Genomic DNA, 57,926 nt, shown 5'->3' on the forward strand with positions numbered 1-57,926 from the left:
CAACACTTCAAATATTTCCAAATACATTCGCAAGTCAAACAAAACTGAAAATTCCCCAAAGGTTCAGCTACACATGTATGCCCTTCTAATAACTTTGTATGGGGTAGAGTAAAGGCAAACACTGGTATTGGAGAAGAGGTAGGTTGTGGAGGAATGGCACACCTGCTTCTGAGCACCAGAGATTACTGGGTGGAATGAAACGAGTATCCACAGCACTCACGGAAGGAAATGACTGGTATGTCGGACGACCAAGGGATGGGTAAGTCAGCATTTGGCCAGGTCGTCTCTGCCTGGTGGACCGTCGCAATGGAAGCGAGGAGTCAGGTTGTGACTCTGGCATCTCCTCCTCTGGGCATCCATGCTGAGGCAGTTCTGACTCCTCACCAGGAGATGTGTTCTGGATTCCCTGCCTGTCATCCCTGTTAACTGCATCCTGGTAAATGGTGTCCTGTTTGTCATTTTGTTGTTGATCCATATTCAGTCCTTCGTTAATAATCTCCTCTCCCACTGGTGCATGTTCTGGCTCAGTTAGCATCTGGCTCTCCATCCACCTCTGACTTTCCCTTTGTGTTCTGCGTGGCCCAGGATGATTTTCACTCCTGTGTTGGGTCCTATTCATAGGCACTTCTGATGAGGACTTGGCCTGCGCTCCACCACTTTCTCTCCCTGCCAGAGCGGATGTTCTTACAGAGGAAACTGGCACCTCCCTCTGGTTACTGGCTGGCCTTTGTGGGTTGATGGTGGATTCTGGATGCACCCAGCTTGTTGGTATCCTCAAACAGTAGCCTCCCTCTGACTCATCATCGGAGTCTGGTGTCTCAGCAGTTTCCGGCTGGGTCTCCTTGCCACTTGTCCTCGTCTGAACATTTCTTTGTCTTTGTGTTGGCTTGGCTGCTGGTTCACGTGGCGGTGATGGGAATTCTACCGGCAAGTCATTAACCAGGAGGAGCAGGTTCCTGTGCAAGGTTCTTGTTCTGCCTCGCTCATCATGTTCTGGATAGATGACATATACTGGGTTATCTGACACCTGTTCTTTGACCACATAGATCCTACTCTCCCAGTAGGAACGCAGTTTACCCGGCCCACCACGTTCACCCAAGTTCTTAACCAACACTCTATCACCAGGCTTTAAAACAACTCCCTTGACTTTCTGGTCGTAATAAGACTTGCCTTTAGCGCTGGAGGACAAACTGTTGCTGTTAGCGATACGATACGCTTCTGTCATCCTCTTCTGCCACTTTTCTACAAACCCTCTGTGTGTCTCTGTGTCAGCCCCTTCTGCTAACCCAAACAGAAAATCCACCGGGAGACGGGGATGTCGCCCGTACAGCAGAAAATGTGGCGAATAGCCAGTGGACTCGTGGCGGGTACAGTTATAGGCATGTACGACCTGCGGAAGATGTTCTTTCCACGCCTCCTTTTCTCTGTCTGTAAGCGTGCGCAGCATTTGCAGCAATGTGCGGTTAAACCGCTCAGCTGGGTTACTTTGGGGGTGGTATGGTGTTGTGCGGGAATGTCCTACCCCGGATAACTGTCCAAGAGTTCGAAAGAGCTCGTTTTCAAATTCCCTCCCTTGGTCGTGATGGAGTTTGTGAGGGAAACCGAAACGAGGGACAAAGTCATTGTAGATTTGTTCAGCAGCTGTCCGCCCTGCCTTGTTTTTAGTTGGGTAGGCCTGAGCGAACCTTGTGAAGTGGTCGACCACCACCAAAATATACTCAAACCCCCCTTTGCTTTTCTCAAGGTGCAAGAAATCAATACAGACTAATTCAAGGGGTGAACTAGACCTCAGGCTGCTCATTGGTGCTCGCACATGAGTAGTGGGCTTTTTCTGTGTTATGCAGCTGCATTTCTTGGTCACATAGTCCCCAATATAGTCCTTCATGCGAGGCCAATAGAACCTCTCCCTCACAAGATGGAGTACTCTTTCTGTTCCCACATGTCTCATGTCGTCGTGAAGGTGTTTCAGCACTACATCACGATATTTATGAGGCAGGACCAGCTGTTTCCTTGTTGGTGTCTGTCTGTACAATAGTCCGTTATCAAGGTGAAGTTTATCCCACTCACGGAGAAGTTTGCAGGCAGGCCCCTTTACTGACCTCCGTATGTCATCTGTGACTTTGCTGTCAATCTCTTTGAGTCTCATGACCTCTCCAATTGTTGGATCCTCACATTGAGCCTGAATCAAGACGTCATGCTTTATCTCTTTTAAGGGTGTGTGAGGTTGCAGGGTCAGATCGTGGGAGGATGCGAAGAGCGCTGCCACCCAGGCCACTCCTTTTTCCTGGGCCACTTGGGTTCCCTCCCAGGCTGCATGTACAACCTCCTGAGACAGTTCCTCTGTGCATGAGGCCATGTATTGGTCTATGTCTACAGGTAAACGGGACAGTGTGTCTGCATCAGTGTTAGCTTTACCTGGCCTATATTTGATGTTGAAATGGAAGTCAGACAGTTCCCCTACCCAACGGTGACCAACCGCATTGAGTTTAGCTGTGCTCAAGATGTATGTGAGTGGGTTGTTGTCTGTAAAGACTGTAAAGTGTGGAGCATAAAATAGGTAGTCCCTAAATTTCTCACACACTGCCCACTTGAGAGCTAGGAACTCTAACTTACCACTATGCAGGTGGTAGCTTCGTTCTGCAGGCGTCAGGGTCCTGGACCCGTAACCTATGACTCGCAATTTATCGCCTTGCTTCTGATATAAAACAGCTCCGAGGCCACGCTCAGATGCGTCTGTGTGCAAGATGAAAGGTAAGTTGAAGTCTGGGTATGCTAGGACTGGAGGGTTAGTTAACATATCAACCAGTTCCTCTAGTATACCTTGATGCTTACCAGTCCACTCTATGGGTGTTCCAGATGGCAACTGGGGCCCTTTGCTTTTACCATGACGGCCGTGGCCCGGCAGCATCGACGACTTCCCCTGAAGCAACTCATACAGCGGCTGAGCTATTTTGGAGAAACCCTCTATGTAGGAGCGGTAATAGCTGAGAAAGCCAAGGACCCTTCTCAGGTCACCGATGGTCTGTGGGGTTTTGGCTTTCAGAGCCAGTACAGCCTCCTGGTCGTTCGGGTCAATCCTGACACCCTCAGCGCTGACTAGACGCCCGACATAACGAACTTCCCCTTTAAACATCTCACACTTCTCAGGCCTAAGTTTCACGCCGTAATGCTGCAAAGCTTGGAGCACCTTTCTGACCACCTCTACATGAGCCTCAAATGACTGGGAGTAGCAGAGGATGTCGTCAAGATACGGTATACAGCAGTCATCCCTCAGAGAGCTGAGCATCTCCTCCATGCTCCTCTGGAATGCTGCAGGGGCGTTCGAAAGCCCAAAGGGGATTCGCACCCACTCATAAAGCCCCCAGGGGGTGATGAAGGCGGTCAGATGGCGTGACCCCTCAGCCACAAACCCCTGGTGGTAGGCTTTTCCCTGGTCAAGGATACTGAACCAGGTGTTCCCCCCCAAGGTGTCAAGCAGGTCTCTTATCCGGGGCAATGGATGTCTGTCTGGCACAGTTTTCTGATTTAACAGTCGATAATCTATGCAGAGGCGCAGTGTGCCATCTTTTTTTCGCACACACACAATCGGGGCTGCGTATGGGGATTGCGATTTAACGATCCATCCCTTCACAAGGAGGTCCTGGATGTACTCTTTGACTTCCCTGAAAAGTGGCTTTGGGATGGAAGTGTACACTCTCTGCACCGGAATATCGTCCTTTAAACTGATCACCATCTGCAGACTGGGATTACAACCGATGTCATTCCCATCTCTAGCAAATACCTTTGATTCTTCAAATAGCATTTTCTTGACAACTTCTTGCTGTTCTCCCTTCAGATGCTCAAGGCTAACTGGTGGATGCCAGAGAGACTGGCTCAACTCACCAGATTTATCGGATTGAGCAGTTGCCTCACTGATTGCTGAAACAGATCTGGAGCTTTCCGGAGGGTCAGCACCCACAACCCGTTCGATGTGCTGCAAGGTGCCTAAGGCTGTCTTTCTCGGTAATGTAACATCATGTTTGGTGCTGTTGCCTACCGCAATCTTAACATAGGGCTTGACTGGGTTTCGCACCTCAACTAATGCTGTTCCTATATCCAGCTGCTCTAAAGGCTGGCTGTCATCTGCCTCAAACAACACCAGTTGATCAGAGGGGTTCATGGCTGGGGGAACCCGGCACTTCAACCAGGCCACCTGTCCAGCGGGAATAACCGTATCCTTCCCTCCTGTTCTGAGGCGTCCTAGTGGTGTACTGCGCTCTGCTGTCTGAACAAAACTCACAAGCGCTTCAACTTCATCAGGGGATACAGGCATGGCATTATGGAGAAGTGTGGTCAGAGTTGGTATTAACTGTTCTGGCTGCCCCTCAATGAGTTGCTCCAGGACATTAAAACCAATCAATGGTCTGTCCATAGGCAAACTACTGACCAGAACTGGGACACGGACGGAGAAACTGGGGTCTTCTGCCCCAGGCAAGTTGATCTTTAAGGGGACCCAGCCATCAAATGGGATCGGTTCCCCAGTGACTGCATGTACCTTTAACTCATCTATTTCCTCCACTATTTCTGACAGTGGGCGTGTGCTAAGATCAGGCAAGTATTTTTCTTTCCAGGCGCGGCTTATCATGCTAACCTGGGCACCTGTATACATCAATGCAGTTACGGCTTGGCCACTTAAATTGCATTGGATCAGGGCCTTTTTTCCTATGAGCTTTGCAACAGCTCCACGTTTGGTATTTAAAGACTCGACACTGGAAAGGGATGTTGTCTCACCCTGACGGTTACTGGTTGCTTCAGGAGAAGTGGGCAAAACAGGGCCTGGTTGTCGACTTTTAAACCTAGTATTAACACCTCTCTCCTTTCCACTCTGATCTTGGGGCTTGTTCTCTGACCTGATCACTGGGCGCCCCGCTGCAGTGACCAGTTTCCGTTTCCCTGATTTCTCTGTCTCTTTAAGCAGCCTACAGCTCTGTGGCCATCTTCCCCACATAAGAAGCAGTGACAACAATCTGGAAGGTTCTGCTCGACGCAATTAGTGCATCCAAATGGTCTGTCTCTTCTCATCCTAGTTCTATTCTGAGTGTGTTGGGGCACCGGGTCTACTGGTCGCGGCTGGTATTGTTGTCTCATCGACTCCACTAAACTAGTTAGCTCTTCAACTTTGTCTGTGAGTTGTTTAATTTGGTCAGTCTTTGTTTTAACCGCTGTATTTTCTTGTTGTTCGCCATGTTTTTGTGTGATGCCAGGCTGAAGCTGGGCACTATGGGCATTTGTGGAAGGCTGACGACGAGAGGACCCCATCCTCTTCTGCCTCTCATTTTCCTCATTAGTGACCCTCATCACATGACGCAATATTGTTTCATCATTTACCTTACCACTTGACAGGAGTGGTTTCAGCTCTCGGCGTATGTCACTGTACTTATTCCCCAGACCCTGGTAGACAGTGTGCTGGAAAACATCCTGAACAGTAGCTGGACTATACTGTATGCCTGTGTCCGGCAGTTTGGATGTGAACAGGACACGCTGCTTCAAGCCTATCACGCGGTAAAGGAACTGCTGTGGTGTCTCGTTGTCATCCTGTCTGGCACACATAAGTTCCTGAAATAACTCTGTGCTGTTTTTCTCTCTCAGGTGAGACTGCAGGAATCCTTTCAGTTCTGTTACAGTGAGGTCATCCTTATTGATGAGCATATCTTTGAATGTCCCAGGTTTGATTATTCTGAGTACACCTCGAACTACCTCAGTGTCAGGAAAGCCTTCTCTGACCCCTTCCTCAATCTGTTTGCAGATATTATTGTAGCTTATATCTGATGAGTGGTCTCCAACTTGACCCCCTTGAATTTTGAATTCCTTCCTCTGGAGATAGGAGAGATCTCTTAAGGTGATGATCCCCTCGCGGGCTGTTGTGGCCCCGGACTGGTGGATTGGTTGTGGCTGTAGTGCTGGCTCACTGCTGAGTTTACCAGTTAGATCTGAGTGCAGTGATGAGTCTCCAGGGGACAGAATGCTCTGTCTTAGCTTCCTACCTAGCTCCTCATAACTTATAAACATCTCCTGCAGCTCAACATTTGCAATATCATATGCAGCTTTGGCGGGACTCGTGGGGCTAGCTAAGGAGGTATCAACAGGTTGGCTAGGCAAGAGGTCAACTGCATTGGTATGGCTGACTGCATCTACAGTTTGGGTTTGTACAGCCATGTCACCTCTGTTGGTTGCTTGGACAGTTTTTGGTGGACCAGTAACGGTACCAGCTGCGCTATAGGATGTGATTTGTGGTTCTACGTTCTCTCTGTCCGACACATGGGATACATCTCTGTCCTTAATAACAGCATCAATACAATCTTTCAAGACCAACAACTCAACCATCCCACTGTCCTCTGACTCAAGTAAGTGCTTACTATACATGAATGAACTGATGTGGTCGAAGCAGCCCTCCTGGTCTCCTTCCTTGAGCTCAGGTGGGTCCTGTCCTGCAGCTGGACTCACATCTTTGGCGATCCTGAAGAGTTCATCGGCTGCCAAGGTAAGCAGGCTTTTCCTGATGTCCCACACCAGGCGTCTCCTCTCACTCTCTGCCATGGCTGCAACTCTTCTTCGTTACCCTCGATGGAATCACTCAGCTCTGCAGACAGCTCCGCCTCTGCTCCGGCTCACGGCTCTACACCAGCATCAGCAACGGTCCCGGATGTCATCAATGGATCAGCTCCAAACCAGCAGGTGGCGCTAATCCCGGACGAGCCCCCAAAATTTGTTACAGGTCTCCGGGTTGAAGACCACATTAACAAAGATAGTACCTGTTAAAGCAGGTGAAAGACGGGAGACAATGAAAAAGATGTAGTTTGCTTCTGTGCTCCAAGTCGCGTCTCAGTTTATTTAGTAACACAAAACTTTGTCTCCACCATCATCTCTCTTCTCAGTCCTCTTTACATCAGTTCTTATAAGTTCTTTTTAGCAATCCAATCACATCAATTACATCATGACACTTATTTCCAGTCTAATCATGAAAATAACATATTTCCCATATTTACTTATAATCCACAGGAACGGTTCTTACCATTATGGTCAGATCAATATAACAGTACATTACATTACTGGTCTTTAAACATTTCAATAAAATGTATTAGTCTCATAAAATATATGATTTTCTCTTTGCTTTAACCAAATGATAATTATTAGCTTCTGTCCAATTAACAGGTATCTGAGATGAGTAACATGAGACATGTTTTATAGACTAGAAAACATTTTCAAAAGAGTAGAAAGTTCAGAACACAATTACAATTTACCATATACAAAATCTTAACAAGGTGCTTATTCTATGTAAGTGCATTTAAATCCTAACAACTAAGTCACAGCTTGTACACGGGAGTCTTAACCAAATAATTGACACTCATCTCCTCCAGGCCGTGCAACGCGCGTAAAACGGCATGCAAGATGGCGGCTGCTCTGATAAACTCACTTCCTAAAAGTTGTCTAAAGTAACAGAAACTACAAAAAAACAATATCTAGATCATAAATAAACAGCGATATACATATTGGCTTTAAACCTCCACAGTTATCTATATATATATATATATACTTTACTGACCTGTTAAAGCAGGTGAAAGACGGGAGACAATGAAAAAGATGTAGTTTGCTTCTGTGCTCCAAGTCGCGTCTGAGGAGCGGCGGAAGCGTCCGTCCCCTTTTACCGCTCTCGGAGCAACAACAGAGCAAACAATAGTTCCGCCCCCCTACTTTCACAGAAAATCGCTGGGATGAAAATAAATAATCAAGTAATCACAAATAAAATATCAAATTAATGTGGTAACCTTATTTTAGGTGTGCCACACATGCAAACGTTCTGTAAGCACCATGAGGGAAAATGACTTCTATTAGCACATTTTGATTTTTAAATCTATGATTAGACAATTTTTAAAAATTGGACAGGAAGACAAACTACAATGACGAGTTATAAAAAGTAAAAACACCTTAACAGTATTTAGTAAAAATTTCTTCCAGGTAAAATAAAACCCATCTATAACTGGATAATAAGACAATTGTCAGGAAAATTGAATCAAATGTAAAATGCTGTGATTAAAGTGTTATGCTAGCTCTATATATAAAAAGTTGTCGTACATCAGCAGTTTGCATAATGTGTTGAATTTTGATGTGACATGAAATAATGAGTCATTTAACAAAAATTAAGCTTTCTTTGGTGTTACTGTTTATTTCATGTAAAAAAAAAAGATGAATAAAAACATTAACTATGGTGAAACGTCTGAGAACTTCATTAACATGTCTGACCTTAAGTGACTCATCTGGATTTTTTAGGCAGGTTGCAAACTGTATTCATCAATTTATTATCATTGTTCAGGTATTATGTACATCAAGCAAAGCAAACGAGGCAGGTTTACAAAATGATACAGTATGAACTTAATACGGAAACATTGCATGGGCAGAACACTTAATGATGGAGATCTCAAGATGCAAAAATTATACATACATACATAATCAGTTTAGGAGGCTGGTTTTCACAACAGTGCAAAGTACAAAATCACGATGTAACATTAAAAGCCAACACGAACTACGAAAAGAACAAAATTAGACTTTTTCATATTTTTTTTTTTTTTATTACTTCTAGTTAAAAAACAAAACAAAACAAAAGAAAAAAAAATACATAACAGGGCAGTGGCATTTGGTCAAAAGCTCATTTTCTAATATCTTCTTTTCTCTTCAAGAGTAAATAAATTGAGCTTTTTTGCATTGAAGTGTAGCTTTGTGATGCCTCTCAGTATCAAAATGGCAGTTCATTTATATTTGTCCAGTTTATTAGGCAAGGCAAGGCAGTTTATTTGTACAGCACATTCCATGTACAGGACAATTCAAAGTGCTTTACATTAAACAAAGACATTACAGATATTTAGAATAGTAAAAGTCATCAACACATAATCACAATAAAAAAATAAATTACATTAAAATTATAAAAAGCAAGACAAGTTAAAAAAGTTACGGTGCAAATTTCATGCATAGGCGCATGAGAAAAGCAATGTTTTTAACCTGGATTTAAAAATGTCTACATTTGGTGAAAGTTTAATCTCCACTGGCAGTTTGTTCCACTTGTTTGCAGCATAACAGCTAAATGCTGCTTCTCCATGTTTAGTCTGGACTCTGGTCTGGACTAGCCGACCAGAGTCTTTGGATCTAAGAGCTCTGCTAGGTTTATATTCTCTGAACATATCATAGATGTATTCTGGGCCTAAACCATTCTGGGATTTGTAAACAAGCAGAAGGGTTTTAAAATCTATTCTGTGACTGACAGGAAGCCAGTGTAAAGATTTCAAAACTGGTGTGATGTGTTCAGATCTCTTAGTCCTGGTTAAAACTCTAGCAGCAGCGTTCTGGATGAGCTGCAGATGTTTAATGCTCTTTTTAGGAAGTCCTGTTAAAAGACCATTACAGTAATCCAGCCTACTGGAGATGAATGCATGGATGAGTTTCTCTTGGTCTTTCTGGGAGACTAGACTTTTAATTCTGTTGATGTTTCTGAGCTGGTAAAAAGCTTCTTAGTGACACCTTTGATGTGGCTGCTGAAAGTCAGATCAGAGTCTATCAACACTCCCAGGTTACGAACTTGGTTGGTGATTTTAAGAGCCCGAGTCTCCAGGTGTTTACCAATGCTGACCCTCTTCTCTTTGCTACCAAACAGAATAATCTCAGTTTTGTCTTCATTTAATTGTAGAAAATTCTCCTTCATCCAGGTGTTTATTTGCTCCAGACACTGACACAATAAGTCTATTGGACTGCAGTCATCTGGTGACAGAGACACATAAAGTTGTGTATCATCAGCATAACTTTGATAATCAATGCTCTAGTTCTGTAATATTTGACCCAAAGGGAGCATGTACAAGTTGAACAGAAGAGGCCCAAGGACTGACCCCTGGGGGACTCCACAAGTCATGGCCACTCGCTCGGATTCATAGCTGCCAATCGTAACAAAATAACTCCGGCCTTCTAAATAGGACGTGAACCAGTTAAGAACCGCTCCAGAAAGTCCAACCCAGTTTTCCAGCCTGTGCAACAGGATTCTGTGATCTACAGTGTAAAACGCAGCACTGAGATACAACAGAGCCAGGACTGATACTTGACCAGAATCAGTATTCAACCTAATGTCATTTAGCACTTTGAACAGAGCTGTTTCAGTGCTGTGATGAGGTTGGAAGCCGGACTGAAATTTATCAAGATTTCCACTTTCATTTAAAAAGTCATTAAGCTTGTGAAATACAACTTTTTCAATAATCTTGGAAATAAAAGAGGGGTTAGAGACAGGTCTATAGTTGTTCATTATAGAGGCATCTAGAGTCCTTTTCTTTAGGAGTGGCTTAATAGCAGCTATCTTTAGTGACTTGGGAAAAATGCCTGATGCCAGTGAGCTGTTAACTATCAGTAGGAGATCACTTTCTACTGAGGTAAAAACTGTTTTTAAAAAGTCGGATGGTATCATGTCCAGAGTGCATGTTGTTAATTTCAAATGCCAAACTGTTTCTTGTAGGACTTTTAAATTCACCATTTTAAATTGCAACATGACATCAGAATTATTTCCGGGTTTTAGACACAGACTAATTTTCTTATTTGACTGTGTGGAATTATTATTTTGTCTGATTGTTTTAATTTTTTGGCTAAAAAGTTTGCAAATTGGTTGCATTTCTCAGTGGAAAGGAGCTCAGGGCTTATCTGTATAGGAGGATTAGTAAGTTTTTCAATGATAGCAAACAGAGTGCGAGAATTGTTGACATTCTTGTTAATCATTTCAGATAAATGCAGCTCTCTGGCCTTGCACAGCTCATTGTTATAGTTATGCAGGCTTTGTTTGTACAGCTCAGTGAATTTGAAGTTTATTTTTCCGCCATTTCCTCTCAGTTTTTCTGCATTCTCTTTTTAGGCTGGTAACCACAGTGGTGTTTCTCCATGGTGTTTTCTGTTTGCTCAAGTTGCTCTTGATTCTTATCGGTGCAACAGCATCCATTACATTCAAGATTTTCAGATTGAAATTATCCAGAAGTCCATCAACTGACTCTGCACTGGTTGTTGGTAACATAGCTATGGCCTTCATAAACTTAGCACTTGTTCTTTCATTAATGTACCTCTTCCTAACGGAGAAGCAGGTTGGTTGAACATTCTGAGTGATCAGTAAATCAAACAAAATACAAAAATGGTCAGAAATGGCCAAGTCAGTGACAGCTACAGAAGAAATTTCCACACCCTTTGAAATAACCAGGTCCAGAATGTGACCTCGAATGTGGGTCGGATGTTTTACATGTTGCCACAAACCAAACATGTCCAATATAGAACAAAATTCCTTGACATTACCATCCATCATGTTATCTATGTGAATGTTAAAATCCCCAGTTAAGATGAAATGGTTAAAATCAGTAGAGATAACCGACAATAATTCAGAAAATTCATTAATTAAATTTACACAGTGTCCTGGAGGTCTGTAGGTGATTAGAAATAGGATTTTAGGAATGCCCCATAAAATAAAACTAAGATATTTAAAAGAAGTAAAATCACCAAATGAAATTTCTTTACACTGGAATGAATCTTTAAATAAGGCAGCTTAGGCATATATTATACAGTATGTCATGTGTTTCATACATTGTACTCTAAAAAAAACAAATGATCTGAAAGTACTTACAGAGTAGTCATGTAGAAATTAGCACAAACTGATGTTTTACTGATCATACAGCATAAACCTACAACGGATTTACAGATGTGAGAGATCCAAATGATCAGTGTTTTAGCAGTATTTATTCTATTGGCAATGAAAAAAGTTTGATTGCAATGTTTAGATTCTGGTATCTGATAGATTTAGCATTTTGTCAGTCCTGAGAACTTAAACGCAGGTTTCTAGAATCCTGCTGAAGACAGATAATAAATACATAAACATACACAGACATATCTATCCATCTATCTGTCTATCTGTCTGTCTGTCTGTCTGTCTATCTATCTATCTATCTATCTATCTATCTATCCATCTATCAATCTATGGTGTGGTGTTTGTCCTCCATTGGCAGGTCTTTCCATCCGGTTCACCATCCTCAGGCCTCGGGCCCCAGCCTCCCCTCCTCCTCTATCTATCTCTCTCTCTTTTTATTTATATATATATATGTTATATATGTTAATGTATTTTATTATGTCTTCAGCAGGATTCTGGAGACTTGTGTTTGTTTTGAGAATTTAACTCCAGTTGTAAATGACTGTTATGTAAAGGCCTGGATTTTATCTCCATACAGCCCTTTTTGTTCTTTGCTGGTCAATCCAGGCTCCAGGGCAGAGAGAAGTTCTCACCCTCCAGCTCTTTGAAAATGACCGATGTGAATCGGGCCAGTTGCTCTGGACTGAAGTGGTTTTTCCAGTCTCCACTAATCCCTGACACAAACACACACAAGGAGGAGTTACGCAAACACAACAAATTTTTGAAGGAAAAAAATGTTCTGTGTAATATCTAAAAATAAAATCTGATATTTTAGGAAATGTCTCACTAAATCTCACAACAAAGAGCAGAAGCTCTAAAGGTTTCCAGTCCGGTCTACTGCTCAGACTAGTCGTGTGTAATGACTGACATGTAGACGCTCACCTTTCCTGAAGAAAGTAGACTTGTCACTGTCCACATAATCTTTGGGAACCAGGCTGAAGTTGGACATTCTGTTGGCTTTCATAGTCTTAAAAGAACAATGCTCTGCTATCTTCAGAACGACTTCGTCACTCAGATTACGGCACAAGAAGTCTGACATACGCCTTAAAGCTGCAGGCAGGTCCTGAAAAAGACATACACAACCTTAAAGTGCAGCAGATGGTTGATGCTCTTATCCACAAACTGAGACTGATATCTTAGTGTTTCTTTTCTGAGTAGAAGATGTGACAGGGTCCAGTCTTTAAATTTATCAGAGATAAGAGGTGAAGCAGAATCTCTATACAAAATACAGTTCTGCATTTTATGTTTAAACTCTACCAGCAACTACTTTACCTGAACCATTTCTTCATAAGTGATGAACATAATTCTGTCTCCCAGCTCTGCACGCCTCCAGCTCTTCACATGGTCTGTCCACTTCCCAAACATCACTGCAGACAAAACAAGTCCTGGATTGCTGCGTATTTACAATAAACCACTGCTCTACGTTCATCACATTTACACGACTTCATGCCTCTGCATACCCTCCACTGCAGAAAATTCAAACACTTCATTTCAGATGTCAGTCTCTAAGAAAAGTCTATATGTGGGCTGTAAAAACTCTGACCTCTGCCTTCCAGGAACTTCTCCAAGAACTCATCAAAAGTCCCTGGATCCTCGAGAAAGGTCGCCATCTGATGGAAGTAGTATGAAGACACCAAGATGTCCTTTGGGTTCCTCATCACACAGATCACCTACAAGTGATAACGAGCAGAAACGTTAAGAGCTTACACATGGACATGTCAGGCAAAGTGTCCATACATGTACCTTGGCTTTGGAGGTGTGGAATGAAGGGGGCATGAGGCTGTAGGGAAAATGTGTGACCAGAGCATGTGGAGATGTCAGCTTATCTGCAACCTCAGCCAATCTTTTCTCTTCCAGCCATGGGACCCGGTCCCAGTTTACAACAGTCTGGATTGGAGTCAGATCTCCTCCATTAAGCAGCAACGGAAGGATCTCCTGCATCCAGATAGTACCTGCAGAAATAGATAAAAGGAGGGGCACTGAAACAATTCTTTCTGCTCTACTGAAAAAACAGACTTATTAATCAACATATCTGGTATAATAAGGTCAGAGATTTTCACAGTCTGACACTTTCTGTCAGACAGAACTTAGTAAGTTAATATATTACAAAAAGTTTGCCATGAGCAGTTTGCATTAGCATGTTGCAGATCACACAACATATGATCTGCAAACATATATAGGTTTTATGTATGAAAGGAGCATCAGGTCTGAATAGGCTGAGAAAAAAAAAATGAAAGTACAAACAATGAAAGTATCAACACTGGTCTCGCTGTTCTTGTCCTTTCTTTTTTGCTTGAATTTAGTTTTGGCTTTAAAAATACAAATTAACCTTCAACTTAATTTCAGATACCTGAGGTTGATTAGTACACCAACAAGATGAAGGCTTGACACAGTAATTTATTCAGCCTAGTGACACATTCCTAGTATATGTGGTGGTTATCAGTTTAGGAGCCACAACAATATAGGTTGCGAAGAGCCAAGAAATAAACCAAGGGTTGATTTTCCTGTTAGGTTTAACACTTGAAAATATTAGTTGAGACAAAAATGACTGGACATCAAATGATTTATTCTCATTGTAATTCTGAGGGTACGTGAATGCAGCACAATACTTCCTGATCTGTGGGGTAATTTGAAGGGAAGTTTTTAAAATAACAGAGAAAATAACTAATATTTTTACTTGTCTATCCACACTCAGCACTGCAATGCTAGTACAGTTGAAGACTGTATATGTTTATATATTTATTTATTTTCAGGTTCAGGAAGGGCAGTACTGTCAAGAACAGGAAACATGAAAAAACCAAAACTCCCCACTGCAATCAAAGGTTAATTTAAATAAATATTTTAAGAGTAATTAATACAACAGTTTGTGCAATTCTAGATTTTTTTCTCGGCATATCAGATTCCATGGAAACCATGAACATTTGTCATCAGTGAAATGTTTTTTTTTCCTTCACATTAATTGTCTCAAATTATATTTAGACCAAACTTACTAAAGTAGTCATGACATTTTAGTTTAGCAGAAATGGTTGTTCTTGTTAGCCAATTAAAATCAGCTGTGCAGCTGCTAAAAACAAGAAGTGAAGTCATCCCCGAAGTTGTAGCACTGGCAAAAGAGACAAAAACAACACATGACATACTTGTTTTGGAGCTGTCATAATAAACCAACAACAATTAAGCATTAAGTTTGACAGCTGCATCATCATATTGTTGCGCTACAATCAACTGCTGTTTTAAGTTAAAAGTGTTTATTAAAACATACATTTACTTTAAATTTGTTGGATGAAGTGTCAGATCCCCTTTAGATGCAATAATAATAATAATAATAATAATAATATAATAATAATAGAGCCTCTCTTAAAGGAGCATTTTACATGATTTCTTTAAGTAGTCTTCAGGAATATTTTCTGAGACTTCATTGAAGATTTTCTGATTCTTGGGAGCTACTCAATCCATTTTTGTCTTTTCTAATAAAGATCATCACACACTGCTTCAGTGATGTTGAGGTCTAGTCCCTTGGAATAATTCATCACTCTAAGACCCATTAAAATTGATTTTCAGTCCACCTTTTGTGTCATTTGGCGTACCTTGGCCTTTTCTCCCCAGTCTCTCTTCCTTATGAACAGCTTCTGATTTCTTATGAGGCTTCAGTGAATAATAAATGGATTACCTGAAGGACCAGACACATCTCTCAGCTTTTAACAGAATTTGTCCTTACTTTCCTGATAAACAAATTCTTCTGAAAATGGTCAGGTATATGGACTGGACTGAAAATGAGTGAAAAGTTAATCAAAGTTTAAGGACAACCTTTGGAAGACCTTCAACAGAACCTCAAGACTGCTTTTAAATATTACATTAAAGTCAGGCTTCTTAAACACAATGTTGTAATAAATCTTTTGCAGATTCCCCACAGTTAGAAATTCTTTACTCAAATTATGACGCCCTTAAAACAATCACACCGCATAATACTAAAAGAAAATGGGGAGCTTTATTAAATCTACTTAAAAGTCCATTAAAACTGAGGAGGGATCCAACCTGGACAAGCCTTCCTTAACCCAGGTCAGTTAATGCTTCCAGCGTGATCACCAACCCAACACACACTGTTTACCAAACCAATCCACTAAAAACCACATTGCCCCCCCCCTCAGCAGGCACTGCATAAAGGACACATGCAATTTAGGGGAACTCATAAAACTGCCTTCTCGCTTTCACTCAAATCCTCCCACACACACTTTCCACCCAAGATAAGTTAAAATCCTGCAGATCTGTAAAAATATGCAAGCAATTTAAAAGGGAAGAAGAGTTTACTTAACTCGCCTGACTCCTCTCAGCTTCTTCACCTCCTGATGATTTCCTCCTCTGTTAACTGCACACACCTGTGCCAAGTCTCCCTCTCTCTGTTCCATCAAGTCACATCATAATATGAAGACATGAAGGTTGGCAGAAGACTTTTGTAGTGTTGTAGTGATACTCCTTCAGGAAACCTACATTTTCCTATCCCTTAGATGCATTTCATTCATTTTAGACATCCTTCCAAAAGTAACACATAAAATGGACTGTAGGGTGGCAGGCAGGAGGAAGAAGCACTGCAGTGTTAGGAAGTACAGAAATGAGAAAAACCTTGGACTTGTCCACTTATCGATAAAGGACCAACTATTTTCTGTCACTGGACTAATGCAAAGCATAAAATGGCTTTTTAAAAGTTTAGTTTGTAAACTTAGATCTCTTAGAAATGTGGACTAATTGGCCTTGGTTGAGGTCCAAGTGTTCCTCTAGTCGTATTGTATTGAACTGAAGTGTAATGTGTTACATGCCGCTGGTGCCCTAAAACAGCAAATGATGTAATAGCCCACACATACCCTAAAAAGGATTAAACATCATATCTTGGTTATTTTGGCACTACATATAAGATTCTACTTTATGATTAAAAATAAAAAAGCTGAAATATATGACAATCATACCACACAGGAGGTGGGATGAAGAGAGATGACAGATATTAGAACAAATATACAATACCTGACTTGGGATAAGTCACAGCAAAAACATCGGTGTCTTCCACAGAGAAATTGTGGGCATACTCCAGGCTCTCTGTACTGTGGACCACAGGGGGCAGGAGAAGGCCGTGGTACTGAATGTACTTGAGGGACGACATGATGACTGTTTCCGGGGAATTGGTAGTCTGCACGTTGCTTCTACCTCTCTCTGCCACAGAGGTAGTATTCCTCCTGCCACAGTCCCCTTTCCCTGAACCTATTTACTTGTGCACAAGCTGGTAAGACTGGACCACTGTTTGTACTGAGCCCTGATGTCAGTCTTGACCTTCCACAGTTATCTCACACACAACTATGACAATATTATATATGAATTAAACCACATGACTGCAGATCAACTATTTCTTTGATCAAACAACAACTTTGTAAGGACGGACTGTGCAGGTAGAACATTACGTCCTGATCTGTGATGTATCATCACTAAAAGTCTATTGGTAAACAATGACTACAGTTTCTTTTTATGATGATCACACATAAGTTATACTTTTTCAGAGCAGTATAGATCAATGTACATACAGAAAATTCTGGTGTCAAAGCTGAAGGTGTTTTTATGCACAAAACTTTTAAACTTGCTTCATTTTCAGAAATGATATCACTGTAAATGTCACACCAGTTTGATTATTCCCACATTAAATATTAAGAGAAAAAGTAGACCAATGGGTTTCCCATAACAGTTCATGGACATCCAGTACCTGTTCTGCATCAAACTTCTCAAACTAAGTACTTATCTCTTAGTTTTAACAGTCTTTTCAGTTAGTGTCCACACACAGTGACATGTTCTCATTAAGGTTGATTGTTTACTCATGTTATGCTACCATAAGGCTGTAACCAAGGGTGTCTGCTTTGTGCAGTAACAGCACAAAGTAGACACCCTTGTTGCTGACATTACTTGTGATTACGCATTCATATTCACTAAACACAGATAGCTCAGTGTGTGTGTTGACTTAGACACACACATCAAGTAAGCTCAGTGGCTACTAGTACTAACTCAGAGGAACATCTCCTTCTGCCTCTGCAGCTTATTAACACATTTTGTTTAATGTTAATAAAGGGCAAAGTCTATCATTTGCAATGACACCAAAGGTTTGTCCTTTTTTTCTTTAATTTTGTTTCTTCTGAGACTGGAAATGTAAAACATTCATAGTTGGACTGTTTTACATTTTTTCAAGAAACTGCAGCTGTTAGACAACAGCCACTCTGTCTGAAACAGCTATGTCTGTTTTGTTCATACTTATGAGTTAGTTTAGTTTGACTTCGTTATGAATCATGCAAACGTTCTGTAAGCACCATGAGGGAAAATGACTTCTATTAGCACATTTTGATTTTTAAATCTATGATTAGACAATTTTTAAAAATTGGACGGGAAGACAAACTACAATGACGAGTTATAAAAAGTAAAAACACCTTAACAGTATTTAGTAAAAATTTCTTCCAGGTAAAATAAAACCCATCTATAACTGGATAATAAGACAATTGTTAGGAAAATTGAATCAAATGTAAAATGCTGTGATTCAAGTGTTATGCTGGCTCTATATATAAAAAGTTGTCGTACATCAGCAGTTTGCATAATGTGTTGAATTTTGATGTGACATGAAATAATGAGTCATGTAACAAAAATGAAGCTTTCTTTGGTGTTACTGTTTATTTCATGTTAAAAAAAGATGAATAAAAACATTAACTATGGTGAATTTGTAGTAGCCTGTACACTATTTGTAAAGTCTGAGAACTTCATTAACATGTCTGACCTTTAGTAACTCATCTGGATTTTTTTAGGCAGGTTGGAAACTGTATTCATCAATTTATTATTATTGTTCAGGTATTATGTACATCAAGCAAAGCAAACGAGGCAGGTTTACAAAATGTTACAGTATGAACTTACTACGGAAACATTGCATGGGCAGAACACTTAATGATGGAGAACTCAAGATGCAAAAATTATACATACATACATAATCAGTTTAGGAGGTTGGTTTTCACAACAGTGCAAAGTACAAAATCACAATATAACATTAAAAGCCAACACGAACTACGAAAATAACAAAATTAGACAACCTATAAATATTGCAGAGCTTGCAAAAATGAGTTGGCCCTGTTTCCAATTACCGCAGGCAAATATAAGAATATATAAATACTGACTCAGTATGGTGCCCAAACTTGTAGACTTGGTGAAAAGGTTTTTATTTAATTTAATATTTTTTTATTACTTCTAGTAAAAAAAAAAAAAAACAACAAAACATAAGAGGACAGTGGCATTTGATCAAAAGCTTATTTTCTAATATCTTCTTTCCTCTTCAAGAGTAAATAAATTGAACTTTTTTGCATTGAAGTGTCGCTTTGTGATGCCTCTCAGTATCAAAATGGCAGTTCATTTATATTTGTCCAGTTTATTAAGCATATCTTATAAAGTATGTCATGTGTTTCATACATTGTACTCTCAAAAGACCAAAAGATCTAAAAGTACTTACAGAGTAGTCATGTAGCAATTAGCACAAACTGATGTTTTACTGATCATACAGTATAAACCTACAACAGATTTACAGATGTGAGAGATCCAAACAATCAGTGTTTTAGCAGTATTTATTTCATTGGCAATTATAAAAGTTTGATTGCAATGTTTAGATCCTGGTCTCTGATAAATTTAGCATTTTGTCACTCCTGAAAACTTAAACACAGGTTTCTAGAATCCTGCTGAAGACAGATAATAAAATACATAAACACACATCAGCAGGATTCTGCAGACTTGTGTTTGTTTTGAGAATTTAACTCCAGTTGTATATGACTGTTATGTACAGGCCTGGACTTTATCTCCATACAGCCCTTTTTGTTCTTTGCTGGTCAATCCAGGCTCCAGGGCAGAGAGAAGTTCTCACCCTCCAGCTCTTTGAAAATGACCGATGTGAATCGGGCCAGTTGCTCTGGACTGAAGTGGTTTTTCCAGTCTCCACTAACCCCTGACACAAAAACACACAAGGAGGAGTTACGCAAACACAACAACTTTTTGAAGGAAAAAAATGTTCTGTGTAGTATCTAAAAATAAAATCTGATATTTTAGGAAAATGTCTCACTAAATCTCACAACAAAGAGCAGAAGCTCTAAAGGTTTCCAGTCGGGTCTACTGCTCAGACTAGTCGTGTGTAATGACTGACATGTAGACGCTCACCTTTCCTCAAGAAAGGAGACTTGTCATTGTCCATATACTCTTTGGGAACCAGGCTGAAGTTGGACATTCTGTTGGCTTTCATAGTCTTAAAAGAACAATGCTCTGCTATCTTCAGAACGACTTCGTCACTCAGATTACGGCACAAGAAGTCTGACATACGCCTTAAAGCTGCAGGCAGGTCCTGAAAAAGACATACACAACCTTAAAGTGCAGCAGATGGTTGATGCTCTTATCCACAAACTGAGACTGATATCTTAGTGTTTCTTTTCTGAGTAGAAGATGTGACAGGGTCCAGTCTTTAATTTATCAGAGATAAGAGGTGAAGCAGCATCGCTATACAAAATACAGTTCTGTATTTTATGTTTAAACTCTACCAGCAACTACTTTACCTGAACCATTTCTTCATAAGTGATGAACATAATTCTGTCTCCCAGCTCTGCACGCCTCCAGCTCTTCACATGGTCTGTCCACTTCCCAAACATCACTGCAGACAAAACAAGTCCTGGATCGTTGCGTATTTACAATAAACCACTGCTCTACGTTCATCACATTTACACGACTTCATGCCTCTGCATACCCTCCACTGCAGAAAATTCAAACACTTCATTTCAGATGTCAGTCTCTAAGAAAAGTCTATATGTGGGCTGTAAAAACTCTGACCTCTGCCTTCCAGGAACTTCTCCAAGAACTCATCAAAAGTCCCTGGATCCTCAAAAAAGGTCACCATCTGATGGAAGTAGTATGAAGACACCAAGATGTCCTTTGGGTTCCTCATCACACAGATCACCTACAAGTGATAACGAGCAGAAACGTTAAGAGCTTACACATGGACATGTCAGGGAAAGTGTCCATACATGTACCTTGGCTTTGGAGGTGTGGAATGAAGGGGGCATGAGGCTGTAGGGAAAATGTGTGACCAGAGCACGTGGAGATGTCAGCTTATCTGCAACCTTAGCCAATCTTGTCTCTTCCAGCCATGGGACCCGGTCCCAGTTTACAACAGTCTGGATTGGAGTCAGATCTCCTCCATTAAGCAGCAACGGAAGGATCTCCTGCATCCAGATAGTACCTGCAGAAATAAATAAAAGGAGGGGCACTGAAACAATTCTTTCTGCTCTACTGAAAAAACAGACTTATTAATCAACATATCTGGTATAATAAGGTCAAAGATTTTCACAGTCTGACACTTTCTGTCAGACAGAACTTAGTAAGTTAATATATTACAAAAAGTTTGACATGAGCAGTTTGCATTAGCATGTTGCAGATCACACAACATATGATCTGCAAACATATATAGGTTTTATGTATGAAAGGAGCATCAGGGCTGAATAGGCTGCAACTTAATTTCAGATACCTGAGGTTGATTAGTACACCGTCGCAGCAACACAGCATTTTGTCTCATAGGTTTAGTGACTATGAGGCATCGAGCCTCGTGTTTCTCAAATATTTTTTTTATTCACAACATATTGACACGTGTAAAGCCAGTAAATACCATCTGTCTTTCTAGCAATCCCATGGTAAGTAAATTTCAAGCCTCTTTTCTACAAATACTTTAAAGTTTTATTACAAAAAGGGCACTTGGAAGGAAATCTTTGCTTAGGTCTCTATGTTATCAAGGTGTGGTCTTGTATTTGAGAACAAATAGACAAACGCTGACCTGGAATAACACCTTTTATTTTGTTTTGTGAAAATTAATTCCTCAGAGGAATAAAGTGGGCAAAAAAATAAGCATTTGTTTTCTGTGCGTTTACTGACTAAGACCTTGTCAGGGAAAATTGCCAACAAGATGAAGGCTTGACAGTGTAATTTATACAGCCTTGGGACACATTCCTAGTATATGACGTTGTTATCGGTTTAGCAGCCTCAACAGGTTGCAAAGAGCCAAGAAATAAACCAAGAGTTGATTTTCTTTTTTTCTTTTTTTCTTTTTTTAGTTGTCAGGAGTTATTTGTGACCATCTATTAGTTCACCACTGCAATTCTGAGACCACAGGTGCACATATCAATAAAGTTTAGACAGTATAATTATATATTTAACAATAAAAATGCGTATTTTGAACCACAATATGCAGATTTTTTAAATCATTTTACTTATCACATCCGATTTATTGATGCAGAGATCAGCTTTCCATCTTCCTTGAAATGGTCATTTTGATGAAAAGTACATAACTCCTAATGAATTATACATTTTAGCCACTGTTGTAATTGTGTGTGTGTATACACTTGCTACAGCAAAGTCCAGGTATCTTATACCGTGGGCAGCTGAGGAGTTACAGCCGATGTGATCTCTAAATTCAGATGAAAATTGGTATCAGTAAAAGAAGAAACAGATTTTAAACATTAGTTCGCTGTGAGCACTGATAATATTAGTCGAGACAAAAAAGACTGGGCAGCAAATGATTTATTCTCACTCTAATTCTGAGGGTACATGAATGCTGCACAATATTTCCTGATCTGTGGGGTAATTTGAAGGGGAGTTTTTATAATAACAGAGAAAATAATATTTTTACTTATCTATCCGCACTCAGCACTGCAATGCTAGTACAGTTGAAGACTGTTAATTTATATATTAATTTATGTAAGTGTTCAGGAAGGCAGTACTGTCAAGAACAGGAAACATGAATAACTCAAAACTCCCCACTGTAATCAAAGGTTAATTAAAGTAAATGAATAAAATTTAAAAAAAAAATTTAAAAATAAAAATCTGAAAATGAGTGAAAAGTTAATCAAAGTTTAAGGACAACCTTTGGAAGACCTTCAAAAAAAACCTCAAGACTGCTTTTAAATATTACATTAAAGTCAGGCTTCTTAAACACAAAGGTGTAATAAATCTTTGCAGATTTCCCACAGTCAGAAATTCTTTCCTCAAATTTTGAAGCCCTTAAAACAATCACACTGCATAATACTAAAAGAAAATGGGGAGCTTTATTAAATCTACTTAAAAGTCCATTAAAACTGAGGAGGGATCCAACCTGGACAAGCCTTCCTTAACCCAGAGCAGCTAATGCTTCCAGTGTGATCACCAACCCAACACACACAGTTTACCAAACCAATCCACTAAAAACCACATTGCCCCCCCCTCAGCAGGCACTGCATAAAGGACACATGCAATTTAGGGGAACTCATGATACTGCCTTCTCGCTTTCATTCAAATCCTCCCACACACACTTTCCACCCAAGATAAGTTAAAATCCTGCAGATCTGTAAAAATATGCAAGCAATTTAAAAGGGAAGAAGAGTTTACTTAACTTGCCTGACTCCTCTCAGCTTCTTCACCTCCTGATGATTTCCTCCTCTGTTAACTGCACACACCTGTGCCAAGTCTCCCTCTCTCTGTTCCATCCAGTCACATCATAATATGAAGACATGAAGGTTGGCAGAAGACTTTTGCAGTGTTGTAGTGATACTCCTTCAGGAAACCTCCATTTTCCTATCCCTTAGATGCATTTCATTCATTTTAGACATCCTTCCAAAAGTAACACATAAAATGGACTGTAGGGTGGCAGGCAGGAGGAAGAAGCACTGCAGTGTTAGGAAGTACAGAAATAAGAAAAACCTTGGACTTGTCCACTTATCGATAAAGGACCAACTATTTTCTGTCACTGGACTAATGCAAAGCATAAAATGGCTTTTTAAAAGTTTAGTTTGTAAACTTAGATCTCTTAGAAATGTGGACTAATTGGCCTTGGTTGAGGTCCAAGTGTTCCTCTAGTCGTATTGTATTGAACTGAAGTGTAATGTGTTACATGCCGCTGGTGCCCTAAAACAGCAAATGATGTAATAGCCCACACATACCCTAAAAAGGATTAAACATCATATCTTGGTTATTTTGGCACTACATATAAGATTCTACTTTATGATTGAAAATGGAAAGCTGAAATATATGACAATCATACCACACAGGAGGTGGGATGAAGAGAGATGACAGATATTAGAAGAAATATACAGTACCTGACTTGGGATAAGTCACAGCAAAAACATCGGTGTCTTCCACAGAGAAATTTTGGGCATACTCCAGGCTCTCTGCACTGTGGGCCACAGTGGGCAGGAGAAGGCCGTGGTACTGAATGTTCTTGAGGGACGACATGAAGACTGTTTCCAGGGAATTGGTCTGCACGTTGCTTCTACCTCTCTCTGCCACAGAGGTAGTATTCCTCCTGCCACAGTCCTCTTTCCCCAAACCTATTTACTTGTGCACAAGCTGGTAAGACTGGACCACTTTTTGTACTGAGCCCTGATGTCAGTCTTGACCTTCCACAGTTATCTCACAGACAACTATGACAATATTATATCTGAATTAAACCACATGACTGCAGATCAACTATTTCTTTGATCAAACAATAACTTTGTAAGGAAGGATTGTGCAGGTAGAACATTACGTCCTGATCTGTGATGTATTATCACTAAAAGTCTATTGGTAAACAATGACTACAGTTTCTTTTTATGAGGATCACACATAAGTTATACTTTTTCAGAGCAGTATAGATCAATGTACATACAGAAAATTCTGGTGTCAAAGCTGAAGGTGTTTTTATGCACAAAACTTTTAAACTTTCTTCATTTTCAGAAATGATATCACTGTAAATGTCACACCAGTTTGATTATTCCCACATTAAATATTAAGAGAAAAAGTAGACCAATGGGTTTCCCATAACAGTTCATGGACATCCAGTACCTGTTCTGTATTAAACTTCTCAAACTAAGTACTTATCTCTTAGTTTTAACAGTTTTTTTCAGTTAGTGTCCACACACAGTGACATGTTCTCATTAAGGTTGATTGTTTACTCATGTTATGCTACCATAAGGCTGTAACCAAGGGTGTCGGCTTTGTGCAGTAACAGCACAAAGTAGACACCCTTGTTGCTGACATTACTTGTGATTACACATTCATATTCACTAAACACAGATAGCTCAGTGTGTGTGTTGACTTAGACACACACATCAAGTAAGCTCAGTGGCTACAAGTACTAACTCAGAGGAACATCTCCTTCTGCCTCTGCAGCTTATTAACACATTTTGTTTAATGTTAATAAAGGGCAAAGTCTATTATTTGCAATGACACCAAAGGTTTGTCCTTTTGTTCTTTAATTTTGTTTCTTCTGAGACTGGGAATGTAAAACATTCATAGTTGGACTGTTTTACATTTTTTTCAAGAAACTGCAGCTGTTAAGACAACAGCCACTCTGACTGATACAGCTATGTCTGTTTTGTTCATACTTATGAGTTAGTTTAGTTTGACTTCGTTATGAATCATGCAAACGTTCTGTAAGCACCATGAGGGAAAATGACTTCTATTAGCACATTTTGATTTTTAAATCTATGATTAGACAACTTTTAAAAATTGGACAGGAAGACAAACTACAATGACGAGTTATAAAAAGTAAAAACACCTTAACAGTATTTAGTAAAAATTTCTTCCAGGTAAAATAAAACCCATCTATAACTGGATAATAAGACAATTGTCAGGAAAATTGAATCAAACGTAAAATACTGTGATTAAAGTGTTATGCTGGCTCTATACTGTATATAAAAAGTTGTCGTACATCAGCAGTTTGCATAATGTGTTGAATTTTGATGTGACATGAAATAATGAGTCATGTAACAAAAATGAAGCTTTCTTTGGTGTTACTGTTTATTTCATGTTAAAAAAGATGAATAAAAACATTAACTATGGTGAATTTGTAGTAGCCTGTACACTATTTGTAAAGTCTGAGAACTTCATTAACATGTCTGACCTTAAGTGACTCATCTGGATTTTTTAGGCAGGTTGCAAACTGTATTCATCAATTTATTATTATTGTTCAGGTATTATGTACATCAAGCAAAGCAAACGAGGCAGGTTTAAAAATGTTACAGTATGAACTTACTACGGAAACATTGCATGGGCAGAACACTTAATGATGGAGAACTCAAGATGCAAAAATTATACATACATACATAATCAGTTTAGGAGGTTGGTTTTCACAACAGTGTAAAGTACAAAATCACAATATAACATTAAAAGCCAACACGAACTACAAAAAGAACAAAATTAGACAACCTATAAATATTGCAGAGCTTGCAAAAATGACTTGGCCCTGTTTCCAATTACCGCAGGCAAATATAAGAATATATAAATACTGACTCAGTATGGTGCCCAAACTTGTAGACTTGGTGAAAAGGTTTTTATTTAATTTAATATTTTTTTATTACTTCTAGTAAAAAAAAAACAACAAAACATAACAGGACAGTGGCATTTGATCAAAAGCTTATTTTCTAATATCTTCTTTCCTCTTCAAGAGTAAATAAATTGAACTTTTTTGCATTGAAGTGTCGCTTTGTGATGCCTCTCAGTATCAAAATGACAGTTCATTTATATTTGTCCAGTTTATTAAGCATATCTTATACAGTATGTCATGTGTTTCATACATTGTACTCTCAAAAGACCAAAAGATCTAAAAGTACTTACAGAGTAGTCATGTAGCAATTAGCACAAACTGATGTTTTACTGATCATACAGTATAAACCTACAACAGATTTACAGATGTGAGAGATCCAAACAATCAGTGTTTTAGCAGTATTTATTTCATTGGCAATTATAAAAGTTTGATTGCAATGTTTAGATCCTGGTCTCTGATAAATTTAGCATTTTGTCACTCCTGAGAACTTAAACACAGGTTTCTAGAATCCTGCTGAAGACAGATAATAAAATACATAAACACACATCAGCAGGATTCTGCAGACTTGTGTTTGTTTTGAGAATTTAACTCCAGTTGTAAATGACTGTTATGTACAGGCCTGGACTTTATCTCCATACAGCCCTTTTTGTTCTTTGCTGGTCAATCCAGGCTCCAGGGCAGAGAGAAGTTCTCACCCTCCAGCTCTTTGAAAATGACCGATGTGAATCGGGCCAGTTGCTCTGGACTGAAGTGGTTTTTCCAGTCTCCACTAATCCCTGACACAAAAACACAAGGAGGAGTTACGCAAACACAACAACTTTTTGAAGGAAAAAGAATGTTCTGTGTAGTATCTAAAAATAAAATCTGATATTTTAGGAAAATGTCTCACTAAATCTCACAACAAAGAGCAGAAGCTCTAAAGGTTTCCAGTCGGGTCTACTGTTCAGACTAGTTGTGTGTAATGACTGACATGTAGACGCTCACCTTTCCTCAAGAAAGTAGACTTGTCACTGTCCATATACTCTTTGGAAATCTGGCTGAAGTTGGACATTTTGTTGGCTTTCATAGTCTTAAAAGAACAATGCTCTGCTATCTTCAGAACGACTTCGTCACTCAGATTACGGCACAAGAAGTCTGACATACGCCTTAAAGCTGCAGGCAGGTCCTGAAAAAGACATACACAACCTTAAAGTGCAGCAGATGGTTGATGCTCTTATCCACAAACTGAGACTGATATCTTAGTGTTTCTTTTCTGAGTAGAAGATGTGACAGGGTCCAGTCTTTAAATTTATCAGAGATAAGAGGTGAAGCAGCATCTCTATACAAAATACAGTTCTGTATTTTATGTTTAAACTCTACCAGCAACTACTTTACCTGAACCATTTCTTCATAAGTGATGAACATAATTCTGTCTCCCAGCTCTGCACGCCTCCAGCTCTTCACATGGTCTGTCCACTTCCCAAACAGCACTGCAGACAAAACAAATCCTGGATCGCTGCGTATTTACAATAAACCACTGCTCTACGTTCATCACATTTACACGACTTCATGCCTCTGCATACCCTCCACTGCACAAAATTCAAACACATCATTTCAGATGTCAGTCTCTAAGAAAAGTCTATATGTGGGCTGTAAAAACTCTGACCTCTGCCTTCCAGGAACTTCTCCAAGAACTCATCAAAAGTCCCTGGATCCTCGAGAAAAGTCGCCATCTGATGGAAGTAGTATGAAGACACCAAGATGTCCTTTGGGTTCCTCATCACATAGATCGCCTACAAGTGATAACGAGCAGAAACGTTAAGAGCTTACACATGGACATGTCAGGCAAAGTGTCCATACATGTACCTTGGCTTTGGAGGTGTGGAATGAAGGGGGCATGAGGCTGTGGGGAAAATGTGTGACCAGAGCACGTGGAGATGTCAGCTTATCTGCAACCTTAGCCAATCTTTTCTCTTCCAGCCATGGGACCCGGTCCCAGTTTACAACAGTCTGGATTGGAGTCAGATCTCCTCCATTAAGCAGCAACGGAAGGATCTCCTGCATCCAGATAGTACCTGCAGAAATAGATAAAAGGAGGGGCACTGAAACAATTCTTTCTACTCTACTGAAAAAAACAGACTTATTAATCAACATATCTGGTATAATAAGGTCAGAGATTTTCACAGTCTGACACTTTCTGTCAGACAGAACTTAGTAAGTTAATATATTACAACAAGTTTGCCATGAGCAGTTTGCATTAGCATGTTGCAGATCACACAACATATGATCTGCAAACATATATAGGTTTTATGTATGAAAGGAACATCAGGTCTGAATAGGCTGCAACTTAATTTCAGATACCTGAGGTTGATTAGTACACCGTCGCAGCAACACAACATTTTGTCTCATAGGTTTAGTGACTATGAAGCATCGAGCTTCGTGTTTCTCAAATATTGTTTTTATTCACAACATATTGACACGTGTAAAGCCAGTAAATACCATCTGTCTTTCTAGCAATCCCATGGTAAGTAAATTTAAAACCTCTTTTCTACAAATACTTTAAAGGTTTATTACAAAAAGGGAACTTGGAAGGAAGTCTTTGCTTAGGTCTCTATGTTATCAAGGTGTGGTCTTGTATTTGAGAACAAATAGACATACTCTGACCTGGAATAACACCTTTTATTTTGTTTTGTGAAAATGAATTCCTCAGAGGAATAAAGTGGAAAAAAATCATGCATTTTTTTTCTGTGTGTTTACTGACTAAGACCTTGTCTTAGTCATAATACTAAAAGAAAATGGGGAGCTTTATTAAATCTACTTAAAAGTCCATTAAAACTGAGGAGGGATCCAACCTGGACAAGCCTTCCTTAACCCAGGTCAGTTAATGCTTCCAGTGTGATCACCAACCCAACACACACTGTTTACCAAACCAATCCACTAAAAACCACATTGCCCCCCTCAGCAGGCACTGCATAAAGGACACATGCAATTTAGGGGAACTCATAAAACTGCCTTCTCGCTTTCATTCAAATCCTCCCACACACACTTTCCACCCAAGATAAGTTAAAATCCTGCAGATCTGTAAAAATATGCAAGCAATTTAAAAGGAAAAAAGAGTTTACTTAACTCGCCTGACTCCTCTCAGCTTCTTCACCTCCTGATGATTTCCTCCTCTGTTAACTGCACACACCTGTGCCAAGTCTCCCTCTCTCTGTTCCATCCAGTCACATCATAATATGAAGACATGAAGGTTGGCAGAAGACTTTTGCAGTGTTGTAGTGATACTCCTTCAGGAAACCTCCATTTTCCTATCCCTTAGATGCATTTCATTCATTTTAGACATCATTCCAAAAGTAACACATAAAATGGACTTTAGGGTGGCAGGCAGGAGGAAGAAGCACTGCAGTGTTAGGAAGTACAGAAATGAGAAAAACCTTGGACTTGTCCACTTATCGATAAAGGACCAACTATTTTCTGTCATTGGACTAATGCAAAGCATAAAATGGCTTTTTAAAAGTTTAGTTTGTAAACTTAGATCTCTTAGAAATGTGGACTGATTGGCCTTGGTTGAGGTCCAAGTGTTCCTCTAGTCGTATTGTATTGAACTGAAGTGTAATGTGTTACATGCCGCTGGTGCCCTAAAACAGCAAATGATGTAATAGCCCACACATACCCTAAAAAGGATTAAACGTCATATCTTGGTTATTTTGGCACTACATATAAGATTCTACTTTATGATTAAAAATGGAAATCTGAAATATATGACAATCATACCACACAGGAGGTGGGATGAAGAGAGATGACAGATATTAGAACAAATATACAGTACCTGACTTGGGATAAGTCACAGCAAAAACATCGGTGTCTTCCACAGAGAAATTTTGGGCATACTCCAGGCTCTCTGCACTGTGGACCACAGGGGGCAGGAGAAGGCCGTGGTACTGAATGTACTTGAGGGACGACATGAAGACTGTTTCCGGGGAATTGGTAGTCTGCACGTTGCTTCTACCTCTCTCTGCCACAGAGGTAGTATTCCTCCTGCCACAGTCCCCTTTCCCCAAACCTGTTTACCTGTGCACAAGCTGGTAAGACTGGACCACTTTTTGTACTGAGCCCTGATGTCAGTCTTGACCTTCCACAGTTATCTCACACACAACTATGACAATATTATATCTGAATTAAACCACATGACTGCAGATCAACTATTTCTTTGATCAAACAATAACTTTGTAAGGAAGGATTGTGCAGGTAGAACATTACGTCCTGATCTGTGATGTATTATCACTAAAAGTCCATTGGTAAACAATGACTACAGTTTCTTTTTATGAGGATCACACATAAGTTATACTTTTTCAGAGCAGTATAGATCAATGTACATACAGAAAATTCTGGTGTCAAAGCTGAAGGTTTTTTTATGCACAAAACTTTTAAACTTTCTTCATTTTCAGAAATGATATCACTGTAAATGTCACACCAGTTAGATTTTTCCCACATTAAATATTAAGAGAAAAAGTAGACCAATGGGTTTCCCATAACAGTTCATGGACATCCAGTACCTGTTCTGCATTAAACTTCTCAAACTAAGTACTTATCTCTTAGTTTTAACAGTCTTTTCAGTTAGTGTCCACACACAGTGACATGTTCTCATTAAGGTTGATTGTTTACTCATGTTATGCTACCATAAGGCTGTAACCAAGGGTGTCTGCTTTGTGCAGTAACAGCACAAAGGTTTGACCTTTTGTTCTTTAATTTGTTTCTTCTGAGACTGGGAATGTAAAACATTCATAGTTGGACTGTTTTACATTTTTTCAAGAAACTGCAGCTGTTAAACAGCCACTCTGACTGAAACAGCTATGTCTGTTTTGTTCATACTTATGAGTTAGTTTAGTTTGACTTAGTTATGAATCATGCAAACGTTCTGTAAGCACCATGAGGGAAAATGACTTCTATTAGCACATTTTGATTTTTAAATCTAGGATTAGACAATTTTTAAAAATTGGACAGGAAGACAAACTACAACGATGAGTTATAAAAAGTTAAAAACACCTTAACAGTATTTAGTTAAAATTTCTTCCAGGTAAAATAAAACCCATCTATAACTGGATAATAAGACAATTGTCAGGAAAATTGAATCAAACGTAAAATGCTGTGATTCAAGTGTTATGCTAGCTCTATATATAAAACGTTGTCGTACATCAGCAGTTTGCATAATGTGTTGAATTTTGATGTGACATGAAATAATGAGTCATTTAACAAAAATGAAGCTTTCTTTGGTGTTACTGTTTATTTCATGTTAAAAAAGATGAATAAAAACATTAACTATGGTGAATTTGTAGTAGCCTGTACACTATTTGTAAAGTCTGAGAACTTCATCAACATGTCTGACCTTTAGTGACTCATCTGGATTTTTTAGGCAGGTTGCAAACTGTATTCATCAATTTATTATTATTGTTCAGTAATTGTGTACATCAAGCAAAGCAAACGAGGCAGGTTTACAAAATGATACAGTATGAACTTACTACGGAAACATTGCATGGGCAGAACACTTAATGATGGAGAACTCAAGATGCAAAAATTATACATACATAATCAGTTTAGGAGTGTCAGGATCTAAGGCGATATGAGACCAGGGCCTCTCGGGGACAGGAAGTGGTCGAAGAAGTCCAACAGGGACCTTAGAGGAGGCTTTTCCTCGCACGCAGACGGGACAGGCAGCCACATATTCCCGGATGTCCTTTTCCAGCGTGGGCCACCGGAAGCGCCTCCGGATGAGTGCTGAGGTCCGGGCAACACCAGGATGACAAGCCACTCGGGAGGAGTGACCCCACTGGATGACGTGGGATTGGACGTTATCTGGAACAAACAGTTTGTCAGGGGGACCGGTACCTGGATCAGGCTGCGCGCATTGAGCATCACGGACGTTCTGTTCAACCTCCCAGGTGACCGCCGCGATAATACAGGACGCAGGCAGGATGGGACCAGGATCGGCGGACGGGTCATCGGGACAGAACCGTCGAGACAGGGCGTCTGGCTTGACATTTTTGGATCAGGGCCTGTAAATAAGGGAGAAGTTAAAGCGTCCAAAAAACAAAGCCCACTTGGCCTGCCTGCCGTTTAGGCGTTTGGCTGTCTGTATGTATTCGAGATTCCGGTGATCTGTCCAAACGATGAATGGCTGCGCTGCCCCCTCCAGCCAGTGGTGCCATTCCTCCAGAGCCAATTTTACAGCCAATAGTTCCCGTTCGCCAACATCATAATTCCTCTCTGCAGGGGAGAGGCACCGTGAGAAGAACGCACAGGGATGAAGAACTCCCGACTGTTCAGCCCGTTGTGACAGGACCGCTCCTACCCCCATGTCGGAGACATCCACTTCCACCACGAACTGGCGAGACGGGTCGGGATGAGTGAGTACCGGAGCGGATGTGAACCTGTTCTTCAGCTCCTGAAAAGCTGACTCCGCGCGCTCTGACCAATGAAAGGGATGTTTAGGTGAGGTTAGCTGTGTGAGTGGTGCTACTACCTGGCTGAAGTTCCTGATGAAGCGCCGATAGAAGTTGGCGAAATCCAGAAAACGCTGTAACTGCTTCATGGTATCCGGCCTGGGCCACTCCTGCACTGCTTTAACCTTCTTCGGGTCGGTCTTCATCTGCCCGCTCATGAAGATGTATCCCAGAAAGCTGACGGTGTCCGAATTGAACTGGCACTTCTCTGCCTTCACATAGAGCCTGTTTTCCAGCAACCGCTGCAGCACCTGTCTGACGTGGACCTTATGTTCGGTCAGGTTCTGGGAATAGATCAGAATATCATCAAGATTTACAAACACAAACTGGTTCAGGAAGTCACGGAGGACGTCATTAACAAGGGCCTGGAAAACAGCAGGGGCATCAGTTAAACCGAAGGGCATGACCAAATATTCGTAGTGACCTAAGGGGGTTTTGAAAGCAGTCTTCCACTCGTCCCCCTCTTTGACACGAACCAGGTAGTAGGCGTTGCGGAGATCCAGTTTTGTGAACACGGTGGAGCCTAGCAGGGCATCAAAGGCAGAGTCTGAGAGGCAGGGGATATTTGTTGCGGACAGTGATGTCATTCAGACCCCGATAGTCCATGCAGGGCCACAGGGTTTTATCCTTTTTAGACACAAAGAAGAATCCTGCAGCTAGCGGGGAAGAAGAGGTTCTTATTATGCCGGCCTGCAAAGACTCCTGAATGTATTTATTCATGGCATCTCTCTCGGGTCTGGAGATGTTATATATGCGGCTGTTAGGTAAAGAGGACCCAGGTAACAAGTCTATAGCCATGTCGTATGGCCGGTGAGGGGGAAGAGATGTTGCCTTAAGCTTGCTGAATACCTCAGCCAGATCGTGGTATTCACTAGGCACGGATGACAGATCAGGGGTCTTTTCAGGACTCTCCGTTTTTTCGATAGGGGGCAACGCTGATCGTAGACATGTCTGGTGGCACCTCTCACTCCAGCCAGATATGGTTCCCGTCTCCCAGTCAACGTGCGGGTTGTGGCGAGATAGCCAGGGGTGTCCTAGGACCAGAGGGGATTCTGGAGCAGATATATATCGTATAAGATAGCTGTCAAAAAGACGTATGCATGATTCTAAGATTTGTAGTCGTATTTTTGTGTTAATAAAAGTTTTGTGCACAAATCAAGGCTGTCATATATGTGCGTCTGGTCAATTTTGTGGATTAGGAGTTGTTTTATGTGAGTATGAATCTTAAAGCTGTGAGTGCAAAATCTTGTGAATACAACTCCAATTTCTACGAAGACAAAGTCTCCTATTCTGTGTGGACACGAATTCACGTTTTTGGGTACGAGTAGAAAAGTATTCAGATGACGTCACAAGGGAGGAGTAATCGATCTGCCGATTGTACAAAACACAACAAGCTCCAATTTCAAAGATGGCTGAAGAAATTGCAGCGGGAGGAGCTACCGGCTCAAGTGAAGCATCACAGGTAAGATGTTCAAGCGGTCTTTATTTATATATTAAAGAAAAACATACTATTTTCAATAATATTCTTTGATTTAAAGACGTACTGCTATAGTTTGCCATGTCGGGTAGTGCTAGCATTAGAAGCTGGCTTGTGCTATTAGCATTGATGTAGCGTGGAAACTATAAAATGTTTATTCTTAGACAATGTCGACTGAAATGCGACTTTTATGGATTTATTAATTACGCTATTTAGTCGATCAGTCTGTCCTCGCCAATCCTCTTTTCCATTTACCCCACTCCCTTCGTCCACCTTTTTTTTTTTATTCCACTCCTGCGTTGTTCAGAAGCTGAGGATAAATCAATCCATGTACCGGTGAATAACCGTATTTATTATATATGTCATGATATGCATATTTATGTAATCTTCTCTGCCATAAACACGATATTGCGGGGGTTGCGGGGGCGTTTGAGTGACGTGACCTGGGACGCCGATGGAGTGAAGAGACTTAATTCCTCCCAGTAGAAAGTTGCAATGGATTGTCATTTTTGTAAACAGTATAACACGACTTGCGGAGCACCGTTGCTAGGGACGCCAATGCCCCTAGCAACGGTGCTCCGCTGGTTGATCAGATGACAAAGATGATGCTCAGGGAGGAAATATGCCAGATATTTGCCCTATGAGGTTTTACGCGGTACTTAACCAACTTCAGAGTAATAGTGATGGTTAAAGAAATCCATTGCAACTTTCTACTGGGAGGAATTAAGTCTCTTCACTCCATCGGCGTCCCAGGTCACGTCACTCAAACGCCCCCGCAACCCCCGCAATATCGTGTTTATGGCAGAGAAGATTACATAAATATGCATATCATGACATATATAATAAATACGGTTATTCACCGGTACATGGATTGATTTATCCTCAGCTTCTGAACAACGCAGGAGTGGAATAAAAAAAAAAAAGGTGGACGAAGGGAGTGGGGTAAATGGAAAAGAGGATTGGCGAGGACAGACTGATCGACTAAATAGCGTAATTAATAAATCCATAAAAGTCGCATTTCAGTCGACATTGTCTAAGAATAAACATTTTATAGTTTCCACGCTACATCAATGCTAATAGCACAAGCCAGCTTCTAATGCTAGCACTACCCGACATGGCAAACTATAGCAGTACGTCTTTAAATCAAAGAATATTATTGAAAATAGTATGTTTTTCTTTAATATATAAATAAAGACCGCTTGAACATCTTACCTGTGATGCTTCACTTGAGCCGGTAGCTCCTCCCGCTGCAATTTCTTCAGCCATCTTTGAAATTGGAGCTTGTTGTGTTTTGTACAATCGGCAGATCGATTACTCCTCCCTTGTGACGTCATCTGAATACTTTTCTACTCGTACCCAAAAACGTGAATTCGTGTCCACACAGAATAGGAGACTTTGTCTTCGTAGAAATTGGAGTTGTATTCACAAGATTTTGCACTCACAGCTTTAAGATTCATACTCACATAAAACAACTCCTAATCCACAAAATTGACCAGACGCACATATATGACAGCCTTGATTTGTGCACAAAACTTTTATTAACACAAAAATACGACTACAAATCTTAGAATCATGCATACGTCTTTTTGACAGCTATCTTATACGATAATATAAGCTTAATAATATCGATTAGTTCTGAATGGTTGCCCGAAAGTTTCAATCTGACTGGAATAGGGGTGGGGGTTACCTGGGCCAGTGTTCGGCCATCCAGGGCGTTGGCTGTCATGGGATGTGGTAGAGGAACCAGTGGTATCTGAGCCTTCTCAGCCAAGCCAATGTCCAGAAAGCTGTCCTCTGCACCAGAATCAAGTAAGGCAGGGATAGTGACAGACTGGTCAGAACAAGTTAAGGTTGCGGGAATCTGTGTCTTGGTTGGGGTAGTGGTTCTGTAACTGGTTTGACCCGTCAGGACACCGACCTTTACTGACGGGCCCCCTCTTTTGGGCGCACAGGACAGGAAATACGGAAGTGACCAGCTTCACCACAATACAGACACTCACCAGCCCGCAGCCTTTTCTGGCGTTCGGCCAGAGCCAGATGAGCCCGCTCCACCTGCATTGGCTCCTTGGTAGAGAGGAACGAAGCCGAAGAAACCAGGGAAGGATGGGGCGCGGATGTCGTGTCATCTCCTTGAACCGGCACAGACCGGGACCCCCTATGGTCCCGACGCCTCTCCCGAAGACGGTTGTCCAAACAAATGGCCAAATCGATTAGGTCATCGAGATCCTCCGGAAGATCTCGGGTCACCAGCTCGTCCTTCAGCGTGTCTGTTAAACAGTGCAAGAAATGATCTGTTAATGCAGTGGGGTTCCACTTTGAGTCAGCGGCAAGGGTCCAGAACTCGACGGAGAATTCGGCCACACTCAAGGCACCCTGCTTCAACGTCATACAATGCTTGGCCGCTTCCCGACCACGCACAGGATCGTCAAAAACCTTTTTTAATTGCTGTAGGTTAAAGTGTGCAGTGGTGTGGTTTCCAGATAAGCCTTTCGCCCAGGTCAGTGCTCTGGATGTTAGCAGACCTATAATGAAAGAGACTTTGAACCTGTCAGTGGCGTAGGTGAGTGGTTTCTGTTCAAACACAAGAGAGCACTGAAGGAGGAAACCTCTACACTTGCCCAACTCTCCAGTGTAGGGTTTGGGGTCAGGAATGTGAACTTCACGGGTGGATGCAGTCGGTGGACACACAGGGCCAGGCTGTGGAGCTGTGGGAACGGAAAGCTGGGATAGCTGGGTTAGCATGTCGGACATTCTGGTGGTGATATCATTTAGCTGAGTCTGTAAGGCCTGATGACTATCACTGAGGGATCGGAGTACCTGAGAATGTTGTCCGAGCAGATTTCCTTGAGAAGAAACGGCAAAAAACAATTCTCCGGCAGAGTCGGGTTTGCCAGCATCCGCAGAAGACTTCCCACTGGGTCCATGTTGGTGGCTGGATCGTTCGGTCGGAATCTGGTTTAGGACCCAAGGAGGAGAGCACACAGTTTAGAATTAGTGAGTGTTTATTTACAAAGCGATTGTGAGAAGTCAGGTGAGTTCCAGTGTGACTCAAGGCGAGGAGAAGGCAGGCAGAGAGCGGGCAGACAGGATTCCACGAGTCCGTTGTACAATCAAGGGCAGGGTGCTTGGGAGAGAATAATATGCAGGTAAGAACACAGATAGATAATTCTAGACTTAGATTTGTGCAGAGCCGGTTACCACTATTAGTTGTACGATGCAGCGAAGACTAGAGAAGATCCTGGAATCTTTATGCAGCCGTCTGATGAGCCCGATTCACCTCAGCTGCCCAGCCTTGATTAGTGAAGCCGCCTCTCATCCGAATAAGGAAAGAGGTGGAAGAAGCACCAACAAGTGTAAACCCATGACAAGGAGGTTGGTTTTCACAACAGTGCAAAGTACAAAATCACAATATAACATTAAAAGCCAACACGAACTACGAAAAGAACAAAATTAGACAACCTATAAATATTGCAGAGCTTGCAAAAATGAGTTGGCCCTATTTCCAATTACCACAGGCAAATATAAGAATATATAAATACTGACTCAGTATGGTGCCCAAACTTTTAGACTTGATGAAAATGTTATTTTTTCATGTTTTTATTACTTCTAGTTAAAAAAACACAAAAAACATAACAGGACAGTGGCATTTGGTCAAAAGCTTATTTTCTAATATCTTCTTTTCTCTTGAAGAGTAAATAAATTGAACTTTTTGCATTGAAGTGTCGCATTGTGATGCCTCTCAGTATCAAAATGGCAGTTCATTTATATTTGTCCAGTTTATTAGGCATATCTTATAATAATAATAATATAATCTTTAAATAAGGCAGCTTAGGCATATATTATACAGTATGTTATGTGTTTCATACATTGTACTCTAAAAAAAACAAATGATCTGAAAGTACTTACAGAGTAGTCATGTAGAAATTAGCACAAACTGATGTTTTACTGATCATACAGCATAAACCTACAACAGATTTACAGATGTGAGAGATCCAAATGATCAGTGTTTTAGCAGTATTTATTCTATTGGCAATGAAAAAAGTTTGATTGCAATGTTTAGATTCTGGTATCTGATAGATTTAGCATTTTGTCAGTCCTGAGAACTTAAACGCAGGTTTCTAGAATCCTGCTGAAGACAGATAATAAATACATAAACATACACAGACATATCTATCCATCTATCTGTCTGTCTATCTGTCTGTCTGTCTGTCTGTCTGTCTGTCTGTCTATCTATCTATCTATCTATCTATCCATCTATCAATCTATGGTGTGGTGTTTGTCCTCCATCGGCAGGTCTTTCCATCCGGTTCATCATCCTCAGGCCTCGGGCCCCAGCCTCCCCTCCTCCTCTATCTATCTCTCTCTCTTTTTATTTATATATATATGTTATATATGTTAATGTATTTTATTATGTCTTCAGCAGGATTCTGGAGACTTGTGTTTGTTTTGAGAATTTAACTCCAGTTGTAAATGACTGTTATGTAAAGGCCTGGATTTTATCTCCATACAGCCCTTTTTGTTCTTTGCTGGTCAATCCAGGCTCCAGGGCAGAGAGAAGTTCTCACCCTCCAGCTCTTTGAAAATGACCGATGTGAATCGGGCCAGTTGCTCTGGACTGAAGTGGTTTTTCCAGTCTAACAACTTTTTGAAGGAAAAAAATGTTCTGTGTAGTATCTAAAAATAAAATCTGATATTTTAGGAAATGTCTCACTAAATCTCACAACAAAGAGCAGAAGCTCTAAAGGTTTCCAGTCCGGTCTACTGCTCAGACTAGTCGTGTGTAATGACTGACATGTAGACGCTCACCTTTCCTGAAGAAAGTAGACTTGTCACTGTCCACATAATCTTTGGGAACCAGGCTGAAGTTGGACATTCTGTTGGCTTTCATAGTCTTAAAAGAACAATGCTCTGCTATCTTCAGAACGACTTCGTCACTCAGATTACAGCACAAGAAGTCTGACATACGCCTTAAAGCTGCAGGCAGGTCCTGAAAAAGACATACACAACCTTAAAGTGCAGCAGATGGTTGATGCTCTTATCCACAAACTGAGACTGATATCTTAGTGTTTCTTTTCTGAGTAGAAGATGTGACAGGGTCCAGTCTTTAAATTTATCAGAGATAAGAGGTGAAGCAGCATCTCTATACAAAATACAGTTCTGTATTTTATGTTTAAACTCTACCAGCAACTACTTTACCTGAACCATTTCTTCATAAGTGATGAACATAATTCTGTCTCCCAGCTCTGCACGCCTCCAGCTCTTCACATGGTCTGTCCACTTCCCAAACAGCACTGCAGACAAAACAAGTCCTGGATTGCTGCGTATTTACAATAAACCACTGCTCTACGTTCATCACATTTACACGACTTCATGCCTCTGCATACCCTCCACTGCAGAAAATTCAAACACTTCATTTCAGATGTCAGTCTCTAAGAAAAGTCTATATGTGGGCTGTAAAAACTCTGACCTCTGCCTTCCAGGAACTTCTCCAAGAACTCATCAAAAGTCCCTGGATCCTCGAGAAAGGTCGCCATCTGATGGAAGTAGTATGAAGACACCAAGATGTCCTTTGGGTTCCTCATCACACAGATCACCTACAAGTGATAACGAGCAGAAACGTTAAGAGCTTACACATGGACATGTCAGGCAAAGTGTCCATACATGTACCTTGGCTTTGGAGGTGTGGAATGAAGGGGGCATGAAGCTGTAGGGAAAATGTGTGACCAGAGCACGTGGAGATGTCAGCTTATCTGCAACCTCAGCCAATCTTTTCTCTTCCAGCCATGGGACCCGGTCCCAGTTTACAACAGTCTGGATTGGAGTCAGATCTCCTCCATTAAGCAGCAACGGAAGGATCTCCTGCATCCAGATAGTACCTGCAGAAATAGATAAAAGGAGGGGCACTGAAACAATTCTTTCTGCTCTACTGAAAAAACAGACTTATTAATCAACATAATCTGGTATAATAAGGTCAGAGATTTTCACAGTCTGACACTTTCTGTCAGACAGAACTTAGTAAGTTAATATATTACAAAAAGTTTGACATGAGCAGTTTGCATTAGCATGTTGCAGATCACACAACATATGATCTGCAAACATATATAGGTTTTATGTATGAAAGGAGCCTCAGGTCTGAATAGGCTGCAACTTAATTTCAGATACCTGAGGTTGATTAGTACACCGTCGCAGCAACACAGCATTTTGTCTCATAGGTTTAGTGACTATGAGGCATCGAGCCTCGTGTTTCTCAAATATTGGTTTTATTCACAACATATTGACACGTGTAAAGCCAGTAAATACCATCTGTCTTTCTAGCAATCCCATGGTAAGTAAATTTAAAACCTCCTTTTTACAAATACTTTAAAGTTTTATTACAAAAAGGGAACTTGGAAGGAAATCTTTCCTTAGGTCTCTATGTTATCAAGGTGTGGTCTTGTATTTGAGAACAAATAGACATACTCTGACCTGGGATAACACACGAGGCTGAACTTAGCCTCCGATTCGCAGCTTCCGATTCGCTAGTTAAGGGAAATTTTAAGGGACCCGTAAGTCAGAACGCGAGTGACTGTATTACTCCGTTAACCCTCCGTTTTATTGATACTCAATGCCGTCAAACCTGTCCTAGATTATTCTACAGAGCCTACTGAATCTGAAAAACATAGTTTGTGATTTGTGAAACCTTTCTCTGATTTGTGAAAATGCAGTAAAGGCAGATTTCACTCATTTTTCTGCCGTTTTTACACACTATACCTGGTCCAGATGTTATAATATCTATTGTGAAGTATCTTATTCTCAACATTTCATAATTAGAGTTACTTAAAATACATAGATTAGAACTATACTTCATTGCAGCTGTAAGCAGACGGCTCTTTGCTTTAGGATCCAAGCATGGACAGGCTTATAGGCCTCTAGGAGTATCTAAACATAGCATCGTGTAAGACACACTTACAGTAGATGGTTTCCTTATAAGGGTCTGTCTTAAAGGACTGTACTCTGCACTTAGAAACGTTCCCAGCACAGGATATTAACATGAAATTCGGAGAAGAACACACGAACATCCTATATTTAAACTTGTATCTGATCTATGATTGGACGATTCAGGACTGAGGAATGTTCTTTGTTTGAAAACTATAAAAGAGAGACTTACACATCTAGTCAGGGGGTTTTTCTATGATTGGCTTCAGAAACCTCACAGAGATGCATATCTGTTTACGATGTCACTTTTTGTAATAAACCATCATTTTTACATAAAGCTGATGTCCGGAGCTCTTCTTTTACCTGAAAGTATTTTTGCCACAGCATAAGCCTAAAGTAATTTACTACAAAATAGTATGATCCAGAGAAGAAGATCTTCATATGATGAAGTCATCATATTACAGAAACGGCTATGAAGACACAGAGGACACTAAAGGGGAAACCACCGTACAGCACCGAGAGAGGAGAAGTTATCAACCAGATGATGGCTTCACAAAACTATAGAATGTTATTAAGGACAGTAAACTACAAAATGCCACAACAGACTATTTCTCCAGAACACCTGCTTCCACAAAATAAACCCCACCAGGTTTCACAAATCACAAACTATGTTTTTCAGATTCTGTAGACTCTGTAGAATAATCTAAGACAGGTTTGACCTGACTCAGTGTGATATTATAACATCTAGTGTGTAAAAACAGCAGAAAAATGAGTGAAATCTGCCTTTACTGCATTTTCACAAATCAGAGAAAGGTTTCACAAATCACAAACTATGTTTTTCAGATTCTGGAGACTCTGTAGAATAATCTAAGACAGGTTTGACCTGACTCAGTGTGATATTATAACATCTAGTGTGTAAAAACAGCAGAAAAATGAGTGAAATCTGCCTTTACTGCATTTTCACAAATCAGAGAAAGGTTTCACAAATCACAAACTATGTTTTTCAGATTCTGGAGACTCTGTAGAATAATCTAAGACAGGTTTGACCTGACTCAGTGTGATATTATAACATCTAGTGTGTAAAAACAGCAGAAAAATGAGTGAAATCTGCCTTTACTGCATTTTCACAAATCAGAGAAAGGTTTCACAAATCACAAACTATGTTTTTCAGATTCTGGAGACTCTGTAGAATAATCTAAGACAGGTTTGACGGCATTGAGTATCAATAAAACGCAGGGTTAATAGAGAAATACAGTCACTTGCGTTCTGACTTAAGGGTCCCTTAAAATTTCCCTTAACTAGCAAATCGGAGGCTGCGCAAATCGGAAGCTAAGTTCAGCTTCGTGGATAACACCTTTTATTTTGTTTTGTGAAAATTAATTCCTCAGAGGAATAAAGTAGAAAAAAAATATGCATTTGTTTTCTGCGCGTTTACTGACTAAGACCTTGTCAGGGAAAATTGCCAACAAGATAAAAGCTTGACACCGTAATTTATACAGCCTTGGGACACATTCCTAGTATATGACGTTGTTATCGGTTTAGGAGCCACAACAATATAGGTTGCGAAGAGCCAAGAAATAAACCAAGAGTTGATTTTCTTTTTTTTTTTTTTTAGTTGTCAGGAGTTATTTGTGACCATCTATTAGTTCGCCACTGCAATTCTGAGACTGCAGGCGCACATATCAATGAAGTTTAGACAGTATAATTATATATTTAACCATAAAATGCGTATTTTGAACCACAATATGTAGATTTTTTAAATCAATTTACTTCTTACATCTGATTTATTGATTCAAAGATCAGCTTTCCATCTTCCTTGAAATGGTCATTTTGATGAAAAGTACATAACTCCTAATGAATTATACATTTTAGCCACTGTTGTAATCTTGTGTGTGTGTATACACTTGCTACAGCAAAGTCCAGGTATCTTATACCGTGGGCAGCTGAGTTACAGCCGGTGCGATCTCTACAGTCAGGGGAAAATTGGTATTAGTAAAAGAAGAAACAGATTTTAAACATTAGTTCGCTGTGAGCACTGAAAATATGGAGTCTTTGACAGCACTGACCTGACTTCGGATATGTAACAGCCACAACGTCATCGTCTTTAAACTTGAATTCATTTGCAAACTTCAAACTCTGTAAGAAGTGAGTTTCTCTGGGAAGCAGAAATCCTTGATATTGCAGATAGATGTCAAATTCCAGAGACTTCATTGTAGAATATTCAACTCTGATGATTCCCATCTTTAACTTAAGCAAATCGTCATACCTGTTACGTTTAACACCTGAAAATATTATTCGAGACAGAAATGACTGGACATCAAAGATTTATTCTCACTGTAATTCCAAGGGTACGTGAATGCAGCACAATACTTCCTGATCTGTGGGGTAATTTGAAGGGGAGTTTTTAAAATAACAGAGAAAATAACTAATATTTTTACTTGTCTATCCACACTCAGCACTGCAATGCTAGTACAGTTGAAGACTGTATATGTTTATTTATATATTTATTTATTTTCAGGTTCAGGAAGGCAGTACTGTCAAGAACAGGAAACATGAATAAATCAAACTCCCCACCGCAATCAAAGGTTAATTAAAATAAATAAATATTTTTAAAAATTAAAAAATAAAAATCTAAAATGCTGCATGCATAGTCACAAAAAAAAGCCAACCAGTTTTTAAAAGGCCAACCTCACCTAACTAACTTATACACTGGCAAGGGATATTATTCAAACACTTGCTGTATATGCAAAGTTTTGGTCTGCAACTTGTTACTTCCTGCAGTCATGTATTTACAGAAAATGATTGCTTAACTGATGACATATTTCTGCAAAAGTTAGACCTCCATGAATGATTAAGCATAAAATTTAAAATGGAGTCTAAGTAAAAAAAGAGAAAATTATATTCTGCTGTCTGTTTTCAGAAATTAATACAAGTTTGTGCAATTCTAGATTTTTTCTCTGCATATCAGATTCCATGGAAACCATGAACATTTGTCATCAGTGAAATGTTTTTTTTTCCTTCACATTAATTGTCTCAAATTATATTTAGACCAAACTTGTTAAAGTAGTCATGACATTTTAGTTTAGCAAAAATGGTTGTTCTTGTTAGCCAACTGAAATTAGCTGTGCAGCTGCTAAGAACAAGAAGTGAAGTCATCCCCGAAGTTGTAGCACTGGCAAAAGAGACATAAACAACACATGACATACTTGTTTTGGAGCTGTCATAATAAACCAACAACAATTAAGCATTAAGTTTGACAGCTGCATCATCATATTTGTTACGACCCGACTTAAGGGGTAGGGACGGGCGTAACAAAGAAACACGGCGTGGACAGGTGGTATTTCAAAATAAAAGCACATTTATTTACAACTCCCGTGATAAGTGATGGACAACCTGTAAAACAAAAGATGAGCTGGGGTTAGCGGACCTGCAGAAAGAAACAAACCAAAACCTATACCAAACACTCACCGAGTGCACACACAGACACAACCGCAACTCGGTGAGGAAACTAAAACCAAACAAAAGCAACAGGCCCATAAACTAAAGTGACCGTCGTCACAACACAATAAAACGCTAACCTAGCCCAGCTCTAACACAAACACAAAGTAAACTTAACTCAACCAAACACTTAAGGCACCCATTGTGGAAAAGGAGGTGGTCGCGACGCACACACACACCCGGTGCACAACATGAGGGGGAGAGAGGCCGGAGCCATTCTGGTTTCTCCCCCTCCAGACCTGCCTCGGCTGCAGTCTTTTCAGCCTGAGCTTCTCCGTAGGCTGCAGCCTGACTGGTCCAGAGGGGTGCCAGTCACACAGGGGCGGGGACAAAGGCGCTGGCCTTGGCCACTCCGGGCAGCGCTCTGACGCCCCTAATCACACACAAACGGCCACAGCTTGTCTACGACAAGCAGGGCCGTAACATATTGTTGAGCTACAATCAACTGCTGTTTTAAGTTAAAGTGTTTAATAAAACATACATTTACTTTAAATTTGTTGGATGAAGTGTCAGATCCCCTTTAGATGCAATAATAATAATAATAATAGAGCCTCTCTTAAAGGAGCATTTTACATGATTTCTTTAAGTAGTCTTCAGGAATATTTTCTGAGACTTCATTGAAGATTTTCTGATTCTTGGGAGCTACTCAATCCATTTTTGTCTTTTCTAATAAAGATCATCACACACTGCTTCAGTGATGTTGAGGTCTAGTCCCTTGGAATAATTCATCACTCTAAGACCCGTTGAAACTGATTTTCAGTCCACCTTTTCTGTCATTTGGCATACCTTGGCCTTTTCTCCCCAGTCTCTCTTCCTTATGAACAGCTTCTGATTTCTTATGAGGCTTCAGTGAATAATAAATGTATTAACTGAAGGACCAGACACATCTCTCAGCTTTTAACAGAATTTGTCCTTACTTTCCTGATAAACAAATTCTTCTGAAAATGGTCAGGTATATGGACTGGACTGAAAATGAGTGAAAAGTTAATCCAAGTTTAAGGACAACCTTTGGAAGACCTTCAAAAAAAAACTCAAGACTGCTTTTAAATATTACATTAAAGTCAGGCTTCTTAAACACAATGTTGTAATAAATCTTTTGCAGATTTCCCACAGTCAGAAATTCTTTCCTCAAATTTTGAAGCCCTTAAAACAATCACACTGCATAATACTAAAAGAAAATGGGGAGCTTTATTAAATCTACTTAAAAGTCCATTAAAACTGAGGAGGGATCCAACCTGGACAAGCCTTCCTTAACCCAGAGCAGCTAATGCTTCCAGTGTGATCACCAACCCAACACACACTGTTTACCAAACCAATCCACTAAAAACCACATTGCCCCCCCTCAGCAGGCACTGCATAAAGGACACATGCAATTTAGGGGAACTCATGATACTGCCTTCTCGCTTTCATTCAAATCCTCCCACACACACTTTCCACTCAAGATAAGTTAAAATCCTGCAGATCTGTAAAAATATGCAAGCAATTTAAAAGGGAAGAAGAGTTTACTTAACTCGCCTGACTCCTCTCAGCTTCTTCACCTCCTGATGATTTCCTCCTCTGTTAACTGCACACACCTGTGCCAAGTCTCCCTCTCTCTGTTCCATCCAGTCACATCATAATATGAAGACATGAAGGTTGGCAGAAGACTTTTGTAGTGTTGTAGTGATACTCCTTCAGGAAACCTACATTTTCCTATCCCCTAGATACATTTAATTCATTTTAGACATCCTTCCAAAAGTAACACATAAAATGGACTGTAGGGTGGCAGGCAGGAGGAAGAAGCACTGCAGTGTTAGGAAGTACAGAAATGAGAAAAACCTTGGACTTGTCCACTTATCGATAAAGGACCAACTATTTTCTGTCATTGGACTAATGCAAAGCATAAAATGGCTTTTTAAAAGTTTAGTTTGTAAACTTAGATCTCTTAGAAATGTGGACTAATTGGCCTTGGTTGAGGTCCAAGTGTTCCTCTAGTTGTATTGTATTGAACTGAAGTGTAATGTGTTACATGCCGATGGTGCCCTAAAACAGCAAATGATGTAATAGTACACACATACCCTAAAAAGGATTAAACATCATATCTTGGTTATTTTGGCACTACATATAAGATTCTACTTTATGATTGAAAATGGAAAGCTGAAATATATGACAATCATACCACACAGGAGGTGGGATGAAGAGAGATGACAGATATTAGAAGAAATATACAGTACCTGACTTGGGATAAGTCACAGCAAAAACATCGGTGTCTTCCACAGAGAAATTTTGGGCATACTCCAGGCTCTCTGCACTGTGGGCCACAGTTGGCAGGAGAAGGCCGTGGTACTGAATGTACTTGAGGGACGACATGAAGACTGTTTCCGGGGAATTGGTAGTCTGCACGTTGCTTCTACCTCTCTCTGCCACAGAGGTAGTATTCCTCCTGCCACAGTCCTCTTTCCCCAAACCTATTTACTTGTGCACAAGCTGGTAGGACTGGACCACTTTTTGTACTGAGCCCTGATGTCAGTCTTGACCTTCCACAGTTATCTCACAGACAACTATGACAATATTATATATGAATTAAACCACATGACTGCAGATCAACTATTTCTTTGATCAAACAATAACTTTGTAAGGAAGGATTGTGCAGGTAGAACATTACGTCCTGATCTGTGATGTATCATCACTAAAAGTTTATTGGTAAACAATGACTACAGTTTCTTTTTATGAGGATCACACATAAGTTATACTTTTTCAGAGCAGTATAGATCAATGTACATACAGAAAATTCTGGTGTCAAAGCTGAAGGTGTTTTTATGCACAAAACTTTTAAACTTTCTTCATTTTCAGAAATGATATCACGGTAAATGTCACACCAGTTTGATTATTCCCACATTAAATATTAAGAGAAAAAGTAGACCAATGGGTTTCCCATAACAGTTCAGGGACATCCAGTACCTGTTCTGTATTAAACTTCTCAAACTAAGTACTTATCTCTTAGTTTTAACAGTCTTTTCAGTTAGTGTCCACACACAGTGACATGTTCTCATTAAGGTTGATTGTTTACTCATGTTATGCTACCATAAGGCTGTAACCAAGGGTGTCTGCTTTGTGCAGTAACAGCACAAAGGTTTGACCTTTTATTCTTTAATTTTGTTTCTTCTGAGACTGGGAATGTAAAACATTCATAGTTGGACTGTTTTACATTTTTTCAAGAAACTGCAGCTGTTAGACAACAGCCACTCTGTCTGAAACAGCTATGTCTGTTTTGTTCATACTTATGAGTTAGTTTAGTTTGACTTAGTTATGAATCATGCAAACGTTCTGTAAGCACCATGAGGGAAAATGACTTCTATTAGCATATTTTGATTTTTAAATCTATGATTAGACAATTTTTTAAAATTGGACAGGAAGACAAACTACAATGACGAGTTATAAAAAGTAAAAACACCTTAACAGTATTATTTAGTAAAAATTTCTTCCAGGTAAAATAAAACCCATCTATAACTGGATAATAAGAGAAAGAAATTGTCAGGAAAATTGAATCAAATGTAAAATACTGTGATTCAAGTGTTATGCTGGCTCTATATATAAAACGTTGTCGTACATCAGCAGTTAGCATAATGTGTTGAATTTTGATGTGACATGAAATAATGAGTCATGTAACAAAAATTATGCTTTCTTTGGTGTTACTGTTTATTTCATGTTAAAAAAGATGAATAAAAACATTAACTATGGTGAATTTGTAGTAGCCTGTACACTATTTGTAAAGTCTGAGAACTTCATTAACATGTCTGACCTTAAGTGACTCATCTGGATTTTTTAGGCAGGTTGCAAACTGTATTCATCAATTTATTATTATTGTTCAGGTATTATGTACATCAAGCAAAGCAAACGAGGCAGGTTTACAAAATGTTACAGTATGAACTTACTACGGAAACATTGCATGGGCACAACACTTAATGATGGAGAACTCAAGATGCAAAAATTATACATACATACATAATCAGTTTAGGAGGTTGGTTTTCACAACAGTGTAAAGTACAAAATCAAAATATAACATTAAAAGCCAACACGAACTACAAAAAGAACAAAATTAGACAACCTATAAATATTGCAGAGCTTGCAAAAATGAGTTGGCCCTGTTTCCAATTACCGCAGGCAAATATAAGAATATATAAATACTGACTCAGTATGGTGCCCAAACTTGTAGACTTGGTGAAAAGGTTTTTATTTAATTTAATATTTTTTTTATTACTTCTAGTAAAAAAAAAAAACAACAAAACATAACAGGACAGTGGCATTTGTTCAAAAGCTTATTTTCTAATATCTTCTTTCCTCTTCAAGAGTAAATAAATTGAACTTTTTTGCATTGAAGTGTCGCTTTGTGATGCCTCTCAGTATCAAAATGACAGTTCATTTATATTTGTCCAGTTTATTAAGCATATCTTATACAGTATGTCATGTGTTTCATACATTGTACTCTCAAAAGACCAAAAGATCTAAAAGTACTTACACAGTAGTCATGTAGCAATTAGCACAAACTGATGTTTTACTGATCATACAGTATAAACCTACAACAGATTTACAGATGTGAGAGATCCAAACAATCAGTGTTTTAGCAGTATTTATTTTATTGGCAATGAAAAAAGTTTGATTGCAATGTTTAGATCCTGGTATCTGATAAATTTAGCATTTTGTCAGAACTTAAAATCGCTGCATTGGCTCCCAGTGCGCTTCAGGATTGATTTAAAGGTTCTTTTAGTAGTTTATAAATGTCTTAATGGTCTCGGGCCCTCTTATTTATCCGACTTGCTTTTAATTATGAACCCTCGTGGACCCTGAGGTCCTCTGGTACTGGCCTTTTAGTTGTTCCAAGGGTGAGGACCAAGACATAAGGCGAGGCCTCTTTCCATTGTTACGGCCCTCGTTTCTGGAATAGTCTGCCGGAGGGCCTCAGGGCTGCAGAGAATGTTGATGTTTTTAAAAAGAGGCTTAAGACCTACCTTTTTAGCTTGACTTTTAACTAAATTTATTTGATCTTAATTTATTTTAGATAATGTTATTTTCATGTTATTTTATTTTCATTTTATTCAACTGTACTATTTATTTATTTATTTACTTATTTATTTATTCATTCTTAAGCTGTTCTTATTGTTTCTTAAGGTTGTTTTATTTTAACTCCAGTGTTTTCCTCGTGGGGATCCTCCATGCCAGGGGGCTTTGCCTGCTCGGTCTGGGGGCTGCTGTCGTGGTGATTGCACCTATCGGGGTGGCTGGGGCCCTGCACCGCGGCCTTTTGGCTGTGGTGTGGGCCCCGGTCTGTTCTGATGGGGGTGGTTGCCGCTGTTTGACATGGGTGGACTGGCCCCTGGTGTGGATGGATCCCCATGACACTGATATTGTTTCCTCACAGCAGCATCAGGCCAGATGCTTATCACTTTTAGTATTTTTAATAACATTCAGTTCGAGACAGAAATAAGAGAATCATGTTTGTATAGAATGGGGAGGGAAGGCTACTTGGTGTGTGTGTGTGTGTGTGTGTGTGTGTGTGTGTGTGTGTGTGTGTGTGTGTGTGTGTGTGTGTGTGTGTGTGTGTGTGAAGCTGTGTGAAATATTTTGGTGAGTGTTTCTATTGTTATGTATTTCCTACTTTGTTTTGTTTTTATATGCATAAATGTTTTTAATCATGTAAAGCAATTTGTGTTGCGTGTGGCATGAAAGGTGCTTTATAAATAAAGTTTGATTTGATTTGAAACGCAGGTTTCTAGAATCCTGCCGAAGACAGATAATAAAATACATAAACACACACATATCTCTCTCTCATATATATATTTATATATATATATATATATATATATATATCTCCACACACACACACACACACACACACACACACACACACACACATACATATATATAAATATATATGTTAATGTATTTTATTATGTCTTAAGCAGGATTCTGCAGACTTGTGTTTGTTTTGAGAATTTAACTCCAGTTGTAAATGACTGTTATGTACAGGCCTGGACTTTATCTCCATACAGCCCTTTTTGTTCTTTGCTGGTCAATCCAGGCTCCAGGGCAGAGAGAAGTTCTCGCCCTCCAGCTCTTTAAAAATGACCGATGTGAATCGGGCCAGTTGCTCTGGACTGAAGTGGTTTTTCCAGTCTCCACTAATCCCTGACACAAAAACACACAAGGAGGAGTTGTAAACACAATAAATTTTTGAAGGAAAAACAATGCTCTGTGTAGTATCTAAAAATTAAATCTGATATTTTAGGAAAATGTCTCACTAAATCTCACAACAAAGAGCAGAAGCTCTAAAGGTTTCCAGTCGGGTCTACTGCTCAGACTAGTCGTGTGTAATGACTGACATGTAGACGCTCACCTTTCCTCAAGAAAGGAGACTTGTCATTGTCCATATACTCTTTCGAAATCTGGCTGAAGTTGGACATTCTGTTGGCTTTCATAGTCTTAAAAGAACAATGCTCTGCTATCTTCAGAATGGCTTCATCACTCAGATTACGGCACAAGAAGTCTGACATACGCCTTAAAGCTGCAGGCAGGTCCTGAAAAAGACATACACAACCTTAAAGTGCAGCAGATGGTTGATGCTCTTATCCACAAACTGAGACTGATATCTTAGTGTTTCTTTTCTGAGTAGAAGATGTGACAGGGTCCAGTCTTTAAATTTATCAGAGATAAGAGGTGAAGCAGCATCTCTATACAAAATACAGTTCTGTATTTTATGTTTAAACTCTACCAGCAACTACTTTACCTGAACCATTTCTTCATAAGTGATGAACATAATTCTGTCTCCCAGCTCTGCACGCCTCCAGCTCTTCACATGGTCTGTCCACTTCCCAAACATCACTGCAGACAAAACAAGTCCTGGATCGCTGCGTATTTACAATAAACCACTGCTCTACGTTCATCACATTTACACGACTTCATGCCTCTGCATACCCTCCACTGCAGAAAATTCAAACACTTCATTTCAGATGTCAGTCTCTAAGAAAAGTCTATATGTGGGCTGTAAAAACTCTGACCTCTGCCTTCCAGGAACTTCTCCAAGAACTCATCAAAAGTCCCTGGATCCTCGAGAAAGGTCGCCATCTGATGGAAGTAGTATGAAGACACCAAGATGTCCTTTGGGTTCCTCATCACATAGATCGCCTACAAGTGATAACGAGCAGAAACGTTAAGAGCTTACACATGGACATGTCAGGCAAAGTGTCCATACATGTACCTTGGCTTTGGAGGTGTGGAATGAAGGGGGCATGAGGCTGTAGGGAAAATGTGTGACCAGAGCACGTGGAGATGTCAGCTTATCTGCAACCTCAGCCAATCTTTTTACTCCCAGCCATGGGACCCGGTCCCAGTTTACAGTAGTCTGGATTGGAGTCAGATCTCCTCCATTAAGCAGCAACGGAAGGATCTCCTGCATCCAGATAGTACCTGCAGAAATAGATAAAAGGAGGGGCACTGAAACAATTCTTTCTGCTCTACTGAAAAAACAGACTTATTAATCAACATAATCTGGTATAATAAGGTCAGAGATTTTCACAGTCTGACAATTTCTGTCAGACAGAACTTAGTAAGTTAATATATCACAAAAAGTTTGACATGAGCAGTTTGCATTAGCATGTTGCAGATCACACAACATTTGATCTGCAAACATATATAGGTTTTATGTATGAAAGGAGCCTCAGGTCTGAATAGGCTGCAACTTAATTTCAGATACCTGAGGTTGATTAGTACACCGTCGCAGCAACACAGCATTTTGTCTCATAGGTTTAGTGACTATGAGGCATCGAGCCTCGTGTTTCTCAAATATTGTTTTTATTCACAAGCTTGACACAGTAATTTATACAGCCTTGGGACACATTCCTAGTGTATGACGTTGTTATCGGTTTAGAAGCCACAACAATATAGGTTGCGAAGAGCCAAGAAATAAACCAAGAGTTGATTTTCTTTTGTTTTTTAGTTGTCAGGAGTTATTTGTGACCATCTATTAGTTCGCCACTGCAATTCTGAGACTGCAGGCGCACATATCAATGAAGTTTAGACAGTATAATTATATATTTAACCATAAAATGCGTATTTTGAACCACAATATGCAGATTTTTTTTAAATCATTTTACTTATCACCTCCGATTTATTGATTCAAAGATCAGCTTTCCATCTTCCTTGAAATGGTCATTTTGATGAAAAGTACATAACTCCTAATGAATTATACATTTTAGCCACTGTTGTAATCTTGTGTGTGTGTATACACTTGCTACAGCAAAGTCCAGGTATCTTATACCGTGGGCAGCTGAGTTACAGCCGGTGCGATCTCTACATTCAGGGGAAAATTGGTATCAGTAAAAGAAGAAACAGATTTTAAACATTAGTTCGCTGTGAGCACTGAAAATATGGAGTCTTTGACAGCACTGACCTGACTTCGGATATGTAACAGCCACAACGTCATCGTCTTTAAACTTGAATTCATTTGCAAACTTCAAACTCTGTAAGAAGTGAGTTTCTCTGGGAAGCAGAAATCCTTGATATTGCAGATAGATGTCAAATTCCGGAGACTTCATTATAGAATATTCAACTCTGATGATTCCCATCTTTAACTTAAGCAAATCGTCATACCTGTTACGTTTAACACCTGAAAATATTATTCGAGACAGAAATGACTGGACATCAAAGATTTATTTTCACTATAATTCCAAGGGTACGTGAATGCAGCACAATACTTCCTGATCTGTGGGGTAATTTGAAGGGGAGTTTTTAAAATAACAGAGAAAATAACTAATATTTTTACTTGTCTATCCACACTCAGCACTGCAATGCTAGTACAGTTGAAGACTGTATATGTTTATTTATATATTTATTTATTTTCAGGTTCAGGAAGGCAGTACTGTCAAGAACAGGAAACATGAATAAATCAAACTCCCCACTGCAATCAAAGGTTAATTAAAATAAATAAATATTTTTAAAAATTAAAAAATAAAAATCTAAAATGCTGCATGCATATTCACAAAAACAAGCCAACCAGTTTTTAAAAGGCCAACCTCACCTAACTAACTTATACACTGGCAAGGGATATTATTCAAACACTTGCTGTATATGCAAAGTTTTGGTCTGCAACTTGTTACTTCCTGCAGTCATGTATTTACAGAAAATGATTGCTTAACTGATGACATATTTCTGCAAAAGTTAGACCTCCATGAATGATTAAGCATAAAATTTAAAATGGAGTCTAAGTAAAAAAAGAGAAAATTATATTCTGCTGTCTGTTTTCAGAAATTAATACAAGTTTGTGCAATTCTAGATTTTTTTCTCTGCATATCAGATTCCATGGAAACCATGAACATTTGTCATCAGTGAAATGTTTTTTTTTCCTTCACATTAATTGTCTCAAATTATATTTAGACCAAACTTGTTAAAGTAGTCATGACATTTTAGTTTAGCAAAAATGGTTGTTCTTGTTAGCCAATTAAAATCAGCTGTGCAGCTGCTAAGAACAAGAAGTGAAGTCATCCCCGAAGTTGTAGCACTGGCGAAAGAGACAAAAACAACACATGACATACTTGTTTTGGAGCTGTCATAATAAACCAACAACAATTAAGCATTAAGTTTGACAGCTGCATCATCATATTGTTGAGCTACAATCAACTGCTGTTCTAAGTTAAAAGTGTTTATTAAAACATACATTTACTTTAAATTTGTTGGATGAAGTGTCAGATCCCCTTTAGATGCAATAATAATATTAATAATAATAATAATAATAATAATAATAATAATAATAATAATAATAATAATAATAATAATAATAATAATAATAGAGCCTCTCTTAAAGGAGCATTTTACATGATTTCTTTAAGTAGTCTTCAGGAATATTTTCTGAGACTTCATTGAAGATTTTCTGATTCTTGGGAGCTACTCAATCCATTTTTGTCTTTTCTAATAAAGATCATCACACACTGCTTCAGTGATGTTGAGGTCTAGTCCCTTGGAATAATTCATCACTCTAAGACGCGTTGAAACTGATTTTCAGTCCACCTTTTGTGTCATTTGGCATACCTTGGTCTTTTCTCCCCAGTCTCTCTTCCTTATGAACAGCTTCTGATTTCTTATGAGGCTTCAGTGAATAATAAATGGATTAACTGAAGGACAAGACACATCTCTCAGCTTTTAACAGAATTTGTCCTTACTTTCCTGATAAACAAATTCTTCTGAAAATGGTCAGGTATATGGACTGGACTAAAAATGAGTGAAAAGTTAATCAAAGTTTAAGGACAACCTTTGGAAGACCTTCAACAGTACCTCAAGACTGCTTTTAAATATTACATTAAAGTCAGGCTTCTTAAACACAATGTTGTAATAAATCTTTTGCAGATTCCCCACAGTCAGAAATTCTTTACTCAAATTATGACGCCCTTAAAACAATCACACCGCATAATACTAAAAGAAAATGGGGAGCTTTATTAAATCTACTTAAAAGTCCATTAAAACTGAGGAGGGATCCAACCTGGTCAAGCCTTCCTTAACCCAGAGCAGCTAATGCTTCCAGTGTGATCACCAACCCAACACACACTGTTTACCAAACCAATCCACTAAAAACCACATTGCCCCCCCCTCAGCAGGCACTGCATAAAGGACACATGCAATTTAGGGGAACTCATAAAACTGCCTTCTCGCTTTCATTCAAATCCTCCCACACACACTTTCCACCCAAGATAAGTTAAAATCCTGCAGATCTGTAAAAATATGCAAGCAATTTAAAAGGGAAGAAGAGTTTACTTAACTCGCCTGACTCCTCTCAGCTTCTTCACCTCCTGATGATTTCCTCCTCTGTTAACTGCACACACCTGTGCCAAGTCTCCCTCTCTCTGTTCCATCCAGTCACATCATAATATGAAGACATGAAGGTTGGCAGAAGACTTGTGTAGTGTTGTAGTGATACTCCTTCAGGAAACCTACATTTTCCTATCCCTTAGATGCATTTCATTCATTTTAGACATCCTTCCAAAAGTAACACGTAAAATGGACTGTAGGGTGGCAGGCAGGAGGAAGAAGCACTGCAGTGTTAGGAAGTACAGAAATGAGAAAAACCTTGGACTTGTCCACTTATCGATAAAAGACCAACTATTTTCTGTCACTGGACTAATGCAAAGCATAAAATGGCTTTTTAAAAGTTTAGTTTGTAAACTTAGATCTCTTAGAAATGTGGACTAATTGGCCTTGGTTGAGGTCCAAGTGTTCCTCTAGTTGTATTGTATTGAACTGAAGTGTAATGTGTTACATGCCGCTGGTGCCCTAAAACAGCAAATGATGTAATAGCCCACACATACCCTAAAAAGGATTAAACATCATATCTTGGTTATTTTGGCACTACATATAAGATTCTACTTTATGATTAAAAATGGAAATCTGAAATATATGACAATCATACCACACAGGAGGTGGGATGAAGAGAGATGACAGATATTAGAACAATTATACAGTACCTGACTTGGGATAAGTCACAGCAAAAACATCGGTGTCTTCCACAGGGAAATTGTGGGCATACTCCAGGCTCTCTGCACTGTGGGCCACAGTGGGCAGGAGAAGGCCGTGGTACTGAATGTACTTGAGGGACGACATGAAGACTGTTTCCAGGGAATTGGTCTGCACGTTGCTTCTACCTCTCTCTGCCACAGAGGTAGTATTCCTCCTGCCACAGTCCGCTTTCCCCAAACCTATTTACTTGTGCACAAGCTGGTAGGACTGGACCACTTTTTGTCTCTTTGAAACGTTTTATGAATGGCAACTCTGTACTGCAAATCATTGGCTGTTTTCTAATTTAGGGGTTGGAACCAAGACTTAACCATGTTTAGCGAGCTGGTTCGCACCACCCTTGCTACTTTTCTTCTTTGCTTTGGGTTCTCAAACTTAAAACTGTTATAAGAAGGCAAAAGCAATGTACTGAGCCCTGATGTCAGTCTTGACCTTCCACAGTTATCTCACAGACAACTATGACAATATTATATCTGAATTAAACCACATGACTGCAGATCAACTATTTCTTTGATCAAACAATAACTTTGTAAGGAAGGATTGTGCAGGTAGAACATTACGTCCTGATCTGTGATGTATCATCACTAAAAGTCCATTGGTAAACAATGACTACAGTTTCTTTTTATGAGGATCACACATAAGTTATACTTTTTCAGAGCAGTATAGATCAATGTACATACAGAAAATTCTGGTGTCAAAGCTGAAGGTGTTTTTATGCACAAAACTTTTAAACTTTCTTCATTTTCAGAAATGATATCACGGTAAATGTCACACCAGTTTGATTATTCCCACATTAAATATTAAGAGAAAAAGTAGACCAATGGGTTTCCCATAACAGTTCATGGACATCCAGTACCTGTTCTGTATTAAACTTCTCAAACTAAGTACTTATCTCTTAGTTTTAACAGTTTTTTCAGTTAGTGTCCACACACAGTGACATGTTCTCATTAAGGTTGATTGTTTACTCATGTTATGCTACCATAAGGCTGTAACCAAGGGTGTCGGCTTTGTGCAGTAACAGCACAAAGTAGACACCCTTGTTGCTGACATTACTTGTGATTACACATTCATATTCACTAAACACAGATAGCTCAGTGTGTGTGTTGACTTAGACACACACATCAAGTAAGCTCAGTGGCTACAAGTACTAACTCAGAGGAACATCTCCTTCTGCCTCTGCAGCTTATTAACACATTTTGTTTAATGTTAATAAATGGCAAAGTCTATTATTTGCAATGACACCAAAGGTTTGTCCTTTTGTTCTTTAATTTTGTTTCTTCTGAGACTGGGAATGTAAAACATTCATAGTTGGACTGTTTTACATTTTTTTCAAGAAACTGCAGCTGTTAAGACAACAGCCACTCTGACTGATACAGCTATGTCTGTTTTGTTCATACTTATGAGTTAGTTTAGTTTGACTTCGTTATGAATCATGCAAACGTTCTGTAAGCACCATGAGGGAAAATGACTTCTATTAGCACATTTTGATTTTTAAATCTATGATTAGACAACTTTTAAAAATTGGACAGGAAGACAAACTACAATGACGAGTTATAAAAAGTAAAAACACCTTAACAGTATTTAGTAAAAATTTCTTCCAGGTAAAATAAAACCCATCTATAACTGGATAATAAGACAATTGTCAGGAAAATTGAATCAAACGTAAAATACTGTGATTAAAGTGTTATGCTGGCTCTATACTGTATATAAAAAGTTGTCGTACATCAGCAGTTTGCATAATGTGTTGAATTTTGATGTGACATGAAATAATGAGTCATGTAACAAAAATGAAGCTTTCTTTGGTGTTACTGTTTATTTCATGTTAAAAAAGATGAATAAAAACATTAACTATGGTGAATTTGTAGTAGCCTGTACACTATTTGTAAAGTCTGAGAACTTCATTAACATGTCTGACCTTAAGTGACTCAT

General features: G+C 39.5%; 3 protein-coding genes across 8 annotated transcripts; all 3 read right to left on the minus strand.

Annotated features, from left to right (window-relative positions):
* Nucleotides 1-12,130: 12,130 nt before the first annotated feature.
* On the minus strand, nt 12,131-30,199 carry LOC121642108. The gene is made up of 12 exons (XM_041988600.1): nt 29,902-30,199; nt 27,939-28,147; nt 27,739-27,865; nt 27,468-27,562; nt 27,078-27,258; nt 26,757-26,869; nt 23,887-24,121; nt 20,797-21,005; nt 20,597-20,723; nt 20,326-20,420; nt 19,937-20,117; nt 12,131-12,402 (listed from the first exon to the last, which is right to left on the minus strand). Exons 1-12 carry the CDS (start codon nt 30,035-30,037, stop codon nt 12,287-12,289), a joined length of 1,824 nt encoding a protein of 607 aa, XP_041844534.1. The 5' UTR covers nt 30,038-30,199; the 3' UTR covers nt 12,131-12,286.
* Nucleotides 30,200-31,259: 1,060 nt separating this feature from the next.
* Nucleotides 31,260-46,894, minus strand: LOC121641245 (sulfotransferase 2B1-like). 5 transcript variants are annotated; one of them, XR_006010676.1, is made up of 11 exons: nt 46,676-46,894; nt 39,717-39,925; nt 39,517-39,643; nt 39,246-39,340; nt 38,856-39,036; nt 37,956-38,013; nt 37,248-37,360; nt 36,867-37,173; nt 36,050-36,316; nt 32,593-32,856; nt 31,260-32,125 (listed from the first exon to the last, which is right to left on the minus strand). XR_006010676.1 is itself a non-coding variant. In XM_041987275.1 (6 exons), exons 1-6 carry the CDS (start codon nt 46,809-46,811, stop codon nt 38,580-38,582), a joined length of 873 nt encoding a protein of 290 aa, XP_041843209.1. In that variant the 5' UTR covers nt 46,812-46,894; the 3' UTR covers nt 37,971-38,579. The 5 variants fall into 5 exon arrangements, 1 of the variants encoding a protein (XP_041843209.1); XR_006010677.1 differs by lacking the exon at nt 46,676-46,894 and adding an exon at nt 45,978-46,091 and having other exon boundaries at nt 31,261-32,125; XR_006010674.1 differs by lacking the exon at nt 46,676-46,894 and adding an exon at nt 43,031-43,175 and having other exon boundaries at nt 31,261-32,125.
* Nucleotides 46,895-50,373: 3,479 nt separating this feature from the next.
* Nucleotides 50,374-56,188, minus strand: LOC121641247 (sulfotransferase 2B1-like). Of its 2 annotated transcripts, none has more exons than XM_041987277.1 (6): nt 55,949-56,188; nt 51,697-51,905; nt 51,497-51,623; nt 51,226-51,320; nt 50,836-51,016; nt 50,374-50,627 (listed from the first exon to the last, which is right to left on the minus strand). In XM_041987277.1, exons 1-6 carry the CDS (start codon nt 56,082-56,084, stop codon nt 50,512-50,514), a joined length of 864 nt encoding a protein of 287 aa, XP_041843211.1. In that variant the 5' UTR covers nt 56,085-56,188; the 3' UTR covers nt 50,374-50,511. The 2 variants fall into 2 exon arrangements, with proteins under 2 accessions (XP_041843211.1, XP_041843210.1); XM_041987276.1 differs by lacking the exon at nt 55,949-56,188 and adding an exon at nt 52,888-53,032.
* Between the last annotated feature and the right edge of the window lie 1,738 nt (nt 56,189-57,926).

This window comes from Melanotaenia boesemani, chromosome 6 (genome assembly GCF_017639745.1).
Source record: "Melanotaenia boesemani isolate fMelBoe1 chromosome 6, fMelBoe1.pri, whole genome shotgun sequence".
Classification (NCBI taxonomy): Eukaryota; Metazoa; Chordata; class Actinopteri; order Atheriniformes; family Melanotaeniidae; genus Melanotaenia; species Melanotaenia boesemani.

Excerpts from the sequence above, each read along its gene's own strand:
- LOC121642108 (XM_041988600.1), bottom strand. The coding sequence starts at position 30,037 with ATGTCGTCCCTCAAGTACATTCAGTACCACGGCCTTCTCCTGCCCCCT. Across the intron at positions 27,563-27,738 it reads GAAGTTCCTGGAAGGCAGAG|TGCTGTTTGGGAAGTGGACA; the intron begins GTCAGAGTTTTT and ends TTTTGTCTGCAG. Across the intron at positions 26,870-27,077 it reads GTCTACTTTCTTGAGGAAAG|GGATTAGTGGAGACTGGAAA; the intron begins GTGAGCGTCTAC and ends TTTTTGTGTCAG.
- LOC121641247 (XM_041987276.1), bottom strand. The coding sequence starts at position 53,032 with ATGAAGTCTCCGGAATTTGACATCTATCTGCAATATCAAGGATTTCTG. Across the intron at positions 51,906-52,887 it reads TGTTACATATCCGAAGTCAG|GTACTATCTGGATGCAGGAG; the intron begins GTCAGTGCTGTC and ends CTATTTCTGCAG. Across the intron at positions 51,017-51,225 it reads CTTATGAAGAAATGGTTCAG|GACCTGCCTGCAGCTTTAAG; the intron begins GTAAAGTAGTTG and ends TGTCTTTTTCAG.
- LOC121641245 (XM_041987275.1), bottom strand. The coding sequence starts at position 46,811 with ATGTCGTCCCTCAAGTACATTCAGTACCACGGCCTTCTCCTGCCAACT. Across the intron at positions 39,341-39,516 it reads GAAGTTCCTGGAAGGCAGAG|TGCTGTTTGGGAAGTGGACA; the intron begins GTCAGAGTTTTT and ends TTTTGTCTGCAG. Across the intron at positions 39,037-39,245 it reads CTTATGAAGAAATGGTTCAG|GACCTGCCTGCAGCTTTAAG; the intron begins GTAAAGTAGTTG and ends TGTCTTTTTCAG.